Below are 65,777 nucleotides of genomic sequence, written 5' to 3'. Positions count from 1 at the left end.
CAAAGGGGATACTGTAGCCCTAGTCCCACATGACTGCCTCTGACTGGCTTTGGTGATTCTTTGGTGAGAGTAGGGGGAAGTGGAAACTGCAATAAAATATATCAACTCCTAGAGCAAACTCTTAATTTTAAAAAATTAGCTTTGTTAAATATATCGTTTACAAGAGTCGAATTATTTTTTAAAGAAAGGTTAGATGTCGGAATTCTGCACAATTTGGAGGCTGTTAGTGCTATATAAATGGAAATTAGTTATTTTTGGAAATGAGTCTGAAATATAATTTAGAAAGTAAGTTTCTGCAGCAAATCCTGGCCTTTATGTGGTAAGTGAGGCTCTCTTTGACTTGTGAAATAAATTGTCAATTATATTTTACTATGTAAAGAAAAGAGAAATTTGGATTTTTAAAGTTTCTGCTGTGTTATTTTCTGTTTAATCCAACCGAATAATTCCGGTCATGAAATCTGGTTCTTGTCTGGGTGCTTGTCTGCATTTGCCAAAAACTCATCTTCAGGACAGATGCTGGGGAACTAAGGCACACACCTTAGCTTAAGTGAGCCCAGAGAGCTAGCCACTCCCTCTTCTGGACAGTCTCATCCTCCCCACTTGCATTTATATTTTCATTGCAAATTGTTAAATGTAAATTTAAATAAAAGAAGGAATCTGATATTGTGTGTTCTCTGCATACATTTTTCAATGTCTGAAGGTTCAGATATTCCTAAAATTCAAATTTTCTTTCAAGGAATCTTTACTGAGTGCCCACTACTTACTACACACTGTGTGATGTATTGGATATGACCAACGATATCCAATACTAGACCAACCCAGTCCCAGTCCTTAAAAAGTTTATAATTTGCTGGTGAGAGTAGACACTTCATGATGGGGGTTGCTGTGGGTTACATTGCGTCCCCCCAAAACATATGTTGAAGTCCTAACCCCTGGTATCTGTGAATGTGACCTTGTTTGGAAATAAGGTCTACAGATGTAATCAAATTAAGATGAGGTGGGCCTTACATATACCTGGACAAAACTGTAATTCAAAAAGATACATGAACCCCTATGTCCATATCAGCACTATTTACAATAGCCAAAGCATGGAAACAACCTAAATGTCCATCGACAGATGAATGGATAAAAAAGATATGGTACATGTATACAATGGAATACTACTCAGTCACAAAAAAAGAATGAAATAAGGCCATTTGCAGCAACATGGCTGCAACTAGAGATTCTCATACTAAGCGAAGTAAGTCAGACAGAGAAAGACAAATACCGTATTATATCACTTATATGTGGGACCTAAATCATGACACAAATGAACTTACCTATGAAAAAGACTCACAGACATAGAGAACAGACTTGTGGTTGCCAAGGGGGAGGGGGGCAGGGGAGGGGTGGACTGGAAATTTGGGATTAGCAGATGCAAACTATTATATATAGAATGGATAAACAACAAGGTCCTACTGTATAGCACAGGGAACTATATTCAGTATCCTGTGATAACCCATAATGGAAAAGAATATAAAAAAAAGAATGTAAAAATTTTTTAAATAAAATTAAAAAAGATGAGGTGGGGGCTTCCCTGGTGGCACAGTGGTTGTGAGTCTGCCTGCCGAGGCAGGGGACACAGGTTCATGCCCCAGTCCGGGAAGATTCCACATGCCGCAGAGCGGCTGGGCCCGTGAGCCATGGCCGCTGGGCCCGTGAGCCATGGCCGCTGAGCCTGCGCGTCCGGAGCCTGTGCTCCGCAACGGCAGAGGCCACAGCAGTGAGAGGCCCGCGTACTGCAAAGAAAATAAAAAAAGGATGGGCCCTAATCCATTATGAGTGGTATACTTAACAGAAGGGAAGGAAGAATGCCTTGTGACGGAGGTAGAGATTATAATCATGTGTCTACAAGCCCCAGGAACTCCTGGGCTACCAGAAGGTAGAATAGGAAAGGAAGCCTCCTCCCCTAGAAGCTTCCAAGGGAGCATGGCCCTGCCAATGCCTTGGTTTCAAACTTTCTAGCCTCCAGAGCTGTGAGAGAATACATATCTATTGTTTTAAGCCACTCAGTTGGTGATTCTTTGTTATGATATCCCTAGAAAACTAATACAGTGTCAATAATGAAAATTTTTGTGGGGGTTTTTTGGGGGTTAGGGGATCACACAGTTTAGGTAAGTAAAACTGTTTGATATTTTCTGCTGTTACCAACAAGATTGAATTGTGGGCAAAATACATAACAGAGTGCTAATATTCTTAATATATTAAAAATTTATGATAATTCAGTAAGTAAAAGATAAATACCTCATTGGAAAATATTCAATTCACACACAGAAAATGCATTGTGGCCATTAAGCATATGACAGCAGACCCCAAATCACTGTTGATTAAACAAATGCAAATTAAAACCTAAGTTCCTCTTCCCCATTAGATAAGCAAATATTGGTAATGCCCAGAGTTCATAATACTTTGAAAGAGCAGTCTATCACACTGTTGAAAGCAGAGTATGTTGGTAAATTCATGCCTGGTATTTTGTCAAAATTTAGAAAATAAAGAAGGTATCTATTCTCTGAGCTAGCAAGTCCACATCCAAGAATTTATCCTTCAGAAATTCTTGGACAAGTACGCAAAGACTTATGGATAAAAACAGTTGCCTGCACTCTTTGTAATATACAAACCAAAAATTGGAAACAACTGAAAAGCCCCTCCTCAATAGCACACTGATTAAATCATATCCATATGCTGGACTGCAACGAAGCCCTTGAAAAGGCAGATCAAAATCTATTGACATCCAGGTACATCTATGACCTGCTGAGGAGTGAAACAAGGTGGTTACAGGACAGTGTTACATCAAAGTTACGTTCAAGCTAACATGTAGGTTTGCACATGCATTAAAGGCTGGGGGATATACTCACACCAAACGGTTAGTAGTGATTTTTTTTTTACCTTGCATTCATTTTTTCTCTTGGATTTTGGGGAATTTGACTTTCTATTAGTTGAATTTCTTAACAAGGGATAAAAAATTAAGTCTTTCAGTTTTGGGAAAAAATGCAGTCTGCATGATAATCTTATCCTTTAGCTTACGTGGAGCCTCATTAAAAGCTCAGAAAATTTTGTTTCTCAGAGGGAAAATAATCACGTAAAGTCAATAATTATCAAGCACTGACATCAAAGCTGTTGTTGGAATTTCTTGGCATCAAGATGACAATGGCGAAGTCTCCTGTCTTACAGGACCCTGCCTGATTGTGATCTGTTTACGCTAAGGCTGGCCCCATCCATCCCCTAAGGTGTCAGTGCTTTTGGAGGGGGGCCTCCAACGCTGCTCTCTTCAATCATTAAGCAATGCTTTGCCCGGCTCAGTTCTTCTCAGCTCTTCAAACCTGTGCAGCCCGTGTGGCCATGCTGAGCTCTCTAGCTCATGGTTAAGGCTCCCCTCGGAGGTGCAAACTGCCTCATTTTCACTTCTCATGAATGTCAGATTTTTTTTCCCTACATGTTTGCTTATTAGTGCAGCTTAAATCTCACTACCTGCTGCTTTGGTAAGAATTTTCTCTTCTGGGAGCTGGGCTCTGAGTCTGAGTTCACCATGCACGGGTTGATCTAACTTGGAGGATGTAATGGGGATGGGGACCTGCCAAGGAACATAAAATCCCTTTGCAGCACCTCAGAAGCACTCCTCTGTGTTTCACAGCAGATGTCCAGTCATCGGAGAAGTTTTATACTCAGAGAATGAAACTCAGAATTCTTTTGATTACACTGAAGAGGTAAAATCGGTCCCTACTGCCTGCAGAGATGCACCCACCATTACCTCCACTGTTTCCAGCCACGTGCAAGGTCTGTGGCTGAACAGCACCTCCCATCGCCAGATGTATAACACCAGCTGTTAGGGACCAGTCGGGCCTCCCACCCAGCAGCTTGCCTTTGCATCATCACCAAGCACCTGTGCTACAAAACAACTGGCCTGTGGCTACTGAGGGCTTCCACTGGGGAAATCCCATGTCCACAAACCACTGCCAAACCCCTGACCTCTCTCCAACTCATGGTTCTGGAAACCAGAGAAGATAATTATTGGAAGCACCTCCTTGCTTAGACAATCATTCTTTTTTTTTTTTTTTTTTGCGGTACGCGGGCCTCTCACCATTGTGGCCTCTCCCGTTGCGGAGCACAAGCTCCGGACGCGCAGACTCAGCGGCCATGGCCCACGGGCCCAGCTGCTCCGCAGCATGTGGGATCCTCCCAGACCGAGGCACGAACCCATGTCCCCTGCATCGGCAGGCGGACGCTCAATCACTGCGCCACCAGGGAAGCCCTAGGCAATCATTCTTCACGGTGACAGAGAATATTCTGCAGGTTTCATTGGGTAGATGTTTTTGACTCCTTTAATCTATGGAGACTGAAAGGAGTCTGAGCCTTGAGAGCTCCTAGTGGAAATGCTGGACGATTAGCCAGTACCTTGGCGGTAATCCTTTCGAGAGTCTGTGCCAGATGTTGCAGGAGAAGTCTGGAGTAGGTGCGGCAGTAAAGAGAGTAGTTAAGTGGCTTTGGCATTAGACCATTCCAAATTCAAGCACTGATTGTCACTTGAAAACACTGTCTAATCTCTCTAAATGTCAGCCCTCTCCTCTGTAAACTGGGAGGACAGCAGTACCTCATTTGCAGGATTACTGTGCAGATGAAATGAAATAATGAAAGTGAAGCACTAAGTAGAGCGTCTGGCTCTACATTACTGTTATTGCTCAATAAATGAAAGCTGCCCTTTCTCTGCTCCTTTTCAAGGAAGGCTGAAGAATCTTGAGAAATCGAAATGAAAAGTTCAATTGGCATCATCCTTGGAGTAAATACTCCTCAGGAGTATTTACAATGATGGAAATCTTAACAACTTTCTAAGTGTGGTGTCTTCCGAGTAGGACTTCAAAGGAGAAATAATTTCTATTCTATGCCAACATCAGATACCAAGGAAATCTAAATAGCATCTTTCTCTGATGAGTTATTCTAATCAATGGAACTTAGTCCCTGGGTTCTTCTGAACCTAAAGCGAGCCAGACCAACTGGAATCAATTGGCAAGGCTACTAATTCCTAGTTACCTTTTTCCACCAGCTTTATTGAAGATTAATTTACATAAAATAAAATTTACCACGTTAAATGTGCAATTTGATGAGTTTTGACAAATGCATATACCCATGTATCTACCACCACAATCAAAATACAGAACCGTTCCATCATTCAAATGTTCTCTCATGCTTCTTCGTAGTCAATACCCTCCCATCTCTCCACTGAAATGTTTCTATCACTAGTTTTGTCTTTCTAGAATTTCATATAAATGGAAACATACAGTATGTGGTCTTCTGTGCCTGGCTTCTTCCATATAGCATAATGCTTTTGAGATTTATCTATATTGCCTAATAAAATATAATTTAGGAAGGCTCACTTTCTGGACAGATTTTGAAGTTCACTCTAGAGCCAAAAAAACCCACAAAACTCTCTCTCCCTGCAAACCAGCTTTCCTCCGGTTGGTTGAGCAGTAACTAAGCAGGGCTGCCTCTCAGCTCTCCTCTGGTTTGATGGTCTAGTTTAAACCTCCAGCATCTTTGAGGTCCAATTAAATTGCATTAAAGGTTACGACTGGGGCTTCCCTGGTGGTGCAGTGGTTGAGAGTCCACCTGCCGATGCAGGGGACACGGGTTCGTGCCCCGGTCCAGGAGGATCCCACATGCCGTGGAGCGGCTGGGCCTGTGACCCATGGCCGCGGGACCTGCGCATCTGGAACCTGTGCTCCGCAACGGGAGAGGCCACAACAGTGAGAGGCCCGCGTACCGCAAAAAAACAAAAACAAAAGCAAAAACGTTACGACTGGCTCAGCTTTGGTCAGGTGTTCACCTCAGGGCCGATCAGTTATGATTAGGGATGTGGGGGTCACATGGTGAAAACGTGGACGCCAAGATTTATCCCTACTACATTGGAAACAAGGGCAGGGTAACAGGCTAAGTTTCTGAAAGTCTTTGGCCATGAATGGAGATATGTAGGTATAGAAACATTTTGGTCAAGTTTTCTGATTTTCTTGCTTGAATATATCTTTGCATATTAAAAAACATACATAAAGACATTCTATTGTATTCACATTTTCTACATAGCCTAATATAGGATCTAACTGGTAGGACACAACTGCTGAATGCAAACATCACTATCATTAATTAGTAGCCATCACAATAACAGGGAAGAAAGGCAATTCAACCAAGTCAAGTTAATCTTCTCTATCTTTCACCGCACAGATGAACCCAGGTCATTTACTTCTCTCCAGCTAAGTATGCAGCTGACATTTAGTGAAGGAAGCATAAAGAATGATTTCTGACTATGTGGGTGTGTTTCATGCAAACACTCTTCTTCGGCAGCTTCTGACTTCAAACGAGAACTCCAAGCACCAGCAGGCACGTTTAGTGCTCAGTATATTTAAGAAAAAAAGAATGGAAGTTATATTGTTTCCCTGGAAACCTTTTCTAAAGAAACTTGCACATGCACCTTTTCAAGAAGCAGGTGCTGCAGCCTGGGAATTCTCCCCCTGACCCCTTGCCCACGCCATCTATTAAAGGGTCAAGTCCAGGGCTTCTCAGCTGTAGCTCTAGGAGCAGTGACTGGGCTTATTTGCTTAAGGTTATGTAGTATCAAGACTTTCTTTACCGGCTGGTTCTATGAGAAAGATTCTCCCAGGTAGTTTTTGGCATCTTTTGAAGCATTTGCCAGTTCTGGCTTACCAAAGGGAAGTGGAAGAAGTCCTATAGTGTATATCAGCATGGGCGGTGGGGATTCCTCAGGCAACAGGAGGAGATAGCTCACTGATTATCATTAGTTATTTGAATTCGAATTCCCAATGCTCTCATGTTCAGATTAGATAAAAATGGCCTGGAAAAGAGCCATGCATATTTGGTGTCAGTTCCAGGACCTTTTTCAATAGCTATGATCTTATAGAGCTCTTGGGTAGAGTTACAAAGACAAACAAACCTAACCTATCAGATCTTGCATAATTTTAGGAAATTATTGATACCTTGATTCCCAAAGTGCCACAGGAGCAAGGTTGAGGACGATTCCTACTCGGCTCGAAGGGATATAATGTGAACCAGGAGACTTACATAAGTAACTCCTCCCACTGTAGCACTTCACCGTCCTCTTCCTGTTTCCTCCCCTTCCCACCTTCATAACAACCAGGGCTGTTATCTGGAAGAAATCAGCCTGCCTCTTTAACCTTTTCCTCTAATTTAGGGATGCTTATCTTCGGAGGTCCATGTTATTTCTTCTTTGGGAACTCTTGACATCTTAAGGCATCAGCTCAGTATCTTGGTTTCAGGGTCCTCCCCCATGTCCAACATCAACAGAACAAATGAAAAGCAAGCAAATCACACAGGGAAAGAGGGTATCATTCTAAGATATGGAAGAGCCAGCATGACTCTAATAGGTCAGGAGCACAACTATAACAGTGACTAGTTGTGGAGAGACAAGAGAAAGAATTGTTAGCCAGAACAGCACTTACTCCAGACCCCTTATTAAGCAAGGCCTCCAAAACAATAGCCCCGTTTCCACCTGAAGTCATCCTCACCACTCAGGATGCCATGAGGTCAAGCCTGAATGTATCCAATTGACTTTCACGATAATGTCCTTTCTCTTTCAACGTGATTATCAAACACGTATGTGCCAGGATCCATGGAAAATCTTCAGAATTCAGAATTAATAACAGACAATTCCTTCAGAGACAGAGTAATTAGGTCTCCTGCCTGTATCTTTTCCTGGCTCACATTTAGGAAAAAAATCACATCGCCTAATGAATCTGGATAAAGTAGTATGTAGGAAAAACTTTCTTGCAGCAACTTGGCTTTTCAAATATTCTAAAACACAACAGCTCAAGTTCTTCAAATGTTTATCACTGATGAATGATTGTTACCCTTCCTAGCCTTTGCTCTTCTTAGAAGGAAAATAGAGCCAGCAACCCAAATTAACATAGGATTTGTGCAAGCAAGAGCCACCATCAGCTCACCTGCAAAATTCAATAAAGGCTCATCATTTTCTTAGCAGCCCTGCCCCCTAAGTTCAATCCTCTGTTTCTGCGAATCACTAGTGAAATATGTTATTGATTCATAACTAAAAGCTGCATTCCCTTTTTCTCAGATTTCCTGGAACTCTCTTAAAATTTTATATTTATCTCAGTGAAATATGTAGGGCATATTTTCAATTTTTGGAATATTTTGCCTTTACCAAGTATGTCAATTGACTCGAGAATACTTTGAATTTACACAGTTTTGGATAGAAAAACTGCAGAACAGAATCAAAGATTTCAGAATATCTAATTAATTGGACTAAATAATCAAACGGCTGATATTGTGACAACTAGAATTACTAGGATCTAAATGTATTCAGATTTTTAAAAATTATCTCATGAACTTTCCTTAGACAACCACAAAATACACCACAGACACCAGCAGATCTAACATCCATGAGTTCAATTACTGATGGGTAACTCTAAAGATCCATGGTATGTATTAACTGATTTTTTTTCTTTGTAGGAAAGCAACTTTGAACCCAAGCTGTGAGGCTCATATAAGGAGGCGAGGCATTCAGCTAATGAGCGAGTCTTTCTGACCCATCACATCCACATCTCTACAATCCTTTTGGGTGTCCATCAAAAGCGTATACAAGTGTGATGTAGCGTCACTTGTTTGTTGCTTTGTATGTTTAGTAGTTGTCTATGTTATGCTTTTACAGTCCATTTACAGTTGTCTGTGTTATGCTTTTAAAGTCCATTTATTCACTTGTGCAACAAAAATTAGTATGAGTTAGTCATTGGGGATTCTGCAGTGAACAAATACAGGGCAAGGCCCTGTTCTCATGGACCTGTATCGTATGGTAGAGATAAAAAGTAAACAAATGAGGTAATTACAGATTGTAATGTGTCATTAAGGAAATAAGCAAGGTGATTTGTTACCAAGTAAATGCAGCAGGACAACCATATATAGATGGGTCAGGAAGGGCCTTGTGGGGAATTAACATCAGAGTCAAGACTTGAAGTAAGAGAATTAGGACGCCAGCCCTTAGTTAATTATCAGCTGTTGCTGGAGAAAATTAAGTACCTGTAGAAACAGATGATGCCATTCACCTATTCCAGGGGTACTTGAGCGTCAGAAACCATCTATGGGATGAATACGATATGTTTAAATGACTGCATTGTGCATCTGCTTTTTGATGACATATTTCAGTCGTTAGGATAAAACAAAGACACTGCTTGGGCTATAATGTGTTATTTCATTAGCACAGTCTACTTAGAACAAAAAATAAATCTTGCAGCTATTTGTACTACCAGCATAAGTTTACCTTACAGAAAAGTAAATTAAATGTACAAAATTCAAATGTACTTCTATACATTTGCAATAAACAACCTGAAAAAGAAATAAAGAAAAAATTTGATTTATAATAACATCCAAAGGAATAAAGCACTTAGGAATAAATTTAACAAGTAGTGCAAAACTTATACTCTGAAAACTATAAAAACATTATTAAGGGCTTCCCTGGTGGCGCAGTGATTGAGCGTCCGCCTGCCGATGCAGGGGACATGGGTTCGTGCCTCGGTCTGGGAGGATCCCACATGCCGTGGAGCGGCTGGGTCCGTGAGCCACGGCCACTGAGCCTGTGCGTCCGGAGCCTGTGCTCCGCAACGGGAGAGGCCACAACGGTGAGAGGCCCGTGTACTGCAAAAAAAAAAAAAAAAAAATTACTAAAAGAAATTAAAGAATACCTAAATAAATGGAGAAGCATCCATGCTCATGGATCAGAAGATAACATTGTTAAGGTGGCAATACTCCCCAAACTGTTCTACAGAATCAAGACAATGTTCAGGAAAATCCCAGCTGGCTCTGTTGTAGAAATTGACAAGCTGATTCTAATTATGGAAATGCAAGGGATTCAGAATAGCTAAAACAATTCCAAAAGAGAAAAACAAGGCTGGAAGACTTAACATTTCTCAATTTCAAAACTTAACTACAGAGGTATGGTAATCAATACCATGTGATACTGACATAAGAATAATCACATAGCTCAACGGACTAGAATTAAGAGTCCAGTTTAAGAATGAGCAAAGGATATGAATAGATAGTTCTCTAAAGAAAATATGAAATAGTCAATAAGCACATGAAAAGATGCTCACCATCATTAGCCATCAGGGAAATGTAAATCAAACACTCAATGAAATACCATTTCCTACCCACTAGGACAGTTAATCAAAAAGAGAATAATGAGGGCTTCCCTGGTGGCGCAGTGGTTGGGAGTCCGCCTGCCGATGCAGGGGACACGGTTCGTGCCCCGGTCCCGGAAGATCCCACATGCCGCGGAGCGGCGGGGCCCGTGAGCCATGGCCGCTGAGCCTGCGCGTCCGGAGCCTGTGCTCCGCAACGGGAGAGGCCACAACAGTGAGAGGCCCGCGTACCGCAAAAAAAAAAAAAAAGAGAGAGAGAATAATGAGCGTTGCTGAGGATGTGGAGGAATTGAAACCCTCGTACACTACTGGTGGGAATGTAAAATGGCACAACTGCTTTGCAAAACAGTCTGATGGTTCCTCAAAAGATTAAACATCAAGTTCCTATATGACCCAGCAATTCCACTCTTAGTTATATATCAAGAGGAATGAAAACTATGTCCACATAAAAACTAGTACAAAATGTTCATAACACCATTATTCATAACAGGCAAAAATTAGAAACACAGAATTCACCACTTGATGAATGGATTAAAACGTGGTGTACAACTGAATACTATTCAGCAACGAAAAGAATAAAGTACTCTTATGCTACAGCATGGATGAACCTTGAAAACATCATACCAAGTTTATGCGAAACAAGCCAGTCACAAAAGGCACATATTGTATGATTTCGTTTATGTTAAATGTCCAGATTTGGCAAATCTATAGAGACAGAAAGTAGATTGGTGGTTACCCAGGCCTGGGGCAGGGCGTGGTAGGGGAGTGACTATCCGTGGTTATGGGGTTTCTTTTTGAGGCGATGAAAATGTACTAAAATTGGTTGCAATGATGGTTACACAACTCTGTTGCTATACTTTAAATGGGTGAATTGTATGGTATGTGAATTATATCTCAATAAAACTTTTATATTTAAAAATGGTAAATCAAAGAGAATGTTTATATGTGTATAACTGAGACACTTTGCTGTACAGCAGAGACCGGCACAACATTGGAAATCAACTATACTTCAATAAAAATAAATAGATAGATAGATAAATGCAAATTGGAGATAATACCAGGAAAATCAATGCTCCTATCATTGAAACTTAAGATCAGAAAAGTCAACAATTTACTAAGTCAGCTTACCTATCTTGTTTTCAGGTGTGACCTCTGGGTAATGACACTAGATGAAAATCTGTTCTGTTTACTGGCCCTTAAGAAAAAAAGCACACACGAGGTGCCTCAATAAACCACTCCAGTTCTGACAGCAACTCCAGGAACCAACAGAGTCTTCCCTAAGGCCAACCTCACATTAGATTTTAGACTAACATTAATCTCTTTCTATTCTAGAACGATGACTCTGGTACTAACATATTATGCTTCTGTTCTGTTGGTCTCATCTTGGGCTTGGTTCTTTACTGCAAAGGCTGAGCAAAAGTCTCACATCTTATTGATAATTTAGGACAAGAGTGATGCTGTACAAATGAGTTACTTGCTCTCTGCTTTCACTTCTCCCTGTTGTTATTTCTAAAACGAGATGATCTGACCCTATCAATTTCAAGGGATACTGTGGCAAACGAACTGCAAACAAAAGGGAAATTATTACCTACTAGAAACAGCGTCATCTTAAAAAATGATATATTGATTACTATTTTACAGCTTTGCCAAACTCAAAAGGTCCTTTTCTTCTTCCCATGGGTGCTTTTAAGTGCCTTAATTTAATGTTATTAACTTCTCTTTGCCAGGTGCCTTTAGTATCAGCAGGTTTTAAGACACCACAGTCTTCCGAAAATCTGAAACCAGTGACTGGTGAGTGTGAGGAAAGGGGCTGAAAAAATAACTTTTCCTGCGAGAGGCGAGTTCTCTAAGAATTTAGAAAAGAGAAAGAGAAGAGTGGCGGGTAAAAACCAATATGAGGCTTTTAATTTGGGGTTCTATCAGTTTTCCTTCTACCCAGCATATTTAGATGGTAGCCTGCCCTCAGGTTATACTTTATATTCATTGTCTCCAAAGCTGTCCTAGAGTGTTTTGGCTGAGGCATTCCTCATCTAGAAAAGTTTGATCATGGAATAACTATAATTCATTTTAATGCAGTAAGAGCTTGTCACACTAAGATAGCCCTTTCTCAGGCTTCCCTGGTGGTGCAGTGGTTGAGAGTCTGCCTGCCGATGCAGGGAACGCGGGTTCGTGCCCCGGTCCGGGAAGATCCCACATGAAAAAAAGATAGCCCTTTCTCCAGATAATGTTGTCCTTAATTTGTGCTTTTTTTCAGATGCTTATGCTCATGGAATCCTAGTTTCCTTAAAATTGTGAAACTTTTGTCTTTAAATGAAATTCCATTTCGGCACAATGATTAGTGAATACATTATGTCGCTGGGGGGGTTAAGAAGATGACTTAGATACAACTCTCGAGGATCTTTTTAGAGTCTAATGAGGGGATAAAGGGCACAAATAACTTGGACATAAGGCAGAGCGTGACAAGTGTCAGCCATCAGCATGGGTATTCAGTTGATGATTTTCCTACAGCTTTCCTTCCGTGTTTAATTCCCGGAGCTGCTAAGAATTTGAATAAAATGCAAATATTAAACAATCATCCCAATATGAGATCTTCTGCACACTATTATACATCATTTTCTCCAGTTTGCTGTCCTGGTTAAAAACAACACTCAAGCCCTCTGATACTCCGGCACTTTGATCTCTTTTCATGGGGAGATTTGCATCCTCTAAAAGAACAAACCACGATAAGTTAGAAGAGCAGAGGAAGCTTTCAAAAGTAAGCCAGAGACTCTAGCAGAAAACTGTTTAACTCTCTGTGAGCTTAAAAGATCCAGGTGTTTTTAGATTCCCTCAACACTTGGATCGTTCTTTAGATAGCTTCCGTAAAAACACAGGTAATACTAACACCTTAATATCCACCAATGTCATGCATAAATATTTGAGACTTTCACAAACGCAAAACTCCAGCTTCCTTTATGCACCACAGAATTAATGGAATGTTCTCTCAAAGCAAACAGTGAGGTTTCTCTCTGGCAGAATTATAGAAAAACCTTTTCTTTTAGACGATGGTTATAAAGGCTCTTAATACTCTGGGTGTGAATGCCATCTATTTGTAGCATGTGTCATATCCATTATATTTTCTCATTTTCCTCTAATGCTTCAACTACTAATGCTGCAACCTAATATATCCACTATTAAACCTGAGAGTTTAGTCTTGGATAGGCCAACCAGATAAAGCTCGCTAATAAGTTTGACTGCCCAGCAGTTCTAGTGAACCTGTTAAATAGTTGTGTCATGGCAAAACACCCTGATCCCATATGAATTCACCTATGTCTCCTATAAGGCAGGTTGATTCTGCCCCCAAGAAGTTTTATTGAAGTTTATTTGCTCATATTCAAAATCCCTAAGTAGACATGGATTTCCTTTCCAAGAGCAGACAATAAAATACAAATAAAATCAAAACAAGCAAACAAACAAAAAGAGAAAGCACTCCCCAAATGATGTAATTCAGAGGATGTACCAAATATATCAGCCATGATGCCTGTCCCACCACAGTCCAAGCTAAGGAGCTCTGCTTTGCTCCAAGAGACTGTGACCTCACCCGAAGATGGTTGAATATGAGCCAGTCCATAGCTTGGCTAATGACACATGAGGTATCCTGGCACGGAAAGTTGATGAAGATGAATCCTTGTCTTGAAATTTTTAAACTAAGAAGTACTGAGGAGGGCATAAGGGCCTCACCCTCTCGGTTTCTCATGTCCATAAAGGAAATGATAATAATGTTAGTATTCACAACATAGCAGAGATTAATCAATAATAGTAAAGCACTTGGAACAAGACCTGGCACTTAATAGGCATGCAATAAATGCACTGTCATCATCATCATCATCATCATGAGTGGCTGTCTTCTATTCAGAAAACCTTGCATGAGAACGCATATGTAACAATACGTGTGTAATAAGCTGAAAAATGAAAGGAATGAGGGATGACTAGCCCTACCAGATATGAAAATTTTAAAAAAATAAAGCTACTTTAAGTAAAATATGGGATTCATGTAGAAAGAGGCAGAGAAAAATTTTTCCTGAAATTGACCCAAATATATATGGAAATTTAGTGTATGATAAAGGTGGCATTTCAAATTAGTTAGGAAAAAATGTTATTATTAATAACTATTTTTAGAACAATTCAGCAGCTATGTGGAAAAAAGTAAAATAAAATCTGTAACTCACCCCTTATATCAAAATAGATTCTAGATAGGTCAGCGATTTAAATATAAAAAATGAAAGTAATAGAAAGAAATATGGATGAATATTTTTACAGTACTGGGAGATGCTTTTCTAGGATGAAAAAAAATTCTGACAGCATTAAAAAACTACTGACTATAATTAAAAGCAAATGGGGGGAAAGTTAGAAGCAAATGTTTGGTGGAAAAATCATGAAGCCAACAGACAAATAGAAATATTTGCAACACAAGTGAAAGTCTAAGGCCTAATTTCTATAAAATACAAAAAGCTCTTAAAAATCAGTAAGAAAGGAGTTGACCTTTCAATAGAAAAATGCACTAAGGGCATACAAATGACTAATAAATATAGGGAAAATATTTAATTTCTTTATAATTCAATAAATATAAATTTTAAACAAAATTAAATATCAACATAAGTTATCAGATCAGCTAAGACTTCATTTATAACAATCAGCATTGAGAAGGTGGGAGAAACTCTTTGATTCACTGCTAGTGGGGGTAATTTGATCATATATTTTCAATTAGAAATGTACCTTCCCCTTTATCCAGCAATTGTATTTCTACAGACTTGGAGAAAAATACAAGAGTATGTATAAAGATGTTCATTGCAACATTGTTCTTAAGAACAAAATACTGGAAACAGTCTAAATGCCTGTTAATAAGGCACTGGTTAAATAAATTCCATGCTGTAGAATACTATACAGTCATTAATAAAACCAAGGGTAGATGTATATATTGCCTTTACTGACACAGAAAATGCCCAAGATTTATTTTTAGTGGAAAAAACAAAATGACAGAAGAGAATGTTGAATATGAGTCCATTTAAGCATTTCAATATCAATATAAACATGCATTACAATACTGCATATAAATATGCAATATAAATATGCTCCATTTATGTATTCATATGTACATAAAATACATACATATTAAAATACATGAATGAGGCACATTATGCCTATATCTATAAGTAGCAGTAGTACTAGCAGTAGTGGTGTGTGTGTGGCGGTAGTATTTGTATACACCTCAAGAGTGTCTGTGTAGTATCCCCAACTCCTAACCTCTGGGGAGTGGGGTGGTGGGTGGGAAGCAAGGCACTCAGAAAGGAAAGCAAGAACCTTTACGTTTTACTCTTATATTACACATTCCTGTGCTGTTAGAATATTTTTATAATGAATGTATATTATTTTTATAATTTTAAAAACTCAAAGAAATTCATTTTTTTAATCCTGCTGTGGCTCCTTTTGGAGAAAAAATAAAGCCCGAACTCCTTAGCCCACCAAAGGCTGCCATGATTTGTTTCTTATCCGCCCCTCCCTTTCAGCCTATAATCTCCTATAATCAGAACTGCCTTGCCCTTCCTCTTTTGCTCCCCTCACCCCCTTGGGGATAATTTGCCTGTCCGCTCTCAGATCCACTCCCTGCCCTTCTCCCTTTGCTCTGTCACAGGAAACTACATTTCCCAAGCTCCCTTGCCCTTCAGCTTCCGGTTGAGTTGGCCAGCAGGAGTCCTGGCAGGAGCTGGGAAGAAGCCAGGGTATCTCTCCCTCTCTCTCTCTCGGCTCAGATCATCATCTGACTGTATCGCCAGCTGCCGTGGGACATGGTCTTCCATGGACCTAGCATCTGTAGGCAGGTCTACTCTGGTTGCTGCTCCCACAAGATGGTACCAGATCCCAGGCTCTGATAACATCACTCTTTGTCCCTCCAGCCCGATTGGAGGTAGCAGCTTCCTGCTGTTGATAAACTTAGAGCTGTCTCACCACCTCTGTTGGACTTCTTAGCTCTTCCATTGGCCATGGAACCAATTTTCTGCATTAAATTTTCTCCTCTTGAGATACCTCAGGTGCTGTGTGTTTTCCGGACTGAGAACGATGCCCTATTCCCTCTTCCCACGGTAGTAAAAAACTAACACAGTCTGTTGTACCTAACTGCAATAAGCACAGTAAGTACTCCAGTACCTCTGGGCTTTTGTTCAAGTCTTTCCCTCAGCCTGGAATGTCATTCTTTCCCTTGTCTTTCTGTCAAAACCTTACTCATTCCCTAAAGCTCAGCTCAAAGCCCGTCTTCTCCAAGAATCCTCCTCTACGTCTCACACATATTCACCCCCTGCCTGCTTTCCAGCCACATGTAGAGAGCAAATGGATTATCCCAATGCACTTTGTGTCAAGTATTGAATAAAATACTCTAGTGACAGGTGACATCTTAGGCCAATCAGGTAACACCTTACTGGCCATTGGGTTATCATTTTTTTCTGTTTTGAAAAGCTGAGACGTAGTCACCTCATCATAGAGCCTTCCCTAACCACCCTATAAATTAATACATCCTTTTCTGGGGAATCATAATTGCCAGTAAATTCCAGAGCCCTTTGTTTGGTTTTATTTTTTCAATGAGCTCACTTTTGCATTTAGGTGCCTTTTAATACCTGTTTTCTCTTCAGTTTGGTAATAAATGGCTCCACATTCTTGCTCCAGTTCAATGAAAGTTCTTTTTAAAGGCAGTGCCGGCCGAAGTGTAGTCACGTGTATACTGTCCCAGTGTGTAGATGCATTTGCAGAAGCCGACCCCCAGGGGTCAGAATGAACAAACTAGATGTGGACTCAGGGGTTTGATCATTCGCTCAAGAACCCTCAGCTCTGTTTCCCTGGAGAGTAATCACTTATCTGTTGTGAGAGAATTGGGGCTTTCCCCAAATAATTTCTGGCTCATCATCACCTGGTGATATAAGGAGTAGGTCTGAATGACAGAGAGAAGACAATGTCAAAATCATGGTGAGTAAGCTAATGAATGTTTTGTATATTGCAGAAAAACATTGCTGATCAGGGGCTTCCCTGGTGGCGCAGTGGTTGAGAGTCTGATTACCGATGCGGGGGACGCGGGTTCGAGCCCCGGTCCGGGAGGACTCTGCATGCCGCGGAGCGACTGGGCCCATGGGCCGTGGCTGCTGGGCCTGTGCGTCCAGGAGCCTGTGCTCCACGGCGGGAGAGGCCACGGCAGTGAGGGGCCCGTGTATCACAAAAAAAGCAAAACAAAAACAAAAAACATTCCTGATCTGACAATTTTGATGACTATTTTAAGTCTTCCCTAATCCTTTAGCAAAGAAGAATGTTCCTTTCTGCTTTGCCAACTTAGACCAAATAGGCCCTCTATTCACACCGACAGAATTCTTCCTCCTTGTTACAAAACCACAATATGTATATTTTTCAGGGGAAAAGTTTCATTATATAAATTTAAATTATAATTGATAAACACTCTTCAGAAAACCATTTTCACAGATGCACATTTTTATCTGACCTCAGTTTATAGAGTGTAGCAAAGGCAAACAGTTGAGAAATGCTTAATGTTTAAAGTATTTATGGCATTAAAATTTCAGATTAACACTTAATCCCTCGGTGGATATTCCTATCAGGAGAGTTGCTTCTTTAGATTAGAGTGGAAAATTACTCCCTTAGGAGGGAACAAAAGTCCCAGAGTTCCCTGTATCCCCGTTGACTTCACTTTTGCCCACAGAAGGACAAAGAACTGCAAAGGGCCCTATGCTTGGAGAACAGCCAGGCTCGCGGCACCAACGTTAACCCAACTTGCATCCGAGTTCCAGCCACCCCACTACCATCCTTGGATATTATCAACATTGCAAAACCCTCTAATCATCTATCCCTTTCCCCACTCTCCTCCTCAAGCCCAAGTTCCCACTATTCGCCTCCTTCTTAAGACCTACCGTTGGCTGTCATTCCTTGTTTGATGGTAAACAAACACTTTTATTATTCAAAGATGTTCCCCACACTCTAGGTCCTCTGCTATCCTTGCAGAGAAGGAAACTCCGCTCTCCACTCTCGCAGAGGCTCCCACTTTTCTGCAGTCATCTGGGGTAGAAGATGTGCTGTATTTTCAAGGTCCGCTTGTGTGCAGAATCCTACCATTTCCACTTCCAAAATTTAATACTGCCTTTAGTCTCTCATTGTCATTCTTGACTCTGACCTCACTACACATTCACCTCAAACTCAGTCACTTGTGTCACCACTTCTTTCTGGAGCACTTTGCAGAAGACCATACATAAACCACCTTAGTCTCCTAATACCTTGAGCTCTCAAGACCACACCTTGAGTTTAATTATTCCCTAGAATTTCTGTTGTTTAAGCCACCCAGTCTGTGCTATTTTGTTATGGTAGCCCAAGCTGACTGAGACAACACCCAGTATTAACCTGGGCTCTATATTTGAACTTTTATATTTGAACTTTTATACTCTACTCTGAAACAATGGGTTTTCTTATGCAAAATTCAGATACATAGGTTTAAGGCCAAAACATGAAGTCAGATGACACTTGACTCTGTTATCCTCTGTCTCCTCCTCTGTAAAACAGGTATGATAGTTCCTTCTCTGCCAGCTTCACACCATTGGTGTGGCAATCACGCGAACACACTCAGCAAACCTGGACGCACCAGGAAATGCAAGCATCACACGGTCCGGCCCCTGGCAACCTCTTGAGCTCAGAAGGGAGCTGCACGTTATGAATGTTAGCTCCTAGTTTCCTTTTTTACCCAGAACAAGCAGTTATTATAATTCTTAGTTTAAATAATTAAATGGGAAAGTGTCCAGAGGCAGCAGGAAAACTTCAGGCAGTCTATACCAGGGAAGTCTCAAGACAGTCCAGGAGGGAACCTTGGAAAACCCGAGCCAGAGAAAGGAAGAGTAAAACAAATTTCAGGTTAAAGAAGAAAAAGAGTCAAGAAGCTAAGAGAACTCCGGCCTCTTTTCCCAAGGCAACAGTCTGTCGCACAAGCAAAGGCCCTTCCAAGGGGAAGAGGGAGAGCATCTTCTCTGGCTGTCGGGGTTGGTGAGGGTGTAATCAGGAAGAACAAATCTGACTCCATACTGGATCTGTTTCTTTTTCTTTAACTTTTGTATTCTATGCTTTTGCTGCAAGTTATTCACTAAAGGGATGGTGCCTATAGCTTCAAGTATACACAGTGGCACATCTCCAGGAACCCCATCTCCCATGCCTGCGTGTTAAGCTAAAATCCCTTTGTTTAGCACAGGGGAAACATCCTGACCAGGCCCACCTGTGAAAGGCTGCAGGAAAGAAAAAATTAACACAGCCCCTACAGAGTCTGGCCGGAACCCAAAAATACTTACGACCACTTATTGCCTTTTTACTTTACCTCCTCACCTCCTCCTCTTTGTTCTAGAAAAGAAACTAGCGTCCAAACTTGGGTAAAATGGTTTTTTGGGACACTAGTCCACCATCTTCTCAGTGTGCTGGCTTTCCAAATAAAGTCGCTATTCCTTGCCTCAACAGCTCATCTCTCGATTTATCGGCCTGTCGTGAGGCCTGCGCTCAATCTCGGACTCGGTAACAAGGGGAGGGAAGTGTGTACTTGAGGCGTAAGAGAAGACAAATCACTGGCCCGGAGCGTGAGTAAAAATGAAAGCAACAATGAGAGGAAGAAAGCGAACGGCCTGAACTTGGACTAAAGTAAATTCGGGCAAACATGATTAAATACACACAATGCCTAGAGCAAAAGCAGGAGCTCAAGTTCACACATCAGCCAAACCACAGTCTCTCACCAGAGCAGCCAAGACACAAAAGTGGTCGGGCGGAGCACCTGCCCAGCAGGGCGGGATGAAGGGATGCCGCACCAGAGGGCCTGGCAGCATCACGCACTCGGTAAGGCCACCTCCAAATCACTGCAGACGCAAAACCAAAAAGTGCGCGAGACAAACAACTCCAGGTCAGCACACGCGTGCTGCACTCCCAGCTCTACCACTTCCAAATCCGGACTCGGCGATAATTTACTACACATTTCAGGACCCCGGTTTTCTCCTCTATAAAATGGGTTGATAAAAGTGGCTTCACTGGCCTTCCAGGATTGTTGTGAGAATCAGAAAGTTATAAGAGGAAGCATTTCGTAAATGGGAAGGAATCACACACGAGTGGGGTTGGATATAGGTATTTCCGCAGAGCCGCATCCCTGGGACTTGCGCACACGCGAGCTTACGTACAAGCTCTCTGGGGGCCTCAGCAATGTTCATTCTGAGGACTGCCACTTGCTTTCGGGCAAGCTGGAGCTGTGGCACAGCAGCAGCCGTGGAGGCTGCAGTAATGCTGCCCGGGGCTCTCTTTTCTCTCCCTTCTCTCTTTCTTCAGAGCCCTGCCCAGCAACAGCGAACTACAAGCCCTCCAGACTCCCGCACTCCCCACCCACTTCCCCCTGCTTGGATTCCTCATCTCCCCACTTCCCCATCAAGGGCATTACTCACGAGGACCAGGCCTGCTGCCGGGTCCACTGCACCCTCCACTTGCCTCTACCTTTGATGCAACAAATGATGCCCCTTTCTCCTGCCAGTGTGGGAATCGTGTTTGCCTTGGCCAGGAGGGTGCAGGGAGAGCAGTGGGGATTTCCTGTGATGGGCTACACCGGCACCCCAGGCCCAGAGGGAATGTTGGGGGCCCTCTTGGAGCTCCCTTAGGGGCACTGAGGCAGCTGGGGGGTTATGGAGGGTCTCAGAGGAGGCTGTGGTCCTGGCTTCATTCCCTCTCCATGCACTCAGGCTGCAGCCCCCCGGCACCGCACTGCCACCCGGCCCAACCCTGGAAGGGCCCTCCCCAGGCCCTTGCCTCCATGGGCCCCAATGCACTGGCCCATCCCCCCTGCTGTCTCCACCTTTTCCTGGTTTCCTGCTCTCCCATCTTTTCAACCCAAATTGGAACCGAGGACTCTGACAAATTCAGTCACACAGAGCTCACTGTGTTTTCTTTCCTTTTCCCCTTTGTCAGAAAAACAACAACAAAACCTCTGTGCCCACCATCCAGTTTGGCGGTACATTGTTTAGCAAGGTTTACTCACCAACAGGTTTGCTCCCAACTCCTTGTTGTTTGAACCCCCAACTCCAGGGACAGAGATGAGTTTCGATCCATTGGCGAGATGTTGAAGCACTTGAGAGGGGAAGGGGGCTTGGAGGTCCGTGATAAGAATGAACTTTTATTGTACTTCACAGTTTACAATGTCCTTTCATGACTACATTATTTTGTTGGAGCCTCACAACAGCTACAGAAGGGAGGTTGTTCAGATTAGAAATGTGGACCTCACAAAGGTCACATAACTTGCCCATCAAACATCTGAGCTGATGAGAGATGGTCCTGGAGCCTAAGTCCTCTGCTTCTGACTACTTGCCCTCCACGAGTACTGGAACCGAGGATGGCTCTGGGGTAAAGGCTCTCCTGCCCCAGGAGAGGCTGCCCGTAGCCGCAGAGCCGGGCGAGCAGTAACAGGGACCGACAGAGTGAGAATGGAGTCCCACGAACGCCCCCGATGAAGGCCTGCTTGGTCAGAGGTCCCTTCTGCTCCTGGAGCTGGCTTTCTCCCAAATGTACAGGAGACTGCTTCTTGCTGCCTGTGGAATGGCAGCCTGTAGGAGGCTTCCTTGGACGTGAGTGAGGAGAAACTCCAACTCCGTGCCCCTCAACATGGGCCTCACTAGAACCACCTGGAAGCCTTGTTAGACCTACTGATTGTCTGGTCCCCAGGTGATTTAAATCTCCCCAGGTCATTGTGCTGCACAGGGATGATGGAGAATCGCTGCTCCAGGTGATAAGAATGAGTGAGGCTGATAAGTGGGATGATGAGAAGGGTGGCTCACAGAAGAGGGGTACCCCAAAATTGAACCAGTGTGCTGTCACCTCTCCACTCTTTCCCCAAACCATTCCCTTTTAACTTGAATTTCTGAGTCCTGCAGTGCTGGTTTGTTCAAGGCTCTAACTTTCTGCCAAATCCCAATGCCCAGCCAGGAGTCTCAGTGCCCAAGAAGTGTCCCCCATCTATTCTAAAGACAATTCCAATGTGTCACTGCCTGATGGAAAGGAGTGCCAAGGAAAAGGGTGACTGGCTGGCCAAGGACCCGCAGCATAAGACGAGGAACTGTCTGCACAGAGATACCAGCTACCACTCAGCACTTTCAGTAGAGACTGAGGGACCTCACAGAGTCACTTACACTCACTAGCTTGCCTTTCAGGCATTTATCGAACAAACTGTCTGAACCAAGCTTCTCCCAGACACCCACTGCTTACTGCCTCCCTGGAGCTAAAGCAAGTTGCACTATATATATATATATATACACACAATATATATATATAATATAGCACCAGACTCAGAAGCACCCCCAGAACCTAGGACGCAGCTTAATCATAAGTCCCACCACCTCAGAGAGCCCCGTGCCCAGACCAGGTCACAGGAGCAGGGAGGCTAGATGGGGTCTTATTTAATGTGGGAACAGAGGGTTCTCTATGCGGCATAGGCGATACAAAGGGAGAGGGTAGGTGCTCCTATCACCTGTTTCAATTATCCTAACAACAACCTGTGAGATAATAACTATGATCTCTGTTTTACATCTCGACAGAAGCCCAAGAAAGACACATCTCTAGAACCTAGGAGTCACTAAAAGCAAAAGTGTTCGTGCACAGGCCTCAGGTTCAGGGGAAGGTGGGCACTGACTGCTCGTCAATAGCAAATCTGTGCAGAGAAGTAGGCGCTATAGAAATTCGCCAACCCCTGGTGCTAACTCAACCCAAGGGAGAATATTATTCCATAAAAAGAATGAAGTACTGAGTCATGTTACAACATGATGACCCTTGTAAACATTATGCTAAGGGAAAAAAGCCAGTCCGAAAGGACCACATATCGTAGGACGCCATTTATATGAAATGTCTGCAATAGGCAAGTCCGTGGTGACAGAAGGTAGATCCCTGGGGGCTATGGCTGGGGCCAGGGGTGGGGTGGGGAGGAATGCTGTGTGAATGCTAATAGGTACGGGGCTCTTTTTGGGGGTGAGAAAAACGTTCTGGAATTAGATAGTGGTGATGGTTGCACAACCTAGTACATTTATTAAGAGCCGCTGAATTGTACACTTTTCATGGTATGTGAATTATATCTCAAAAAACAAAAAAAAATCCAAGGGTGATGGGCTTCAAAATCTGAAAGGTGCCTAGGGTTCCCTGAGGCTTTCAGGGGAGCCTGAGAATCCCCTGTACAAGGTCTCTCAGCTAACAAGTGGCAAAGGCAAAGCGTAAGCCAAAGTTTGTCTGACTTAGCCTGCTTTTCTTCTGTCCAAGGTCAAGTTCAGTCAGTCCCCTAACTCAGCAGCAATGCTCCTTAGCTCAGGCCAGCTGCTCTCCTCCTAACATCTCACGCAGGCCCTCTGCCCCAAGGAGTTGCTGTCCGGGTTAGGACGCCACAGGAGTAAAAGAGGACGGGCACCGTGGGCCTGAGCCACCCTTTGGGAGGTTGGGGGAGCTCAGTGGTGCTGCTATGGACCAGGGTTCAGGGGAGCTCAGAGCCATAGAGGGAACAAGGTCTTTGCATGATCCCAATACCTTTCCTTTGAAGCTCTGGTTACAACATGAATTATTATTATTATGTTGTGTGTGTGTGTGGTACGTGGGCCTCTCACTGCTGCGGCCTCTCCCGTTGCGGAGCCCAGGCTCCGGACGCGCAGGCTCAGCGGCCATGGCTCACGGGCCCAGCCGCCCCACGGCATGTGGGATCTTCCCTGACCGGGGCACGAACCCGTGTCCCCCGCATCGGCAGGCGGACTCCCAACCACTGCGCCACCAGGGAAGCCCTGAATTATTATTTTTAACTAAAACATACTAATGGAATATTTTAGTCTTATAATAATTTAAAAATTACCCCATATCTCTACATTTTACAATTAATATATATATTAATTTAAATAGATATTCATCTTTTGTTGCAATAATCTTTTCTTTAGTAATAATTGTAATATTATCATGTTTAGCATTTTTCTGCAATAATATAAACATTAGCAATGAGATAAAATACTTTATCCTTGCTGCTGCTGAATAGTGTAGCAACTGATGTTGACAATCACACAATGATTCCACTTGTCCACTTAAAAGGTTAAAATTACAGTTGCAGGGCTTCCCTGGTGGCGCAGTGGTTGAGAGTCCGCCTGCCGATGCGGGGGACACGGGTTCATGCCCCGGTCCGGGAAGATCCCACATGCCGCGGAGCGGCTGGGCCCGTGAGCCATGGCCGCTGAGCCTGCGCGTCCGGAGCCTGTGCTCTGCAACGGGAGAGGCCACAACAGTGAGAGGCCCGTGTACCGCAAAAAAAAAAAAAAAAAAAAAAAAAAAATTACAGTTTCATCTGTATCTTTAATGATTGCCTATGCTAAATAATGTATATCTGTTATTGGATAATATAACTTTCCTTTTCTGTTGTGATACATATTTTAAGCTTTTTTCAACTGTTGAGAGTTTATTAAATCTTTCATATTCGTTTGTGTAGCTCAAAGTCTTAGAGATGGTAACTTACATGGTAATTAGAGAAATAAAAATAGATTATCTATAAGGAAATGATAATGTTCTATTTTAAAATAGCCCATATTTATTCTGTAGTCCAGAAAGTACGAGGAGCAATTCTAGAGCCAGAAGGTAATTGTGTGTTTCACGGGACTATTTTCAACAACATGAAATTATTTATTTGTCCTTTACCTGTTTGTGATCGTTCTCCCTCTAGATTGTAAGCTCCACGAGGACGGGGACTGTACCTGTCTTCCTCACCACCGTGTTGCACTGAGCATGCAGGACAGCACTCAAGCAACCTGAGGCAGAGGGAGAGAGATGGAGAGCTGAAGCATCAGGGAGAGCTGGATTTGTCCTTGTCTACTCAAAGCTCTCCACCTCATTCAGCTGCACAGGAGGAAATGGCTCCACTGAGGCATAGCGTTCCCTCTTTCCACCTTAGACGCAGTGAGCAGACCTTGAGAAGAAATAGGGCTTTTGGATATTAAAGGGGTGAGGCACAAGATCTGCTAAAGAGAATCTGATAATGAAAGTTGGGTGTGGATAAAAGAGGAGTCCTGGGCCACGGGAAGCAGGAATGATCAGAGCCAAGTCCAAGGCTATTGACATGCTCTCTCCTATTTGCCTGATTAAGGGATTCATGGTGGCTAATTGCAGGCCCCATCCCACAGACAGAGATGGCAACCAGAGAGCTAACTCTTCCAGTCTAAGTGGTGATAGCTCTGTCTCCCTGATCTTCCAAATACATTCAAGCATTCCATGAAGTGATATCAAATGCACACATTTGATTCTCCACATTCAGGATAGCAAACTTGGCAAAGTGCCCACCCGCTGCTAGAGACTTAACATGCATCCCCTTGTCTGCCTCTCACCATAATCACAGGAGGTAGCTCTCACGATTCCCAGTTTACAGACAAGGAGTCTGTTGAGTATGTGGGGAGTATGGATTAGTACTCAGGCAGCCTGGTGTCAAAGCTTTGCAGGCTTAACCACCACATCTTACCGCTTCCTGCTACCGTCGCCTTCTTAGTAGAACTCCACGGAGTTCCCTTGACAAGGATAATAGCCCAGCACCCCTGTGCTCTGACCTCAGCTGTGACTTGTCTACAAAGCTGGCCCTGCACTTATTGGCAAGGGAGGTTCCAGTTCACAAAAGTTAGTCGATTAAAAAATAAAGTAGTTGTCAACAACTGCCTACGTGACATTTTATTTTGAATTTTCATTGCATTGGAAACCAGTCCTGCTGTTCCCATTTTGTGAAAAGCCACAAAGTGTCAGTGACAAAGCGGTCGCCAGGTCCTCTCTGTGATTTGGGCTCCTCCTGCTGTAAGAAAAGTTAAGTCCTTGAGGATAAAGCCTTAGGAAAGAGTTCTCACATTCCAAAAATCTATCAGTGCATCGATGCATCTATCATTGCATCACTTCTATCAGTGCATCCCTTACTTCTCCTTTCCCAAAACAGGACTTTTATTCACATCTACTTTGTTCTCCTTCAAAGAGAAACTGCATTTGAATAAAAGCGTCAGTACCACCTGCAGCGCTTCGGCACGTGCACATGAAGTTATTTCTGAAACTGAGGACTGCGGGCTTGGGGCAAGGGAAGCATCTCCCGGCAAAGTTTCACTTGGGATGGTCTGAATTTCAACCTGAGCCACTGCCTGTGACTCCTGTCTACCTTCAGTGCCGGCTCTGCAGAAAGGCTGCCCAGCGATGCCAGACTCTTTTCCGAGGCTGTCCCTGGAGGCGGGTGCTTGTGGAGATCCTTTATCTATTTAACAAACAGAATATGGTTGAAAGAAGGATGTAGGGCAACCTAGATACTGAAAGAAAGCAATGGGGAGAGACTGTCTTAGCACAACTAAAGCCTAGAGGCTAGAAAACTAGGATAAAGGAAGAGGTTGCTACAGGAAGACTTCTCCAAGGTGTGGGGACCTAGCATCGGCAAGGACGGGAAATCAAAGGGACACTTTCTCCCCTCGTAAAGCTGTGAAGCTGTGGCCTTCCTAAAGATGAAGCCCACACTGACTGTTATGAGGAGGGCGGAACGCGATTAGAACTTCATCTCTTTGCCTTGAACTTGCAAATAACAGTTCCCCCTGCCTGTTCTCTGAAGCTGGCTGGCCAGGTGCTGCAGAAGAGTGTTCCTTGTCTCTTCTCTGGATGGAAACAGCAGGCATAGGGTACCCTCTGAGGGAGCCCTGCCACCGAGTTGTAATGAACCAAGCCCCCAAGGCAAATGGTGCAAAGCCCAGGACTACCCTAAAGCCACTTTGCTGCCTGACTAAAGCCACGTGGCCTGAATACATTCAAAATAGATTCCTTGTGGAGAAAACCCCCTGAGATTCAACTCATGATTTTCCATGAAGGGAACGGTATCCTCGGATATCAGAAATAGGGCTTCTTAGAAGTGGAGTTGGGACCATCTGTATCTGAATCAGCTAGGGAACCTATTAAGAATTCAGAGTCCTGGGCCCCATCTCAGACTTACTAAATCAGATTTTCTGGGCGGTGGCACCTGGGAATTTGCATTTTGCAGATTTAGGGGATTCTGAGAAATGGTAGGGTTTGGGAATCATTGGACTTGAGAATTAAAGACAAACTCTTAGAAAAATTTGGCCCAGGTGAGACTACAAACATTTTCAGAACAGTATTTTTTTAAGCCCCCTCCTGTTACTATGTGAACAGGAGCTGCAGATTCAGTAGAGGACAAAGGATCTGTACACAGAAAGGTGGCATCCAATTCACTTAAATGTCTGTCTTGCTAACAGTGCAGTCTGCTGCTAAACGGTAGTTTGCCCTGAACAAAAGGAGCAGAGATGACGGTGTTGCAGGTGAATCTGACTTGTGCTTGCAATTGCCATGGAAACGGCAGCCATTATCGCTAGCTAGGATGCCCTCCCAGGCAATCCCGCTGTTCTATTTTAAAAGCTACTGCTTCTGCTTGCTTCAGATTGGAAATCCTGCCTTCTTGGGGCATGGTGCTGAGGGTTTATAAATGTGTATCCAAAAAAGAAGTAAATAGGGAATTGTGCTTTCCTGTCTCTCTGTTTTCTTCTCTTACGCATCTTCCAAAATCATCTCAGCATAATCCAAACAGGATGGAAATTCTTCTCATCTCTTGGCACAAATCTCATCTTGCCTCTGGCTTGTAGGGGAATAGGAGAGGGTGAGTTTAGGGTTGAAATAGTTCATTTGCCTTTCTCCTTTCCCTTCTTAATCGGTAGGCCTAATTATAAATGCATCTGCACCAGGATTTTAATTAAGTTGAAATTTTAAAACATTGTTTATTTTTACACTGAGTGAAGGGGAAATTTTAAAAGGATGAATATGAGGGGAAACAATGCCACACTTTTGTTCTAGAAACCAGATGTTAATGTTGGGCATGCCATGCACAGTCAGCGCTGTATCTTACATTATGAATTGAACATTTTATCTTTGCCTAAAAATGGTAAAATGACAGCAGCTACAAGCATATGGGTTTATCATATGCTATCACACAGGAAACAAGGCTCCAGTGGCTATGTCCTCACCAAGGGAGCTCTCCTCATTCCAGAATCAGGCCTTCCCCCTTCCAGGCTCCGAAACCCAAATGCTCCCGGAGTACATTCATCTCCTCAGGGGCAGACTCACATCCATGAATCCCCCCAAACGGAATGTCAGATCGTTCACTGACAATGAGAAGTACCTCTCACAGGGACAGGAACACATATATATTGTATAACCAGTCCTTTCTTCCCCGGTTGGTCAACACAGGGGAAGCCAAATAATATAGTGGTCAAAATGCTGTTTTGTTCATCCACAATCAGAAAAAATAAATAACGTTATAAGGAATAGGATACTAAAATCCCTCATAACAGACTCATTTCTGTAAGCAGAACCAGAGAGGAAGTCAGATAATAATCAGAGATCGCCTAGAGAGCAGGAAATCAGAACAAAGAGTTCTTCAGTGCTTAAAAGCCTTAGGCTGACATAGCCTGATGCTTCCACCTACAAGAATGTGATTGGTCCGGCCAGTGGGAGGGGATTATTCCCTCTGCCCTGGACAACGTTTTGGAGGCCCTTGCTAACTGTTCCTGGTCACTCAATTTCCTATGCTCCCAAGCTGATCACCATGTTCCTGATTTTCATAATATTTCTTTGATTCAGCTTAACATCAGTCAGGTTACTGTCTCTGTGGACTGGGCCTGGGGGTGGGGGAGGCATTGTCTTTTAAAAGGCTTTGCATATTCCAGGTTCTGTATTCTGTGCTGTGTTGATCTTATAGTTTAACTCTGTGCCAGCTACCTTATTTCAATTTCTTAAGAGCAACCTCTCTGACACTCCCAATAGGTGGGCAACATATCTGAGTACACTTACATTTCTTCAGATTTTCAAGCTATCCCAGCTTGTATTTGAGAAGACAGTAATAAATTCACAACCCATCTCTTCCTTGGCGTGGTTCTGATCGTGAGCTGGGCTAAGCCACTTTCAAACGTCATTACAGGGGTATCGTCGGTTGCTTTAGAGTTGCCACCCTCCTTCTTGTCCTTGTCTGTCTTCTCCCCTGGTTACCATGTGTCCATCACCAGTCACCCATTAGGTGAATGCTTGTATCCTAGACTGAGAGGAAGGGCTAGGGGCAGCGGGGGGGTTAGGAGGGTAAAGCAGAGGCTGAGCAGGGACATGCAGATGGGGACATAGGTCCACCGGGCCACTCTTTGGAGGCACAGCACAGAGACCAGTTAGAGAATTTATTTCAATTTGTTCTATTAAAATGTTTATATTTGTTGAACTGAACATCTATTGCATGAACGTACCTGATTTTGCACCTAACTTACTGGTATTTGGGTAAATTCTAGTAAACGGCAGGAAAGAGGGAACAAGCACTTAATATAACCCCTAGAGGCCGGTTGCCCTCTTTAGGTTACTAGGGTAAAGGAGCTGGGGACTCGAGTTCTGAAAGCTTTAGCCTGGAATGAAACTACCATCCGGAAAGGAAGGATCAGGGCAGGGCGACAAAACAGAATGTAAAAAAAACCCCCAAAACAAAAAAACAGATAAACAGGACCACGCAGCCTGTTACCGACCCTCCCTAACCTGCCCCCTGCCATTCCAGCCAGTAGAAGACCCAGCTCCGTTTGGGACAGGCCGTGGTCGGGGCTGCTTTATAGGATCTCATTTTGGGGGCGGGGAGGGGGCGGAGTTCTCCTGGGTCTAGAGCATGCGTGTTGCTCACAGGCTCCAGACGGAAGTGCGCCGTGCAGGTCTCTGCGCAGGGCGCGCCGCCCGTGTTGCATAGCAGTGTCCTAGGCAGCGCTTTTCCACACGGCCCGCGGGAGTCGAGGTGTCAGGCGCTGCGGTTCTGCGTTGGGAACTCTAATCCTTGTTAGATGCAAGGCCTCTGCACGCGGCCCCCTAAGGCAAGTGAAACTACACGAAGCCCAAAAGAGGAGGTTAGGCCTTCTCAGCGAGGTTCCATTTTATTTTTCCCAGGGACTCCAGTGGGCTTTGCCGGTGACAAATGCGTAGATTCCGTAAGAGATGTGTGCGGTGAGGGCATCAAGGGGTGGGAGCCTCTTTGAGAGGTCCAGGCATCACCTTCCCCTGCCCTTGGACCCTTAACTCTACTTCGAGCTTGTGTGTCTCCTGGGCTGAAGGAGAGGCCGCTAGCTCTTGGCTACCGGGGCACCGTTAGGGTTTCTGCATGGAAAGTGTGAGCTGAGCATTCAGCCTCCACCCTGGAGAGACAGCAGACTCCCGGAGTGGCTTCGTGGGGCATTTGTGGGGCTCTGCAGCAATCTGAAGGCATGCAGAATCCCAGCCTGGGCTTCTGCCATCTCCAGAAAACTGGGGATCTCACCTGAACGAGGAGAGTCTTAAGATTCTGCTGGAAGAGTCTGAGGTTGTTTAACATCACTCGCTGTATTGAGAGTCGTGCTGGTCCAGGCTGATCCCGAAGGAGACAACAACAGGTTCCTCTATGGAGCTAGTGGGGGCTACTCTTCAGGTTCCAGAGTAACCCCGGGAAGGAAAAGATGAGATATGCCCCGGGATCTACCCAAAGTGAAAACCTAGGACTTAAGTTGAGGCAACCCAGATAAGCAAAAGGACAGTTTACCAATTTTAGGCCACAAAGATCCTAGCGCCTTAAATTTTGCAATGTAGAAACAAGATAATGTTGGATAGGATTCAGGATTCCTGTAATGGATGTTAAAAAGAGTTGATTGAATAGACATTTTCTGAACCGTTATTAAACTTCTATGTAGGAAGGAAGGAGGAGGAAAGGAAAAGTGGAGAGACTGGGAAATGTTTTCTCATTTGGAGGTACCAGAGTTTTATTTCTTTTTTAAGCAGAACCATTGGAACTACCCAAGTCTACATTGACTAATTGGTGATAGTATATATATACACATATAAATGTGTGTGTGTGTATATATCTATATCTATATCTATATATGTATAGTATAAATATATATGTAATGTTTTAATTTGGAGATATAAAAAAGCTAGGCATATACCATGAAACAACATCCAAATAAAAGTGAAAGGGGGTAAGAACTCCAGAATTTGAGTTTAATTACTAAGAAAATGTCTACTTGAAAAGCTGTAGTAGCCCATTACACAGATGAGTCCTTCTGTAAAGAAATCAGTTATGGCATTAAAACCATTCATACATCTACACACTCTAGTTCTGCAATATTTCCTACTGCAAGTAAATTCATATTCAAAATTTTAAAACTGTCTTCAGTCCAATTAAAAGAATAAAAATGGTTTAAAACTCACTAATTTAAAACAAAGCATCTACACTGGAAAATTCCATTGGTTTACAAAGACAGTCCCCAATTTAGGATTTTTTTACTTTACAATGGCGTGAAAGCAATACACATTCAGTAGGAACCATACTTTGAATTTTGAATTGTGATCTTTTCCTGGGCTAGCAATATGCAGTGCAATACTCTCTAATGATGCTGGTGAGGGCAGGAACACAGCTCCCAGTCATGAAGGTAAACAACTGATACAACCACTCTATCCAGACAATTGTTCAGTTTTTCGATTTCAGTACACTATTCAATAAATGACATGAAATGTTCAACACTTTATTATAAAATAGGCTTTGTGTTAGATGATTTTGTGCAACTGTAGGCTAATGTAAGTGCTTTGAGCATGTGCAGGCTACGCTAAGCTATGATGTTTAGTTGGTTAGGGGTATTAAATGCATTTTTGACTTCTGATAGTTTCAACTTACTATGGGTTTATCAGGATGTAACCCCCTCATAAGTCCAGGAAGATCTGTACTGTATTTTCAAACTTGAACCATTTGAGCTGTCTAGCTCCACATGAACTAAATGACAGAAGCTATGGTTTCTAGAGTGGATGATGGTGTCTGTGGGTGAAACCCTTTTCATTCAGCTGCTTGGGAGGATCCATAGCCTGATGGGCAGCCCCTACCCTGCTCACCTGAGAGCAAAGACTATGAGCCACAGCCCTGCCTGCTCAGTGTCACCCCATGCAGAGTGTCACCTTGAAGAGTCCTTCTTACATTACGGCAGAAGAAAGCCACACTAGCTACTCAGTCTCTCCTTCTTCTGTATGAACAGACAACTTAGGATTACCAGGCATAATAAGAAAACCAGCAACAAGAAAGTGAGACCAAGATAAGTAATTGGAAAAACAGAAATAATTCAGGAAACAAAGCAATTTTAATGAAAATCCTCAGAGAGGTTAGCTATCCTTAAACCAAGGTGAAGATACTATAAATAAGGAGCAATCAAAAAACAGAATGAACCATTAGAAATGATTAATTACTAATATTTTTTAAAATGTAATAGAAGAATGGAAAAGTCAAGGACATTGCTCAAACCTTAGAACAAAAGGACAGAAATCTGAAAATGAGATGATGTTGATGTTTTGTATATTTTGCCACGATAAAAAATTAAAAAAATAAATTAAATAAATAAATAAAAAAGTTGAGACGACTAATTCAGCAAGTCTAGTATTCAACAAATCAACTTTCAAGAGAGCACAGAGACCATGAAGAAGATGAAATTAGCAAAGAAATAATGAAAATCTTTTAAAGCCATGTGGTCACAAATCTTCCAGTTGAAAAGATCTATTAAATACCTAATTCAAGAATTTAAAAATACTTATTCCCAAACATGTTACTATGAAATTTCAGAACACCATGCATAAAGAGAACATCTTCAAATCTTCCAGAAAGTATAAACAAGTCAGCCACAAAAGAACAAGCCAAACTAGCATCTGATTTCTTATTAGTAACAGTGGGTGCTGGAAAGCAATGGAGCTATGCTCTCAAAGGTCTTAGAGCAAATAATTTCCAATCTGTTGTGGACTGTCTTGGACTATGAATCTGTATATTTCCTGTGTGTTTCTTTAACCTCTTTACCTACTCATGTGAACCCCTAGGGTCCATTTTCTTCCACTCAGTTCTACTCAGATAGGCATGAGTCACCCACTTTGGAAGCAGCAACAAAGACTATAAAATTAAAAGGAAAAAGCCTTTGGACAGAGGACCAGACGGAAAGATACATCTGCATGCTTGAAGGGCTAGTTTTTCCACTCTAAAGCCTAGATAAAATATGGACCAGGAAAGGGAAGAAAAAGGCAAAGGGACCACTTCAGAAAGGAATGAAGAAAACTCTAAGAGAGGAATTGGCAGGATGGGGAAAGCTTTTATGACAGATGTCACTTGGTTGCCTGGAAACTGATTTGGTGCTGGGCTGTCCACACTGGCTGCAGTCTCTAGTGAGAAACTCCACCCTTTTTGTCAATAGCTGGTCATCATCCACTGAGTGTCCAGTTTGATGGGGCACTCATTCATATGGGTGGATTATCCACTCTCTGATGGTGTACCTAAGACATTTTGTGGGATGTTGGTAACATGAATACATCAAGACAGGGTTGGACAAAACCAGTTGAAAATTGCACTGTTCTGGTTATACTTGAATACTATACCCAGGCAAACTATCAAATGTGTTAACAAAACTGAGATACTTTGAGACATGCATATCTCAAATGTTTTATACTATTTTTAAGAACTTTCTTGATCTCTTTTTGCAAAATGAGGGAGAGAACCAAGAAACAAGAAGTTATGGGATTCAGGAAACAGTAGATGCAATACAAAAGAGCAGTTAAGGAAAGTCCTGGTATTTCCAGAACGATAGCTGTAGAGCAGGTCTAGGAAAAAAGCAATTCCTCTAGAAGTAGGAGGATGGAGTTCTCTGGACGAAAGGGAGGTCTTTGAGAGGGTGATCTTGATGGAAAAAGATGGTGTATGGACAGAATGTTTGTGTCCTCCAAAATTCATATGTTGAAATCCTACCCCTCAGCATGATGGTATTAAGAGTTGGAGTCTTGGGGAGGTTATTAGGATTAGATAAGGTCATGAGGGTAGAGAATGGGACTAGTGCCCTTATAAGTCATGAGAGCTTGCTTCCTCTCTCTCTGCTCTCTACCATTAAGGATAAAATAAGAAGTTGCAATCTGCAACCTGGAAGAGGGCCCTCACCAGAACCCAATGGCACTGGCACCCTGATCTTGGACTTTCAGCCTCCAGAACTGTGAGAAATAAGTTTTTGTTGTTTAAGCTACCCAGTGTGTGATATGCTGTTACAACAACCTGGTCTAAGACAGATGGTATGATGGAATAGAATTTGTCAAAGCCAGTGCTTTAAGAAAAAAAACAGAGAGAGAAAGAGAGAGAGAGAGAGAGAGACATTTAGAAACTTAAAAATAAAACTCCACAAGAAAAATATATCTAAATATGTGGCAAACTCAAGTACATAATGGTTTTAAGAAATTTCTAAATTATAAGAAAAGAGAACTCCATTTGACTTTCTTACAAATTTCTAAACTGTAAGAAAAGAAATCCTCCTACCGGTGCTGAGTTTATATCATTTGGCTCAGTAAAGAAGTGAAAATATTTCAAGCACATAACTTGGGCCAGCATTTGCACACGCCTAATAACACAAAAGTTGCTTTTTTGGCTTGCAAGAAGACTTGACTGTGGTAGCAGAACAGAATACCAATTGGTAATCTTGATAATGTAGAAGGTAAAAATGACAAAAGGAGGGCCATGGCAGGAGGAGGAAAGCTAGAGAAAAGGATGGGGAACGATTTTCTTTTTATAAAGCTGGGAGTCAATAGATAATGCTGAAAGTCGATGACACAAGAAACAGGTTGAAGTAAATTATTTACAGTCACAAAGATAACCAATAGAAGAACCTGGGGTGGGGGGGGAAACAAGATAGACATCTAGCATTGGAAGGAGTGGAGAAGAGTGTCAAATATGAGAACTAATACAAATATTTTTTAATATTGACTGTCTTAGTTCAGGCTGTTATGACAGAATATCATACAATGGCATTGGGAGGTTTAAACAACAGAAATTATTTCTCACATTTCTGGAGGTTGGGAAATCCAAGAACAAGATGCCAGCAGATCTAGTATCCGCTGAGAGTACTCTTTGTGGTTTATTGGGGACTGTATCCTCATGGGAGAGGGGGAGGGGAAAGGGAGGCGGCAGCAGGGGGAGAGAGAGAGGAAGGGGGAGAGGGAGAGAAAGTTCTTTCCTCCTGTGTCTCTTCTTATAAGGGCACTAAGCCCATCTTAACAGCCCCACCCTCATGACCTAATTAGCCCCCAAGTGCTCTACCTCCAAATACCATCACACTGGGGATTACGGTTTCAATATATGAATTTTGAGGGGACACAAACATTCATTCCATACCATCAACTATGGAAAGTGAACCTGAGGCTGGAGAGAGGTGGGGAGACTATTGTTTATTGTTGTATACTCCTCTATGCTCTTTGATTTATTTTGAGCAAATACTTCTTTGATTAAAACATTTTAGATGCATTTCAGGAATCACCTCCTCTGTGAAGCCTTCTCTGACCTCCCTCTACTAGCAGAGCTGGGCATTCATTATGCCCTGGTTGTACTTATACCAGATGTTATGGCCTAAATTGTACCCCCTCAAAATGGATATGGGGCGCTCTAACCCCCATGTGACTATATTTGGAACTAGGGCCTTTAAGGAAGTAATGAAGATTAAATGAAAAACAACAAGGTCCTACTGTATAGCACAGGGAACTATATTCAATATCCTGTAATAAACCATAATGGAAAAGTATATGAAAAAGAATATGTATGTGTGTGTATATATATATATATATATATATGAATGACAATCACTTTGCTGTGCAGCAGAAATTAACACATTGTAAATCAACTATACTTCAATAAAATAAATTTTTTTTAAAAAGGTTAAATGAAGTCTTAAGGGTGGAGTCCTGATCCAATAAAAACTGGTGTCCTAGTAAGAAAAGGAAGAGACACCAGAGCTTTCTGCCAAGTGAGGACACAGCAAAAAGGCAGCTGTCCCAAAGCCAGGAAGAGAACTCTCACCAGAACTTGACCATCTGACCATGTTGGTACCCTGATCTCAACTTCCAGCCTCCAGAACTGTGAGAAAACAAATTTCTGTTGTTTAAGCCACCCAGTCTATGATATTTTGTTGTAACAGCCTGAGCTAATACACCAGATTCTACTGCCATGATTTGATACATCTGTCTCCTCTTCTGGATTATAGACTCCTGAGAGCAAAGCCCCATATTAATATAACTGCCATATATTGAGGACTTAGTATGTGCCAATCACTGTATGAGGTACTCACACACTATCTCATTTAAACCTTACAACTTCATAACATCAAAACTATTATCCTCATTTTACAGATAAAGAAACTAAGACTTGAAGAAATTATGTGGTTTGTCTAAATTCGTTAGAATCCATTTATACCTGGCTCACACCACCATACTGCCTTCTGTCTTCTGTTTCCTTGCCTCCTAGCAGTTCCTCACACATAGCTGGTTTTGCGAGGTTGTTTGTTAATTTCTTGGATAAACGTATTCCAATGTCATCAAGGGAAAAGCACTTGTTTCTCCTTACAATAATATATTCCTGAACTTAATGTTCTTGAACACTCCCACCTCCCATAATAATAAAATTAAATAAAATTTAAAATCCCCTCCTCCAGACAGATCCATCTATGTAACTTGCAGAGCTCAGTGCAAAATGAAATTACAGGGCCTCTTGTTGAAAAATTATTAAGAATTTCAAGAGCTTCCAGGTTGGTGAACACATGGAGACTTGGGGAGAGTGGTGCATCGTGGAAGCGCCACGCTCCTTCCCACATATATCGCCTTATGCTTCTCTTCCACCTGGCTGTTCCTCAGCTAAATCCTTTTATGATAAACTGATAAACATTGCCCATTCTGGACACCCACTTTGCTTTATTCACAGAACAGCTCACCCCAGCGATCTCTCCGCAGCAATATGTTGAGATCCTCCTTGTTCATTTTTCAGCCTCAGAGTCCTCCACTGGGTGCCTTGTCCACCCAGTCCCTGCTGATGGACATTTTCCCTGTTTCTAGTCTTCTGCTATTACAATGAATTAAAGAAAAAAAGAAAGAAAGAAATTCACAATGGCAACAGCAGAGCATTAAGTGAAGTGCAGGGCCCTTCTATGCACAGGGCCTTGTGTGAATGTACAGTCACATGACCATGAAGCCAGTCAACCCCACCTGCAACATTTTCCTCTATCTTTCTTTTGAAATCAGTCATAAGTCTAAGTTTCTAGCCATCACATATGCAATTGTTAGTCACACAAGAGCATAGGTTCAGGTAGGTTGAGGGTAATTGTGCATCACAGACCCTTTTCTCCTTTGTTTCTCTGTTTCCTGGAAATGGTTCATTTGTCTATCAAGAACCAGCACTTAACACTAATTCAAAAAGATACATGCACCCCAATGTTCATAGCAGCATTATTTACAACAGCCAAGATATGGAAGCAATCTAAGTGTCCATCAATAGATAAATGGATAAAGAAAATGTGGCATGTATATATACACATACACACACATATACATACATACACAATGGAATATTACTCAGTCATAAAAAAAGAATGAAATTTTGCCATTTGTAACAACATAGATGGACCAGGAGGGTATTATGCTTAGTGAAATAAGTCAAACAGAGAAAGACAAATATTGTATGTTTTCACTTACATGTGGAATCTAAAAAATAAACAAAATGAATATAACAAAACAGAAACAAACTCGCAGATACAAACCAGTGGTTACCAGTGGGGAGAGGGGTGGGAGGGCAAGATAGGGGTAGGGGATTAAGAGGTACAAATTGTTGGGTTGGCCAAAAGGTTTGTTCATTTTTGTCCATAATATGGCTCTAGTAGCACTCAGTTGTCTTTAACTTCATTCGAAACAGTTTTGTTAGATTGTACGTGACAGCTGTCATCAGCGTGCATTTAAAAAAAAGACATCAAAATTGGTGGATTTTTATGTAGCCATTTTAATGAAGATAGAAGAAAAAAGCAACATTTTCAACATATCGTGCTTTACTATTTCAAGAAAGGTAAAAACACAACTGAAACGCAAAAAAAAATATTTATGCACCTTTATGGAGAATGTGCTGTGACTGATCAAAAATGTGTCAAAAGTGGTTTGCGAAGTTTCGTGCTAGAGATTTCTCGCTGGACGATGCTCCACGGTCAGGTAGACCAGTTGAAGTTGGTAGTGATCAAATTGAGACATTAACTGAGAACAATCAACGTTATACCACAAGGGAGATAGCCGACATACTCAAAATATCCAAATTAAGAACTGAAAATCATTTGTACCAGCTTGCTTATGTTAATCACTTTGATGTTTGGGTTCCACATAAGTTAAGTGAAAAAAACCTTCTTGAGTGTATTTCCACACGCGATTCTCTACTTAAACGTAATGAAAACCTTCCATTTTTAAAACAAATTGTGAGGGGTGATGAAAAGTGGATACTGTACAATAATGTGGAGTGGAAGAGATCGTGGGACAAATGAAATGAACCACCACTAACCACACCAAAGGCCGGTCTTCATCCAAAGAAGGTGATGTGTATATGCTGGGATTAGAAAGGAGTCCTCTGTTATGAGCTCCTTCCGGAAAACCAAACAATTAATTCGAACAAGTACTGCTCTCAGACCAACTGAATGCAGCACTCGATGAAAAGCGTCCAGAATTAGTCAACAGAGAATGAATAATCATCCATCAGGATGACGCAAGACCGCATATTTCTTTGATGACCAGGCAAAAACTGTTACAGTTTGGCTGGGAAGTTCTGATTCATCCACTGTATTCACCAGACATTGCACCTTTGGATTTCCATTATTTAGGTCTTTACAAAATTCTCTTAATGGAAAAAATTTCAATTCCCTGGAAGACTGTAAAAGGCACCTGGAACAGTTCTTTGCTCAAAAAGATGAAAAGTTTTGGGAAGATGGAATTATGAAGTTGCCTGAAAAATGGCAGAAGACAGTGGAACAAAAGAGTGAATACGTTGTTCAATAAAGTTCTTGGTGAAAATGAAAAATGTGTCTGTTATTTTTATCTAAAATCCAAAGGCACTTTTCTGCCAACCCAACACTATGTATAAAACAAATAAGCTACAAGGATATATTGTACAGCACAGGGACTATAGCCAATATTTTATAATAACTATAGATGGAGTATAATCTATAAAAATTTGATTCACTATATTGTTTACCTGAAACTAATATAATATTGTAAATAAACTATACCACAATAAAAATAAATAAGATACAAGGATGTAATGTACAGCACAGGGAATAAAGCCAATATTTTATAATAACTTTATATGGAGTATAATCTATAAAAATATTGAATCATTATGTTGTACACCTGAAACTAATATTGTAAATCGACTATCCTTCAATTTAAAAAAAAGAACAAGCACTTGAGACAGAGAATTCTCAGTAGACATGCAGAGCTGCATTAGTCAACAACAAAAAGCAGTAGTGGAATGTGATAAATTAGCAATGGGAGTTGAATGCCTATGATCCAGATTTTACTCCAGAAAGGGGAAATACATAAAACTCCATATAAATATATTACAAAATTGGAAGATATATTAATTACAGGAGATGGAAACATTTGGCCCATTGCCTCACAATCTAATTCATCTTTGAATACATTCAGTTGTTAACATCAAAGCTGCCAGCCCCGGCAGAATTATTCCATATGAGGTGCTCCATTCTCAGTCAGTGGTTTGGAGTTTTTAAACAGGGAATTGCAAATCCAGTGCTTCCAGGAGCCAGACAGGTACTTGGATAAGTGAGGTCAGCCAACTGAGGACTTGGGAAACTGGAGACCACTTCGGGGCCTCTACTGCAGCTGTTCCCCTGGTCCAGTGGACTCTTAGCAGTGTGGACTGATATGGTCTGAGCTTCTGAATTTTCAAGCAAACCCAGAAATGAGTTTTTCCCAAATTGTACATGTGTAAATGTTAGCAACTAATTTTAATAATTAAAAGAAAAATATGGTCAAATAAGAATTGTCTGGGGGCTGGAAGTGGTCATGAGCCCTTAGCTTGAGCCCTCCATGACAAAAGATTCATTTTATCATACAGAGTTCTGAGACAACTAAGTTTGGACTAGAGTCCCATATACAAAGCCATCACTCACAAGAACGCTTGAGTGGCTAGGTTGTTTGAATTAGGAAGAGCAAAGAGCCTAAGCCAGTGGTTTGCAAACTCCGCCACTCCAGAGGACACTTGGCAATGTCTGGAGACATTTTTGATTGTCTCAATAGGTGGGGATGCTACTGGCATCTATCTGGTGGGTAGAGGCTAGGGGCGCTGCTAAATATCCTATAATGCAGAGAACAGTTCCACAACAAGTATTCATCCAACCAAAATGGCAATAGCGCTGAGGCTGAGAAGTCAGCTCTCAGGCAGTGATTCACCCCCAGAATGTGGCTCTCAGGCCAAAGCTTACAATGCAGATCCTTGGGCCCCGACCCAGGCTACTCAGTCTTATGCCCTGTAACACCCATGTGCATTTTAGAAATCTTCCCAGGTGATGTTAATGCATGCCATAATGTAAGAGCCATTGAACTGAAATAACCGATCTAAAGACTCATTTATATCTAGAGAGTTACCATGGCATGTTTAGCAAGGATGCATGTTTAATGATAACAGAGAGAACTTTTAAGCTGCAAAATACTGCACAGACAAAGCAATAGTATCCGAATAATCCACCCACAATCACAGCCTGTTCCAAAAAGATAGGAGTTATAAAGAAGAAAAACTGTCATCGCATCTTTACCCTCCAAGTACAGAAGATCATTTCCGAGAGTGCTGAAGATATTTTTTAAGTTTATCAACATGAAAAACAAAACAGCTATAAAAATCACAATTTTAAAAGCAATCTGTATTCCTCAAGCATTGCAAATTGAAGCATTTGAAATTAGGATATGGGAAATTAAAGAGAATATATTATAGATATCCTTACTGCCACCTTCAATACATGTCATGGCAATGGGAAAACTAGTTTAAACTTTATAAAGCAACTTATATGTAAGTTTGTTTTGTCATTTTCCGTTAACACTAAAAATGTAAATTTTAAAAGAAACACTGCCTGGAGCCCTCGCTCACTTGTGGGGTGTATTAGAGGCATCCCCATTCCAGAAAGGTCAGTCGATACTCTTCCCTTCTTCTCTGTCCAGTTAAGTCCCTACTAGAGTGAGCTGCTGTTATTCACAGAACTGCATCCCACCCCTGGCAGGTCAGGCATGTGTAGTGGTCATCATCCGTACTGGACATAAATGGAAAATTCAGCCCAGAAGCATAAGCACAGTTAAGGGGAGATTTGTCCCTGGGCTGACGCAATAAGAATTTCAAGGCTGTAAACCCAGACGAAAGGACTGGGAGAAGTAGCTTCCTGGGTAGTAAAATCATTGCCTTGTATGCTAGTGTAAGTTTTTTCTGACTTGGGGCTTATATAAAAGGCATCTTTGCAGGCTGACAAGACCACTGAATTCTCAAAAGGCATCTAGAAGGTAAAGCCTTATATGGAGAGCCTTCCCACACTCTGGCAAACTTACCTTGTTTATAACCTTTGTGCTGTCCTTTTTCACTGCTTTTGGAGGAAACCAAAATAAAATTGGCCATACCTAAGCCAAATTGCCTATCCTCAAACCCAGATGAGCTTCTGTGGTCTGGACTAACTCAGAGTGAGGAAAAAGGTTGAGAGACATGGCTTACCCTGGGGAGTAGAGGTATAGGGGCTCACTCCTGGAAGTAGCACTACGACTTCATGTCCACAGAGGAAGGAGAGCCATCAAAATCCTTAGGACATTACATAAAGAAAACACTCTTGAGTTTACACTTAAAAAAAAACAAAATCCTTAGGATAGAAAAGACAACCCTCCGGGGCCTCCCTCCCCTCCCAGCATCACCCTAATGACATCCTTGATAATCACACAAGGCCACCCAGCCCCTTATTGGTCCTTGGGACTCTCATACCGCCTTTCAATGCCTGTCCGTCATTCCGTTCAAGGCTCTCTACCTCCCTCCCCAAAAGATAGATACTCAGGGTTCATTCTGCAGAGTTCTTTCAAGTTGAGATGAATGTGATAAAACTCACTAATGTGTGAAGAAAGCAATTTGTTACCTCTGTAGGGGTTCAGAATATATCACCCCCAAATATGCCACTTTGGCATCCTGATTATTTTGAATTAAGGTACTTGAGAGACAGCTGGTGCAAGAAGAACACTTTGACCCACCTGCGTCTCCCTGAAAGAGGAGAAATCTCCCATGTGAAAGGTACCCTGTACCAGGAGGGCAGAAGGCATCCCTGGCAAGTCACCAGAGGCAGGGCATTTAGGGCCAACAAGGCCAAACAAGGCAAACTTGTTACTTCATCGTTTTACTATTTTGTCTGGTCAATTCCTCACAAATTGTTTCCTTGTCTAAAAGGTATAAAAGTTTCCTATTTTGGTCACTTCTTTGAATCTCATGTCTTTGTGGGGCTCCAGCACATATGTCCATATGTAATTAAATTTGTTTTTCTCCTGTTAATCTGTCTTTTATTACTAGGGATTCTCAGTCAAGCACCTAGAAGGGTACAGGGAAAATTATATATCCTCTCCTATACCTCCTCCCAGAGAATATTTACAACTTAGAAGCTGTTAATAACAGAAAGGTGATACTTAATCCAACATAACTGATCTGTAAATTTTCAAGGGCCAAATCTCCCCAGTGGAGATCTTACACCCCTCAAATCATCTTGGGTAGTCAGAATGTGAGCCATGGAAAGATGGACCTTGTAAAGACAAGTCAGTTGGTGAGTTCTCCATCATTCAAATCCATCAAGAAATGGAGATGCCCTTTCCCAAAATTATGTTTGAAAACAGAAAAGTTAGATAGCATTCTACCTGGAGCATACGGTACAAATTCCTTTATCTTCAAAAACAAACCCAGCAAATTCCCAAAGAGAGTGCACTTCAAACTGAAAAAGCACCCAGTCATTTTCCATTGCAGGGAATGAGTGGAAATAAGAAAGACTGTCTCTCCCTCGGCCTCATTCTGAATCAGCTTGCCCATCTATGAAGCTGAACTTCTCCTATGCAGATAGCACAGATATCCGTTGTCTCATTATCTAATGTCCCTCTGCTAAGACTAACGATGGTTTTAAAGCAGGCTGTTACATAAGGAAGAGTTTTCTACTGTTATAATAAATATTAAGTTACAGATCTGAGAATGTGGCAAAGTATTTTCAAAACCACAAAGAGACATCAATGAAAAAGAGCTGCAGCTCGATAGAAAACGCTAGAGCATTGAGTCTCTGTCCTGCTGTAAGCGCCAATTCCTGCCCTTCAGGTTGTGTGGTCCCAGCTGAGGCAGGGAAAGGTAGGCTAAACAGCCTTTAATAGTTTACAGGTCTCAAGCTTTCTCTCAAAAGAGAAGAGCCCAGGTGGCTTGGGGTAGTGGGTCAAAGACGAATTTTAATCTTGAGTCAGAAGACTCATAAGAAAGTTTAGCTATAAGGTATGGAATGAGTGCTATGCCTGTCATTAAGGAAAAAGGTAGCGTGAAACGAAGGAAAGAGAGATGTAGCATTTCAGTCCCAGTTCTATCACTAAGTTATCATGATTCACTGGAATGTAAGCTATATGTGGGCAGGGACTTTCTGTTTTACTCACTGCTATATTCCCAGCACCGAAGAACAGTGAGTGGCACATATTAGGTGCTGAATAAATATTTACCAAATGAATCAATACATTATTGCTGTCTTGAAGAAGTCAAACAGACAGCCCTTAGGGACTATTTCTTCACTGATTCTTTCTCTATTTGCCCCACAGCACTACTGCCCTTGTCAAAAGAGCATGAGGCATGAGCAGCCTGTGTGAAAAGAAGCTGATGAGGTGATGCCGGTGATGCCCTGGAGGAAAGTTGCAAGGCCTGAAGGTACAGTTGGGGAACTTGGGTGGCAGGTCGACTGGTCAGAAGGGAAGGGCAGCCTGAGCTACCTGTGAACGCAGAGATGCCGAGGTTGGAGGAGGAAAGGAGAGCTGCCAGGGCGGCAGCAGGAGCTGACCAGAGGGACTTTGTTGAAGCAGAGCAGGAAAGCTGTTTAAGCAGCCAGTTTTCTGCTGGCTTTGGCCAAGGGGCTAGTGGAGTTGAGCTATCAGCTGCAAACGGAACCAGTGGAGGAGAGGGAGAGCAGAGGGAAGTTGAAGAATTAGGGCAGACTGGTCAAAACGGAAGGCAGGCGGATATTGGACTAGCCATTTTTGCCTTCCGTAAAAAAGAGAAGGCGGGCATCCCTGGTGGCGCAGTGGTTGAGAGTCCGCCTGCCGATGCAGGGGATGCGGGTTCGTGACCCGGTCCGGGAGGATCCCAGGTGCCGCGGAGCGGCTGGGCCCGTGAGCCATGGCCGCTGAGCTTGCGCGTCCGGAGCCTGTGCTCCGCAACGGGAGAGGCCACAACAGTAAGAGGCCCGCGTACCGCAAAAAAAAAAAAAAAAAAAAAAGCATTTGTCTTTAAATTTGGTTTTTTTAGGAAACAAATGGTAAAATATATACACTGTGGATTCTGAATTTCCGCATCACAGAGTGTGAATGTGATGGTCCGGTTTCAAAGCTCTTGAATATATTCTTTGGTGTGGGTGACACTGTCTTTGGTATCTCACGTGGAGGTGGGAGGCCTTCCACCAACTTCACAAAATAATGGCAACAAACCTCCATGATCCCGAAGCCACCTCCATGGTGGTATCAGATGTGTTTCAGGTACTGGCCTCTCCCTGAATTGGACTCAGCTGTGTATATTCAGCTGGATCTGAATTCCACATTGTGGTCTCTCACTGCCGTATCTCGTGCTTCTAAGAGAACCTCCTCCATTATTTGGGCCCCTTTTTCGTCACTAAATTCCGGTTCAGCTAAAGCATGGTCAGTGGACATTCCTCGAATCCGTTTAGCCAAATACCACATCTTGTCTTTGCTGTACTTTGTCTTCGACAAATGTAGATTTCAGCTGGCCTCTGAGGAGGTCCTTCAGGTAGTTGTGGAGGATAAACAATTTTTTTTCTCCCATTTTCGAGAAATTTCAAGAGAAACACTGGTGTGGATATGTGGTTAGGGTAAAATGTTATGAGATGAAAGGAACCCCAAGACCAGCTTCCCCCTCAGATTCTGCATCCATAACACCTCCAAACGTTCCAGTCTTGCCACTGCCATCTTTCCTGGAACTCGTAAGTTGTTTATTCGGGAATGTGATTCTGGGGGCAATAGGGCAGGACAGGAGAGGGGAACAGGGAAGGAGAGAGAAACAATACAAGGATATGAAACTGAACTAGCCATTGCTAAGGACACGTGGTGCTCCATCCTGACCAGACCTTCTGAAGAGCTGATGGAAAGCACCTCTGAACTGTCAACAGAGGGGAGGACATGGGGAACGGTTGTTAATTCCCCCACGCTTCTGGGCTGTGTACAGGTCGGTTCCCACAGGCATCCCTTGCCTCAGCATCATCAAAACCCCAAGGCCAGAACTGAGAGGTTCACTGCACAGGCTCAAGTGCATCCGCACGAGGTCCATCAAAGCCCACAGGAAACTGGTCATCACAGCAGTGGCCGGATAGGAGGTGGGGCTGGGAGGTTTGGACGTGGGGCGCAGTCACACCTGGCTTCTCTCTGATCTGCTGGTGCCCTGCCTCTAAGTCCAGTTCACAGAGTCCTGATCAAGGTGGTGGCTAGTTGCAATCTTTGCAAGGACTTGACATAAAAGGACTAGTGGGACAAGCTGCAGCTAGTTTACAGGCCACTGTTCATATTTAAGACTTCCCTCCTTTGCCATAAACTGAGATCAGTGGTTCTCAAATTTTTCACAATAGAAACATCTGAGCAGCTTTTATAAAGTCCTTAGCCTAGCCTGTAACCCAGATAATAAACCAGTGTGGTTATCTGATTAGAAAATTAACATCGATAACAGCATTACCTAATTTACAGACATTGCTCAAATTTCCCCACTTGTCCTCTCCTGTCCTTTTTTTGTCCATGATCCAATCCTGGGTCAAATGCTTTCAGTTCTCCCGACTGCTTCGTGTCCTCCTACCTGCAAGAGTTCCTCAGTCTTTCCTTATCATGACCTTGACACTTTTGAAGAGGACAGGTCAGTTATTTTACAGAATGTGCCTCAGTTTGGGTTTGCCTGGTGATGTTTCATGATTCGACTGAGGTTGTACATTTTTGGCAAGAACATCTCAGAAGGAATATTGTGCACTTCTCAATGCATTATATTATGGTTATATGATGTTGATGTGTCTTACTAGTGGTGATGTTCATCTTGATCACCTGGTTAAGGTGATGTCTTCTAAGTTTCTCTAGTGTAAAGTTATAATTTTCCCCTTTGTAACCAATATATATCTTGTGGGGAGATTCTTTGAGACTATGCAAATACCCTGTTTCTCCTTATACTTTGCTCACTAACTATAGCATCCATCAGTGGTTCTTACCTACCACACTTACCACTAGGTATGTTCCTAATGTTGACTTTCTATATTCTTAATTCCTTCTACATTTATGAGTTGGAATTGTAATCCAAGTAAGAGCTAAACTTGCCTTTAAATAACTCAGAGAGTTTAACAGCCCTAGATAAAGGGGTTGGTTTGGGGCTTGACTGGAGGAATAAGTGAGAAACAAAACTATTGGCATGAGTAGAGTGAAATTAGATACATGCTGGTAGTTTTCATTTAGGGCCTGATAATTTCACTGGATACGGGGAGCAGCCAGAGATGAGGAATGCATAGTTGGGAAGTGTTTCAGGTATGAAACATAACACAGCAGTGTCTTCTAGAGTAAAAAAAATGTTGGCAGGGTGGGTGCAAGAGGGTTACTATGTGATATCTGTATCGAAAAGGAACACATTTATGCAAATATCCCAAGATTAATATCAGAAGAAAAGAAGGGCATGAAGGTACCAGCTGCAAAGATGCAGAACAAAAGCGAAAGAGGAAAAGCTCACAGGAAGACAGAAAAGTTGTCTGAGGTGACGAAAAAGGTCGGGGGGTAGGGGGGTGGGCAGTGAGGGGAGACTTAAGAAGAAATGAGGAAATAAGGACACAGCTGGTGATCCCAGCAAAGGAAACTAGGAAAATTAGCTAGAGGTGGAAAACTCCTGTACCAAGAAAAGAAGAGAAGTAGGTCTTGCAGGGTAGGAGTCCGGCAGTCCCATTTCAGAACAAGGGCCTTGTCACTCAGGGGTCTGGGAAGAAAGGAATGGAGGGAAGGGAAGGAAGGGGAGAAGGACAAATTGAGTGTAAAGGGCATCCTAGCCATGAGTTTTTTAGGTACAATGACAACAAGTCAGCTCAAACCACCTTAAGCAAAAAGCGACTCTCTGGGCTCCCAGATCTGGGAAAGTCAGGATAGGAGCTGACAGAGGGTTGCCAGCCCCCAAAACCCAAAGTTATGGGCCCTTGTCTCTCCCTCTCCTCCCTCCCCCACCCCACCATCCCTCAGTTCTTTTCTCTTGTGGGTATTGCCCTTACTGCTTCCCATCTCAGATGGGCTTCCTCTGTGCAGACAGGGAAGATGGCTGCCTGTATCTCAAAGCTTTCATTGTCTCAGCTCAGCGGCCCTGGAGCAAAGACAGACTACTGTATCCCAGCATCTGCCTGTCAGTGCCAAAGAAGAACTCTGATTGGCTCTCCTTGGATCCCAGGCCCACACTTTGAACCAGTCACTGCTGCTAGAGGAATGAAGTACTGTATGATTGGCCAGGCCTGGGTTAAATGCCCATACAGTGCTTTGGAATCTGGGCCGGACGAAGATTAATAGAATCACTTAGAATGGCAGTTACTCAAAGTAAAGAGATGTATTCTTACCAGAACAAGGGAGGGCAGACTTGCTAGGAACATTAAGAGATGCTTCCTACTGAAGACTCCCAGAAAGGACTTCTGGAAATAATAATAGTCAACTGTATTATAATAGCAAATATTCCCTGAGTGCTTACTATGTGATAGGCACTGTCCTAAGCCCTTTATGTGTATTGAAAGCTCATACCATGCCTAGATACTATTATTATCACCATTATACAGAGGAGGAAACAGACACAGTAGGTTGAGTCACTCGTCCAAGGGCCCCCTGAAAATAAGCAGTAGAGCGAGGACTTCATCCAGGCAGTCTAAAAGAAGAGCCTGTGCTCTTAACCACTGACATGGGATCTGAGCAAGGTAGACATTTGAGAAATAAAAATAAAGTCAAATAAGAAAAAAGACAGAGATTGAAGGAAGCCACGAAGGAGGGTTGATTAAATCCCCACAAAGAGGTTATAAACCTATCACAGCCAGTGATATTATAGGACTTACAGACAGTTAGAACTTAGACACTTAGAACTAGACTATAAAAACAGTGCTTGGAGAAGTCTGAAGGTAGGTACTAGAAGAGAAAGAAGAATGTGGAAGACCAGTCCATGGTATGCATGGGGAACTCAGATGAGGCTACTGATATTTTTTTCCAAATCTTTTCTATTTTGGTAAAATATGCATAATACAAAATTTACCATCTTAACCATTTTTAAGTGTACAATTCAATGGTATTAAGTACATTAACATTGTTGTACAACCATCACCACCATCCATCTCCAGATGTCTTACCATCTTACAAAAACTGAAACTCGGGCTTCCCTGGTGGCGCAGTGGTTGGGAGTGCGCCTGCCAGGGGACACGGGTTTGTGCCCCGGTCTGGGAAGATCCCACATGCCGCGGAGTGGCTGGGCCCGTGAGCCATGGCTGCTGAGCCTGCGCGTCTGGAGCCTGGGCTCCGCGGCAGGAGAGGCCGCAGCAGTGAGAGGCCCGCGTACCGCAAAAAAACAAACTGAAACTCTATACCAGTTAAACACTAACTACCTATTCCCCTCCTCTCCCTGGGCCCTTGGCCACCACCATTCTACTTTCTGTCTCTGTGAATGTGACTATAGTATCTCATATAAGTGGAATTATATTTGTCTTTTTATGACAGGCTTATCTCACTAAGCAAAATGCCTTCAAGGTTCATTAACGTTGTACCATATGTCAGAATTTCCCTCCTTTTTAAGACTGAATCATATTCCATTGTATGTATATGACACGTTTTTGCTTATCTATTCATCCGTCAATGGACAAGGCTATTGATTTGTTGTTGTGGAATAGGGAAGAATTTAGAACATGTTATTGTACTAGGGAAAGTAATAAATAGGCCGTTAGCCATCTTCTTCTGAAAAATACTCCTTGGACTTGCCTCAAATTAATGGCAGTAGACCAGGAATAGAAGAAACCCCCATGTTCATTGCAGCTCTGTTTACAATAGCCAAGATATGGAAACAACCTAAGTGTCCATCGACATATGAATGGATAAAGAAAATGTGGTATATATACACAATGGAAGATCATTCAGCCATAAAATGAATTTCATCATTTTAACAACATGGATGGCACTTGGGGCCATTATGCTAAGTGAAGTGTCAGAAAGAAAGACTGGTACCATATGATCGCGCTTATATGTGGAATCTAAAACAGAAAACCAACCTCATAGATACAGAGAACAGATGGGTGGTTGCCAGAGGAGGAGGTTAGGGGTGGACAACATGGGCGAAGAGAGACAAAAGGTACAAACTTCTAACTATAAAATAAATAAGTCATGAGGATGTAATGTACAGCATGGTAACTATAGTTAATAATACTGTATTGCATATTTGAAATTTGCTAGGAGAGTAAATCTTAAAAGTTCTTACACACAAGAAATTATGTATGTGTGGTGATGCATGTGAATGTCTTATCGTGGTGATCATCTCCCAATATATACAAATATAGGATCATCACGTTGTACACCTGAAACTAATGTTGTATGTCAATTATACCTCAGTTTTTTTAAAATATGAAAGTACATGTGAAGCACTAAGTCAATAAACAAATACTGGTTACTATTAATACTATATTAGAAGTGTTAGTATTGGTCCAGGAACCTCTATTTTTATTAGTGTTTTTCAATAAATTTATATAATGTGAAAAAAAATAGAAGGCGTCAAAAACACTAATACTAAACCAAAGCTCCCTGTGACACACATAGGTTGCTTGGGTAACATGTATATCTTTATAATAAACCTGAAAGCATGAGGAAAGAGAATGCCTATAAAAAGCTTTTGGGACATGTACGGTGGTGGAGATGAGCCAGGCATTACTGCTCTCCTAGGAAATTAGTTGCTTGAAGACTGCTTCAGAAAGTGCAGTTCAGAAGAGTCAGCCCAGGAGCCTGTCGGCTGGGCGGCAGTGATCCTGGGAGGTTCTGACCCAGCCGTCATCCTCTGGGCACTGCCCTTGCTGCCAGTGGCTTAGAGCCCCGTTACTCTTTGCCCCAAGGAGCATGTTGCAAGATAACTCAGACGTTCAAGTGCCCTCTAACTCTCCATGCTATTTCCACAGCTTTGAACTTACACCCAATTCGCCCTTGTATTTCTCATCTGTGAATTTCTGCCAGTATTTTCTCTATTTCCTCTAGCCCTAAGGCCTCTCTGACCTCCTTAGGGGCCACTGCATTTTCTACAAAGACCCAGAGGAGCATTTGGATTGACCCGCTACATTCCGCCAAGCATCCAACTCTGGCTATAGCAATCTGCCCCAAGAAAGACGTTTAAGCTTTCATTCAGTCCTGTCTTTTAACCTTTGTCATTTCTGAATATAAACATTAAGGCTGAGACTGAGCATAAACTGTCCCTTTTCTCAACCCATTTCATTACATACGAAGCACTGTCCCATTTTAAGACATTTGGAGGCATTTCTCACATTCTAGAGTAACTGTGTTCAGCAACCCTCACAGAAAATTCTATTATATTCTTGTCTAATGTTATTTGCTAAAGTTTCAACCTGCTATTTGTTGAGGGAGAGATTGCTTCAATATTGATTGTCCTCTGGTATCTTTTCTTCCCTTCTGTTACGGTGATGGAACCCTTGATTGGTAGACATTTACATAGATATTCAGTAAAAAGATTGCATTGTTCAACCTCCTGTACCATTAAGTGTGGTCATGTTACTGAGAGCTGGCCAGTTGCATGTGATGGGAAATATGTTCAACTCTGGGATGTGTCTTAATGGAGGGGCATGTCCATCATTCCTCCATTTTTGCAATATGGGTGTGGATGTAATGGTGTGTCATAATGGACTGTGTGGGTAAGGGCAATATCCTAAGTATCATAGACCAATAAGGTGGAAAAAACTTGGATCCCTGAATGACCTCATGGAGCAAAACCTCCATCCCATGCCTGGGACCATCTACTTCCTGACTGTAACATGAGAGTAGATAAATTTCTACCCTGTGTAAGTCACAGTTACTTTGGGTCTCTGAGCATGCAGCAGAACCTATGTAATAAATACACTTGTAGATACACTTAATAGAGATGATCCTCAGTATACCAGATGTAGTGGAAATGTGTAGAGAATTTCAAGAAGCCCTTTCCTATGTTTGGGGGAATTCCCTATTACGTAAGTCTCGGTGGAAGATCCTGAAAACTCTAAATTACTGTGGCTTGGACCAAGATATAAATTTGTTTCTCCCTCAGTTAACATAGAGTCCAGAGGCAGCTGCTCAAGGGCAGTATCATCAAGACTCAGGCTTCTTCTCTGTTACTATTCTGCCACTTTAGCATGTTGCCTCATGTTCCAAAATTGCTAGAGTGCCAGCGATCACGTCTGCATGACACCCAGAAGAGATAAAAGAACTCTTTCTTTAAGGACTGTGTCGTAAAGTTACACAATACTCCTTATATCTCATTGGACAAAATACGGTTAAAGATAACTGTAAAGCAGACTGTGGAATATGGCCTTTTAGTGCGGTGATTTGCTATTCCAAATAAATTTGGGAAGAGGGAGAGAATGAATGTTGGGTAGTACTGTTTTACTTTTCTGATAGATTCTGTGTTGCTTTCTGAGTAATGGATTCAAGTAAAGTTAGGTGGAATAAAGAATATATAGTAATTAAGAGCCCAGCCATTGGAATCAGACTAGCCTAGTTGCAAACTCACTAGGTTTGTAACTTTGTACAAAATACTTAACTTCTTTGAGGTTCTGTCTCTTCATCAGTAAAATGGAGACAGTGATGCCTACTTCATAGTGTTATTACACAGATTAAATGAGATTTTATATATATGGCAGATTAAAGATGGCCACAATCTCTTTGATATCCCTCCCATTGAGAGGTGAGGTCAGTGTCCATTCCCCCTTGAATGCAGGAGAGCCCTATGACTATTTTGACCACTAGACTATGGCAGAAGTGACGCTACGGCCCCCATTCAACATCACCTGATGCTGGAGTTGACCTAGTCACCACTGGCTGTGTGACCTTCTGAGGGTATAATACTAGCTGGAATTATTTTCCCTCTCTCATAATTTTACAGACTAGATCAAGTTAGAAAAGTATCCATATTTATAGTCCCAGCTTCTACTTCTATCTCTTGGAATACTTGTTCTTGGAAGCCAGCTGCCACCTAGGAAGTATGACCACCCAGAGACCACCATGCCATGAGAAGCCTAAGCTATGCAGAGATGGGGGCCGAGGGGCACTGGGGTGCCAAACATGTGAATGCAGATGCCATCTTGAAAGATACCTACTGGAAACCCCAGCTGCCCTAGGGGATGCCATGTAGATCCTAGACAGATTGCCCAGCAAAATAAAAATGTTGTTTTAAGCCACCAAGTTTTAGGGGTAGTTTGTACACAGCAGTAGATAACTAGAACAATGTACATAAGCACATGGTAAGTGCTTGACTGGGGTGCTGACGCTGATTCAGGTTTAGCAGTGAGTACCCAGTGACTCTTTGGAAGTCCTCCTGCACAATGATGCCCTGGGTGAAAAATATCGCACATTGATGAAGAAGCACATATATTACTTTATCACACTGTTGTATTTTTACTATTTTGATAACAGTGTTTTGATTTAGTTGGTTTCCTTTGTAATACTGTGCATTTTCTTTTACACAGTTAAATACTTTATGCTGAGATAAAGTCCATAAATTTTCAATTAACTTCCAAAAGAATACATGACAAAAAACATGGAATAAGAAAAAAAAAAGAAATTAAGGGGCTTCCCTGGTGGCGCAGTGGTTGAGAGTCCACCTGCCGATGCAGGGGACGCGGGTTCGTGCCCTGGTCTGGGAGGATCCCGCATGCCGCGGAGCGGCTGGGCCCGTGAGCCATGGCCGCTGAGCCTGCGCGTCTGGAGCCTGTGCTCCGCAACGGGAGAGGCCGCGGCAGTGAGAGGCCCGCGTACCGCAAAAAAAAAAAAAAAAAAAAAAAAAAAAAGAAATTAAGAATCCCTGTTGGATTGCCAATCATTAGAGAAATGCAAATCAAAACTACAATGAGGTACCACCTCACACCGGTCAGAATGGCCATCATCAAAAATCTACAAACAATAAATGCTGGAGAGGGTGTGGAGAGAAGGGAACCCTCCTGTACTGTTGGTGGGAATGTAAATTGGTCACTGCCAATTTACAGTATGGAGGTTCCTTAAAAAACTAAAAATAGGGTTACCGTATGATCCAGCAATCCCACTCCTGGGCATATATTGGGACAAAACTATAATTCAAAAAGATACATGCACCCCCATGTTCATAGCAGCACTAGTCACAATAGCCAAGACATGGAAACAACCTAAACGTCCATCGACAGATGAACAGATAAAGAAGATAAACACACACACACACACACACACACACACACACACAATGGAATATTACTCAGCCATAAAAAAGAATGAAATAATGCCATTTGCAGTTACATGCATGGGCCTAGAGATTATCATACTAAGTGAAGTAAGTCAGAAAGAGAAAGACAAATACCATGTGATATCACTTATATGTGGAATCTAAAATATGACACAAATGAACTTATCTACAAAACAGAAATAGACTCACAGATATAGAGAACAGACTTGTGGCTGCCGAGGGGGAGGGGGGCAGGGAGGGTTGGACTGGGAATTTGGGATTAACAAATGCAAACTGTTATATACAGAATGGATAAACATCAAGGTCCGATTGTATAGCACAGGGATCTGTATTCAATATCCTGTGATAAACCATAATGGAAAGCAGAGTCCCCTTCCTCCCCACCTCCACAGCTATACAGTGGACTGTATTTATTTTAAGCTATACAGCTTAAAATAAACTTTTATTGTGTTAAGCCACTGAGATCTTAGTTACTTTATTTAGCCTACACTTCCTAGCAGAGTGTCTAATTATAGAAGAATACATTTATACCATCAAAGAAAGCCTACCAGAAGGAGAGACTATGATGAGGACAGAAAAGTTTAGCCAGGCTAATATAAAAAGATGGGAGTGACTCTGAAGACTGTAGGCTGTCTCATAGACGACCTCAGCATGGCCCTTCCTGCCCTAGAGTCCCTTTTTGCCCAGGATCTACCATCTCCCCCATGCAGACTCTTGGGCTCCTGGTCTTTTCCTTGAGGCCGACCCTTTGCCTCCTCTAGGTTTCTTCCAGGTTCACTGAGAGCTGGCTTTCGCTCAGTGTTGACCTCTGCTTCCTTTGGGCACTGGCCTCTGCCTCTCCTTGGCTCAGGTTGGTCTCCTTGGCTTCACCCCATGCCTCATTCTCAGCCTTGGCTTTAGGTCTCCTGGCTTGAATCCCACCTAGGACCCAGAGGGTCCCCTGCCCAATATTGCCTGATGCTAGAGTTAACCCAGTCACCCTTGGTTGAGTGAACTTCTGAGGGTTAGTCCAACACTAGTTTGGATTATTTTTCCTTTCGCGTAATTTCTTTGAGCTGAATAAGTTCGAAGAATGTCTATATTTATACTCTCAGCTGTTCATGTTATCAATCATATATTACATGAAAGAAAAAAAAACCCCTGTTTATCAAGCACCTTACTGTGTGTCAACCAATGTGTGAAACACTTCTGCATTTCATTTAATCATTGCCAAAATGCTCCTTTGAGGGAGGTGTTTTAGCTGCACATTTCCAGAAGGAAAAAAAAATGAAGCACTGTAAGATTAAGTTATTGCCTAAGATCGTACAGCTAGAAGTGAAGCAGGGAATCTGAACTAGATTCATCTCTTCCCACAGCCCATTCTCTTTCACTCCACAGTGTTGACTCCGACCACGCCATTCTGGTATGATTATTCAAACAAGGCATATAAAGTTCTAGGGGGGCCTGGGGGAAATAGAAAGTGCAAATGTACAGGACCTGTCCTGAGCATCAGAATATTTCTTATTTCTCTTGATAACTTGAGTCATGGAACAGACATAAGACCATCATTTGTCAGTGACATTAAGGTGATTAGTTGAGCAGCAGTAAAACATAATCATGGTAGAATTTAATAAACACAAAACTTCAGAAGGAAAAATGCAAATGCACACTTCAGAGGATCAATTGCTGCAAAAGTTTACTTAAAAATATTCTCAGTTCATAGTGACTCAGCAGGACAGCCCTAATGATACATTTTGATGTTGGTGATAGTGTCGCGTATTGTGGTGTTGTTTTTTCAAGTATGACTCCAGGAGTTGTTAGCAAAAGCATGACGTGCAGAGACCATGATGTAATTTTTCCACCCTGTTCAACCTTGGTCAGGACTTCATTGGATTATGTAGCCATTTTAGAGCCATTCAGTTGCGAGGGATATGTGAAGATCTTGGGCATGTTCCAGAGGCCAGGCAATAATAATTATTAGCTTGGGGTAAAGAGCCTTATTAACAAAGCCCAGGGGACCAGGGTTATTGAGAAGGAGAAGAGATCAGTGATTAGGATGAAAAATCAGGAATTTCAGTCACTGTAGTAGTGTTTTTCTAAGTGTGCCCCAGAGCCATACCCATCAGCATCACCTGAGATGCATGTAAGAAATGAAAATCTTGGGAAAACCCCAAACCTACTAAACCGAATTTCTGTTGAGGGAGGAGAAAACCCCACAAGGATTATGCACACTGAAGTTGAGAATCTTCGTGCCAGTGGTTCTCAGCCTTAGCTGCACGTTGGAATTACCTGGAGACCCACCTCAGAAATTCTGATGAATTGGTCTGGGATGACTCCAAGACATCAGACTTAAAAGCTCCCCAGGTGATTGTAATGTACACCCAACGTTGACAATCTCTGCTTTGTGCTAAAACGTAACGTACAAATGCCCGCAAGCAACTGTCCAACTTCTATTGAATCTAGTTGAACACTTTAACTAGACAATTCCTTAAAATTTGTGTCATCTTTCCAACATAAATGCATTTTCTTTGTATAAGTGATTTGTCTGTTCTCTTAATCAGGACCTGAGACTCAAAGTCATTGTGAACAAAGTTATTATTTTCTCAGTACTGGAGACTTCAGTGACTGTGAAGTATGACAAAGAAAAATATGATAGAGTGCTTTTAAACAATGGTGTATGTCAGAGCCCCTTGGTCCTCACTGTGGTCTTGCTATCCTCGGTGGTCCTGCATCGTCTTCAACTCCAGGTAGAAAATCTGCTCGTTAGAATTAAAGACAATGAGCGCAAGTTTATTTGAAGACATATTTGATCAGAACCCAGAGAACAAGGTGCTTTCCCAGTTGGGGGAGTGTCCTGGTGGTTATCAGGTACAGCAGACAACTCTTCCGTATCAGAAGAGGAACAATTACTGCTGCCGATATTAGCCGTTTGAGCCTTAGATTAAATTTGAGTCCTTTACCAGGGAGCTTCGCATTCTGGACCTTATCTGATTATGTGATGACATTAATTGGCCCCTGAAGGTACTTGACTGGATTTTTGGTAGAGGCTCTTCCCTTACACTCCTGAAATTACACTTTAGAGAACTCTTTTTTCTGTATAGATGTGTAATTTTGCACATTATCTTTGTTTAAATTGTGGTAGAATACACTTAACATAAAATGCACTATCGTAGCCGTTTTTCTGTGTACAGATCAATAGTGTTAAGTACATGCACATTGTGCAACCAACCTCCAGAATTCTTTGCATCTTGCAAAGCTGAAACTCTACCCATTAAACGACTTCGCATTCTCCCCTCCCCACAGCTGCACATATCTTTTGAACAGGAGAGTCATCAGTTTAATCTTCTTTTTAAAAAGTGTCCTAAAATTCATTGGTCTACTTAGTTTTAGCCACATTTGCCGGTCCAATCTTATGAAATCAAAATATTTTCTTTCTCCTTCACGGGTCCACATATCACTGAGGTAAGTCATCACATACTCCAAAAACATGCTGGTTTTTCTTTAAATAAAATGTCCACTTAAGTTAAATGTCCATTTAAAAAAGAATGAAAGTGGAATACTATAAATTGAATTTCTCTTGAGAGAAAACCTAAAATTTTGATAATACCTGTGCTGGAGAAATAAACTCTCAAATATTGGTGGGAGAGAAAACTAATTCAACAGATTAGACAATCTATGTCAAAATTTCAGATGTAGGTATCTTTTCACCAGCTATTCAACTGCCAAGTCTTTACAGATATATTCACAAAAAATAAAAACAACTTAAATGTTAATCAATAGGAGACTGGTTAAATACTTTCTGTATACAATATAATGAACTATTATACAACTGTTAAAAATAGTGGGATAGCTCTGTGTGTGCTAATATGGGAAGATCTGCAAATATATATTTAAAAAAATATAATGAAATGAGTGTGAGAGTTTTTAATTATATACATACACCCACCCACCCCCACACACACACCCACACACACACACACACACACGCACATACACACACACACATACACATATATATATACAGGTGTCTGGAGATACATTCCCTTTTCTTGAAGGATATGCAAGCAATTATTAACAATTGGCCCTTTGGGGGACTTCCCTGGTGGCGCAGTGGTTAAGAATCCACCTGCCAATGCAGGGGACACCGGTTCGAGCCCTTGTCCGGGAAGATCCCACATGCCGCGGAGCAACTAAGCCCATGCGCCACAACTACTGAGCCTGTGCTCTAGAGCCCGCGAGCCACAACTACTGAGCCTATGCGCCTAGAGCCCGTGCTCCACAAGAGAAGCCACCACAATGAGAATCCTGCTCACCGCAACGAAGAGTAGCCCCCGCTCGCCGCAACTAGAGAAAGCCCGTGTGCAGCAACGAAGACCCAATACAGCCCAAAATAAATATTTGTAAAAATATATATATATTGGTCCTTTGGGAAAAGAGGCTGGTGATTGGGAAGGGGTGTCGGTGGGAAGGAGCACATCTATTTTTCATTTACACCTCTCAGCACTAGTTGAATTTTTTAAAACATGGGCTTGTATTACTTTAAAAAGCTTTTAAATGTCAACTTAGTTATCTAGTCAGTGAGATTATGGAACATTTAAACTTTAGTCTTTATCATTTTTTCTATATAAAGAAGTACATTTTTAAAAATCTTTGTTCACATGAAAACAAATCAAAATACAATAAAACATGAAATTTTATTTCATAACTTAGATATTTGGGCAAATAATTACTTTCATGACCAGTTTAAGTCATATAGTCTTCCATGTTTTATGTCTCTACAATAAAAAACCAAATCAAACTAAATCAACCAAACAAACCAACCCTGTTTTATTTTCATTTTTGACAAGAGAATAAATTGCATTTACTAAAAATCCCCTCAGTTTCCTTCTTTTTTTTTTTTTTTTTTTTGGTACGCGGGCCTCTCACTGTTGTGGCCTCTCTCGTTGCGGAGCACAGGCTCCGGACGCGCAGGCCCAGCGGCCATGGCTCACGGGCCCGGCCGCTCCGCGGCATGTGGGATCTTCCCGGACCTGGGCACGCACCCGCGTCCCCTGCATCGGCAGGCGGACTGTCAACCACTGCGCCACCAGGGAAGCCCCAGTTTCCTTCTTAATGTTCTGCAAAATGTCTTTGTTGAAGCTTTGTAATTTTATTATTTATTTAAGCTTTAGTACAGGATTCATCATTTTCTATAGATTTTGCTTAGACAGTTTTGCTCAAAGATTCTGTTGTCCCATTGAATAGAATATAACATCTATGGATCTCTCAGGGTATGAGACACTTGAAGATTGCCCTTGCGATAACGTTGTCTTGTATTAAGATTGCCCCTTTTTCTTCTTCCAGTCTGGGAGTTAAAAAAACTTTGTTGCAAGTGAAAATATTCTGCTTTTCTCAGGTCAAAAAGACATAGTCTTAATATCCATACTCTTAACACTCAGTGCAGTAGAACAAAAGGTCTTCCTACCTCTGGAAAGAAGCTCAGGATTTCCAAATATAAGAAAATATTTCCTTTTTTCTGTTGTGAACGGGACATGTGATATCAATTATGTGGTTATTATAGTTAACATAATGTTTGTCTCCGGGCATTAATAAACACATTGAAGAGCTATACAAATCAAAGCTGTCCTGTAAATCAACAAATAAGCCACACTGTTGTAACAGATCAGTTCTTAATGACTTTATAAAAGAAGATATTTTTGTTTAAAACAGACCACTTTGAAAGACAATAAACAAAACTCAAGCTCACTCTTAGTTACCAGAATATTAGAGTTACAAAGAAGTCCAAGCTACTTTATATAATTTTAAATGGTGTTCCTAATTGAACTCATCCTACTGCATCCCAGCATAAAAATGCAGAATGTACTTATTTAGAATTGAGTAATACTCATAGGAAAATAAATTTCTGGCAAGTGTACAAACTATGTGTGGTTCCCATAGAATTAAACAAAAATAGATCTTGTTCAAAATAACAATAAAAATCCCATGGGACTGACTAATAAAAGATGGCTGGCACAATTTGAATTCCATTACAAAGGCTAACGAAGAACTTTAAAAAGTGGTAACAGTAGAACCATCATTCTTTGTAGCTGTGGCAGCCATCTTGGAACTACCCTGGTGACCGTGACTTCAGAGAATTCAGGCTACTAACCACACTGGAAAAAACAAAGCTTGTTTTTCTGTATTTTGGGATTTTAACAAACCAAGAGTGGACTGTACAGACACCGCAGACTTTAGGCGTTGTGCTGATTACGGAAGAATCATACCTTAATTACAACTTCTTGTTTATGTGTGCTAAAGTTTCTAAGATTTTATTCCATTGGTCAGAGGTTTTTCTTGCTCTCAGATTCTAAAAGAAGAATAATGTGATCAGAATATATTGTTCTTTAAGTTTTTTTACCTAAGGATGACGATCATCACATCAGATTTTCAATTCACTTTGCTTACTATAAATATAGCATAGTCCCAAACCCCTTCCACTGTCATATAATTTTTGCTGTATCCAATAATAGCAATTGATTTATAACCATAGCTAAATGGTTATGTAATTTGTATATAGTTATAAGAATTTTCTTATAATAAGCTCAGTAATCAGGAAAAAGTCCTTTATTCTGAATATGTGTCTTGGAAAATACAGTCATTTAAAATATAGTAATGATTCCAATGTGCCTACTTTCTTCTCTGGGAAGAGTCTCCTAAGAGATATTAGGAGGAAAAGGTTCCAGTAAGGAACGCATAAAATGCAAACAATTTGTGTATGTGTATAAGTGTCAGCGGGTTTGCCCTTGGAAATGTCCGGATGAGGTTATTCCCCATTCCCCCATCCTTTCTAAAGAGAAGAAAAACATTTCTGCTGGCTGCTGTTGGTAGGACAAATGACCAGGTCCATCCAAGCCCCAGCAGACTAGAGAGGAGTTCTCCACATGACCTCAACCCTGCTGGTGCACAGGGGTCCTGTCTTCCCATCTCAGTGGTCTTTGAGTGGCCATGAGGTACCACGGAGTCATAGCTAGTATCAGGGAAATTGTCTCTCAAAACTGATTGGACATACTACAATATGTGTTTAGAATGGTGTTATTACTGAGATGTATGGTGGCAGAGTGGAAAGAACATGGATTTTGATGTTAGACCCAAAGTTAATATCTTGGTTCTACCTTTTCCACCTGTGTCATCTTGTACAAGTCATTTATCTAAGCCTAAGTTTCTGCATCTATAAAACAGGGATAATAATTATTTCATAGATTTTTGGAGAGGAGTGAATGTGATTACATTTTTAGTGTGTCTTACATATAAAAATATAAAAGTATAACTGCTGTAGAGTCACATTAGATCCAGTCCTTGAGGCAGTGCCAGACAAGACATGAGGAAATGCTTTCTCCATGCGGCCATTTTCCCTGACACACAACATAGACAAGTATGATTTCTGAGGGGCTGTAAGGGGTATGTCCACCGTGCTGGTGGTAACCCATTGAGGTTTGCCTTGCGAATGGCAGAGAGAAAACTAGTTAGAATAGACAACGTTCTCCTTGCAGACCCAAATTCCTACCACTGGGCTAGCTGATGCTTGAAATTCTACAAGTAGAGTTTCATTCCTTAGTTCCCTAATTAGAATACCCCTGAGAAAGAAAACATATCAGACCTTTCTACGTTATTTTCTTTTTCTGCCTCTTGGGAGAAAGGACTTGACCAAATCCTTTCTTGAGAGCAGTGTTATAGAGAATACGAGCCATTGGGTAAGGAGAAAACAGAGGAGGGAAAAATCACTAGTCAGCTTCTCTTGGGTCATGTGAAATAGTTAGCTCCCTCTGTCCTGAGAACATTCTCACCATTAACTAGTAAAGAATCCTAGAACTAGTGCTTTAAAGGAGTTGTTGTTGTTAGCTAGTCTTGGAGATGAAATGTCATTTTCTGCAATTCCTCCATAACTAAGTTGTCTTTTACTCAAGATTCTGATATAATGACTCACATCCTAGAGGCTTTGGAAAGATATCCCTGTGAGATAGTCTACATTCTTAGTGCGGACATTATATGTAAAACAGGAGTGCAAGTCTTTTCGCTAGAAATACTGGAGAACAGAAACCAGTTCATCTTCCATAACACTGTTCAACTGTTCTGAACAAACTGCTGATAACTTCTTTAGTGCTTCTATTTTCCTCTCTTACTGGTAGATCAAGTTCTTCAAGGCCCAGGACTCAGGCTGGCTTACTTCCTCCTGTCTTTATCAGGGCAACTGCAGCAGGAGCTACAGTGGCAGCAGCTTTGATAGCCCTGCCTATCTCTGTCCCTCTTTTCCTAATTACAGCTTGGATGTGGTCACTGTTTTCCTTTCAGACACACCTACAGGAACATGACAGCTTGGGCTATTTTGCTGTAATGCAAAACTACATTTTAAACATTGCAGTAATTCCACAGTATTTGAAATTACCGTATTTATACCTTACATATAATATCTCACATGTTATGGATAAGTTAGAAAGGTCCCCAAAATGAAAGTGATACCTGCTTTAAACAAAAAAAATCCCTGGATGGTGTCTATAGTTAACAATACTGTATTGTATACTTGAAAGTTGCTAAAGAGTAGATATTAAATGTTCACACACACAAAAAAAAGTTGGGGAGTAAGGGGAGGGGGAATTGGATGGAGGTAGTCATAAGGTACAAACTTCCAGGTATAAGATAAATAAGTCCTGGGGATGTAACATACAGCAGGATGACTAAAGTTAACTCTGCTGTATGGTATATAGGAAAGTTGCTAAAAGAGCTGATCCTAAATCTTCTTAACACAAGGAAAAAACTTTCTTTTTTGGTAGCTATATGAGGAGATAGATATTAACTTGTGGTAATCACTTCACAATGCATGTATGTCAAGTCATCATGCTGTACCTTTAAACTTATATAATGTATGTCAGTTGTATCTTAATAAAGCTGGAAAAAATACCTACTTATTTATTGTCAGGAGTAAAAAAATAGTAATAATAATTCAGTTGATGCTTGAATAGTAGTCTATGTGAGATGTTCTGGGATATACGTTATTTTGGCTAAAATATTGGCTAAAATATTTTTGGCTAAAATATTTTTTGGCTTTGGCTAAAATATTTTTCTTTGGCTAAAATATTTTTCTCATTTTGTCCAATATTTGGATATAAACTTAGTTGACCTGGTTCTCAGGATAACTGGAGGCTTTTGTTTAGGGCTTAGCCCTAGACCTCCATTCTCCATGGAACCGAAGAACAATATGGATGCTACGTAGCCTAAGAGCTTCACGTTGCCATGGGAAATGTGGCAGCCAGCCGAAGAGACCCATGCAACTCCTGTGCAGTTTGCTCAGAGCTCCTTCTTTCAAGTTCCTCTGCCTTGACTCCTACTGAGCCTCCTCCCTGGGTCACCCAGTTTGTTCTACCTTGGCTCTCTAGAAAAGAAGTCACTTTAATTTATGGCCCAGCTATCTCTAGAAACTCGAAGTGCTTTAGAGACATTTTCTCATTCAACCTGCAATAGACCCAGAGGAAACACAGTTCCGTTATTGGAACAATGAAAACTAGGTGCACATAGTCTAAAATATTTGCACATAGCAAGCTGATCAAGCTTCTGAGACAGGAATCAAAGCCTAATCCACTAAAACGTGATTGCCTCATTTCTTTAGAACCCAAGATTTTTGTGGTGTGCCATCACTGCAAGAGTATATGAGGCAATGCTAATCGAAATGAGCTCACCAAAAGTGAGGATAAATGCTGCTTAATACATGGAAAGAACTTCCTTTCTGACAGAATTCAACAAGCATGAGATTGTTACAATCAGAATCAGTTATCTTTTCCAAATTTAGGTGACCTTTTCTAAGTGGAGCAATTGAAGTCTAATTAAACACAAAGAAGCTACTATTTCACTCAAGAATCAATTTATAAATCCCAACATTATTTCAGTGCCAAGGCTCTGCTACTTTTACCTGAAAAATAATTAATAGAGAGTTTTTTAAATGTTGGATGTACACACTGAAGTATCTGATATATTCTCATAAACAGTATATGCAGGGGGTTTATTAGTTACTTTTAGGTGTCAAAGAAGAATAAAAGACTTGAAGAATAAAGTCATTGATAACGAATGCTGCAATCAATCTTGCATGGCAGAACTAGTCCCCTGATTAGATAGGGAGATAAAAATGTTCATTACCAGACTGTACCTTTCATTTGTGACAGAGGGGATGGGTGGAGGATCAACAACAGGTTTTTTAGCCAAGATCAACTTAACTTCACGAACTCTATGGAGAGGATTAGCATAATGAGAAGAACTGAGAAGGATCCAGCATGTTCTTTTCTCTGACCTGATAGAAGCAAGTGAAAGATTCTCCTCAGACCTGGTGTGCCCCTATTCACCACCATTCCTCACAGTAAGGAAGGTTTAGGCATTTAAAAGCAATAGCAGTTTTTACACTTATATGGGACTCAAAGTGTCTTCAAAACACTATCATATCCTTTCTTGTTTTGTCCTCATCCAGCCCATTATCTCCTTTTACCAAGTGCAGACACATTCAGTCTCTCTGAAATCCAGGCTGCAACCCCTCTTCAGCACCATGTTGAGATACAACCCAGAGTTGGGGGCAGATAGGAGGAAAACATCTGTGCCCCAGCCCCTCAAAGGCTGAGAGCAGAGTTACAGCCTGACACAAGGTCAGATTCTTACAGGGGCAGACAATCTACTGGACCTCTGGAGGGCATTAAGGACAGAGGCTTCTGTGCCCTCCTTCCCCCAAACCCCTCCTTTGTAGGCTGAGTCACTGTGTCATATTAAGCAGAATGTGTACTGTTGTGAAATAGGCCCTGTAAGGTATCCCAACCTTCCAGCTTCACAGAGTGTGTGCAGACAAGGCCACTGCAGAGTATGTATAGAGCAGCTCACACTGGAGCCCACAGAACCCCATCATGAGGTCCACCATGAAAAGCTGTACATTCTGACTCCAAATGTACATAGACAGTAGTTCCTCCCCTGTCCTAAATTAAAACAAAACACATTCAACATTTTCCAAGAAACAAAGCATGAATCCATTTTATAGATCAAAGAATACCAAGATAACTACTGGCAGTGGGTCTCAGAGAGATATACCTTCATTTTGAAATTGAACCAAAATTCACATCTTACCCTCCTGAAAATAGGGTGGTTTTTTTTTCTTCAGAAAATTCCTAGGTTTTGGTTGCAGTGGTAGAGTGTGACACCTATCGGAAACACCACCTTGCTTTGGCACCCACGTTACTTTGGACAGTGATGCCAAAAACTCAGCCTCTGTGCACCGGTGCCGAATCAAGTCTTGGAGACCGAGTTTTGGGTGAAGTAGGAAAGAATAGCTTTATTGCTTTGCCAGGCAAAGGGGAACACAGTGGGCTCTTGCCCTTGAAACTGTGTGTCCCAATCCGGGAGGATGTGGTGAGGAGTTTTATAGCAATGGTTCAAAGGTGGGGTTGCTGATAAGATTAGGGTGTGTGCAGGGCCTGCACTCCTTTAATCTGGTCTCAGGTGATCTCTTGAAGACTTCTCTGGTTCCTTTAATCTGGCCTCAGGTGGTCTTCTCTGGAATGAAGAATGCTGACATCCTCCATTTGTTGGGGGTTTTAGTTCTGTAAAGAGCTCAGAGATATTGTTCTGCGTATCCCTTGAAGCAGAACCAGGACCCTGCCACAAGGCTGCATTATTGTTTCTTGGCTGCCCCTTCCTTGTCTGCATTCCCTCCCTTCCCTGATTAGCAACGGTTTGAATCTGCCCTTTGGAACTCAGGGAAGGGCCAGGAGCCAATAGGGTCCTGCTTGATTTCAATAGCATCATGTCTCCCAAATGCCCCATAAGAAGTAATTTCCTGTTTTATGTACAGGTAGAGGTTTCTGCCTATCACTGTAACATTTTTCATTTTATAATTTCAAAATACTTTGAAATACTGTTATTACCACCATATTTTT

At 41.9% G+C, this 65,777-nt stretch overlaps 1 pseudogene across 1 annotated transcript; it reads right to left on the bottom strand.

The window, feature by feature from the left end:
* Positions 1 to 21,527: 21,527 nt before the first annotated feature.
* LOC309966294 (large ribosomal subunit protein uL22m-like) lies at positions 21,528 to 45,344 on the bottom strand (annotated as a pseudogene). Its single transcript has 4 exons — positions 44,694 to 45,344; positions 26,431 to 26,523; positions 25,001 to 25,054; positions 21,528 to 21,826 (listed from the first exon to the last, which is right to left on the bottom strand). The product of its transcript is annotated as a large ribosomal subunit protein uL22m-like (transcript).
* Positions 45,345 to 65,777: the final 20,433 nt, after the last annotated feature.

This window comes from Leucopleurus acutus, assembly GCF_964270905.1.
Source record: "Leucopleurus acutus genome assembly, chromosome: 9".
Lineage (NCBI taxonomy): Eukaryota > Metazoa > Chordata > Mammalia > Artiodactyla > Delphinidae > Leucopleurus > Leucopleurus acutus.
This window is presented reverse-complemented; position numbering and strand designations above follow the sequence as displayed.